General features: G+C 47.0%; 1 protein-coding gene across 1 annotated transcript; it reads left to right on the top strand.

Moving 5' to 3' along the window:
* Nucleotides 1-36,458: 36,458 nt before the first annotated feature.
* LOC128305764 (cytoplasmic dynein 1 light intermediate chain 2-like) lies at nt 36,459-37,703 on the top strand. The gene has a single exon (XM_053043360.1). It carries the CDS (start codon nt 36,459-36,461, stop codon nt 37,701-37,703), a length of 1,245 nt encoding a protein of 414 aa, XP_052899320.1.
* The last annotated feature ends 34,386 nt before the right edge of the window (nt 37,704-72,089 follow it).

Raw genomic sequence — 72,089 nt, 5'->3', positions numbered from 1 at the left:
AGGATGGGGAAGGGGAGGGATTCATAGGGTGATTCCGATCTCTTTGGCGAAGTCGAACAAAATCCGTGCGTACTCGTAGTCCTTCTGACCCAGAATGTCGCGAATTGGCACAGCAGCGGATCTTCCTGATGCCCGAACGGCTGCTAGAAGACCGGGTCTTGCGGCATCGAATTCACCACATGACCAGAGGATGTGGTCGATGTCATGGAATCCAACACTACAGCTACAAACCTTGGAGTCGGACATACCTATACGTTGAAGGTGCGCATTCATTGCATAATGGTTCGACATAAGTCTAGACATCATACGAATGAACGCACGACCTACCGGGAGCCTGTGAAACCAAGGACGCAGGGATACCTGAGGTGAGATTGAATACAAGAACCTCCCGAGCTCATCGTCATCCCACATGCTCTGCCAGCGAGCCATGCAAAGCTGTTGTGGGGTGCGAAGAAACTCGTGAGGGGGAATCGACCTCTCAAAAAAGTTGCCCTCAGAGGCACCTCGTTTGGCCAAAAGATCTGCCTTTTCATTTCCGGGGATACCGCAATGAGCAGGCAACCAGATAAGCGATATTCGAAACGCTTTGTTGAACAGAGAGCTTAGTATATCCAAGATTTTTCGAATAAAATAATCGGAGCTCTTTATAGCCTCCACTGATTTCAGTGCTTCGACAGCGCTGAGGCTGTCTGTGAATATAAAATACTGATCCGGAGGACTCGCACTTATAAGTAATAGGGCGTAAAAAATAGCAGCCAGCTCAGCTACATAGATTGAGCATGGCTGTCTAAGTTTGTGGAAGATTTCGGTGCATGTGTTAAATACACCAAAACCCGTGCCCACCTCCGAAGAGGATCCATCAGTGAAATACTGGTTCTTATAGGGTTGGCCATACTTGTCCACAAAAATGCTGGGAATTGTCCTCCAGCGAAGTTCATTTGGAATGTTCTTCGTTTCCTCCCTCATCGAGGTGTCGATTACTAGAAGGGAATTGTAGGACTCCGGTAAACTGGCGCAGTTAATTGCTCTTGTGGCGCTAGGGTTTGCCTGTAAAGATACAAAATCACGATATACATCCATGATTTTGCATTTAGAACCTGCCTCTTGTAGCGATTTGAAATTATCAATCACTAGAGGGTTAGATACTGTGGAACGTAGTAAAAGGCGAAGCGATAGCTGCAAAAATCTCAGTTTCAGCGGCATCACTCCGGACATCACTTCTAAGGACATTGTATGAGTGGACTTCATACTGCCCAGCGCAATTCTAAGACAACGATATTGAATACGTTCTAGTTTTATGATATGCGACTTGGCTGCCCAATGGAAGCAGATGCATCCGTATTCCAAGACGGATAAGATCGTTGTCTTGTACAGCCGCAGGAGATCTAATGGGTGTGCACCCCACCAGAAGCCTGTGACTGTTCGGAGGAAGTTGATTCTTTTGGCACACTTAATTGCCAGTTGATCTACATGTGACCTCCACACATTTTTACTATCAAACCAAACACCTAGGTATCTAAAAGTTTGGGCAATCGTGATCTTTTTTCCATATAAAAATATGTCAAAATTAGGTTTGTACACGTTGGCAAGCCTATTTTTCGGTGTGTCGTAATGGAACGAAAAAACAAGCATTTCAGTCTTCTCTGGAGAAAACTCGATACCTAGGTTATTTGCCCACACCTGTAAATTGTCAAGCGTGGTTTGCAAAGGGCTTTGGAGACCTACGATGCTGTTGCTAGCGACTGAGACAACACCGTCGTCTGCCAATTGCCTTAAGCTGCAATTTTGCTCCAGGCAAGAATCAATGTCATTGACATAAAAATTGTACAAAATGGGGCTCAAACAGGACCCTTGTGGGAGTCCGAAGAAGCTGATTCGTCTTGTTTGAACCAGACCGTTATCGAAATTCATTGCCTTTTCGGAAAGGAGGTTGCAAAGGTAAGTGTTCAACTTTGGACTTAACCCCGCGTTTTGAAGTTTTTGACCCAGTATATTTATAGATACTGAGTCAAAAGCCCCCTTGATATCCAGAAATACAGAGGCCAACATCTCTTTACGAGTATGTGCCAACTCTATTTCTGTAACCAGAAGCGCTAAGCAATCGTTTGTACCCATACCCTTGCGAAAGCCAAACTGGGTACGGGACAACAGTCCGTTGGATTCCAACCAGTTGTCCAGACGAAAAAGAATCATCCTCTCGAGTAGCTTGCGCAAGCACGATAGCAAAGATATAGGTCTGTATGACCCGTGCTCTGATGCCGGTTTGCCAGGCTTCAAAATTGCGACTACTTTCACCTCTCTCCACTCTTGCGGGACGACATTGAGTTCCAACATCTTGTTGAAGATGCTCAATAATCGTTTCTTCGCCAAGTCTGGCATGTTTTGAAGCAATTTGCTTGTAACATTATCCAGTCCTGGAGAAGAATTTTTGCAAGAAAGTAGAGCTAGGGAGAGCTCGACCATACTGAAGGGCGAGTCCATGATAGGATCACTGCAAGGCGCATGTTGTTCAAATTTTTGCGCAGGAACGAAATCTGGACATACTCTATCCGCAAATTGATAGAGCCAATCTCCCGAAAATTTCTCGCTCTCGTTGGTGAATTTGCTATTTCGCATCCTTTTACCCATGTTCCACAACGAACGGAGCGAAGTGGAAGGCGGGAGGCTTTCGACGTATTTCCGCCAAAAGCCCCGTTTTTTTGCTTTTAGCAGATTTCTACATGTTCGTTCCAATGCTTTATACTGTTCGTATAGAACATTGGAACCATGGCGTCTATATTGGCCAAATGCCTTCCTCTTCGCTACAAATGCAGCTTGACAGTCTCTGTCCCACCAAGGAGTAGGAGGTTTGCTAAAGGACCTTGCTTGGTGGGGTCCCCTTGTTTGGGCTGCAAGGGCACACTCGTTTATACATTCTACGAGTTTTTTATATTCCACGAGTGGATCAAAACTGGAGTTCATAGATGGCAGCGAAGCTGACATTAGATCGCTGTATCTTGCCCAGTTGATATTCCTTGTCAGGTCGCATTTGACAGGAGCGTTATCAACCTGACGATTCCTACCAGTGAAGACCATTTCAATCGGTAAGTGATCGCTGCCATTGGGGTCCTGGATAACCTTCCACGAAGTATCCAGAGCAAGCGACACTGAACATAGAGACAGGTCTATTGCACTTTCACGCGCCAAAGGCCCTGAAACCCTAGTAGCTTCACCGGAGTTTAATATTGTCAAGCTATGTTTGTCGCAGAAGTCCCTGATGACTGGAGCACGTAAGTCGTCTTTGGTGCATCCCCAGTCGTGTCCATGGGAGTTAAAATCTCCCAGGATAAAAGTGGGCGTTTTTACTGCCGTTGCTATTTTTTCAAGATCCCTTGTGATCTTCTCTATTTCAATCCCGGCTTCCGGAGGGATATAGACAGATGCAAAAGATAATTCAAGATCGCCTAGCTTTGCTTGTATTGCGACACATTCAATAACTTGTAATGAGGGGAGGGGTATCCGAAAAAAGGGTAAATTTCTCCGGACACCAATCAAAACACCCCCACCACGACTATCCCTACCTGTAGTAGTTCGATCTTGACGGATGATGTTATATCCGTGGAAGGTTATACTTTTATCAGGGGTAAGCCAGGTTTCAGAGACGGCAAACACATCTGTTTTGTGCTTGAAGACCAGGGTTTTAAAAAGATCTATTTTTCCAAGAAAACTTCTACAATTCCATTGGAGTATGTTAGCCATTGGAACTTTAGTTGTCCAATTGAACTAACGTACTCAGTGCGGGCCATTGCCCAAGCCACTGCTTTAGAGCGCCTTGTATTAAAGGACGCGCCATGGTTATAATGCTTTTCAGTGGCTCTGGTATGCCCAGTACTGAAATAAGCGAATCGATCAGTCCTGACAATGGGACCGATTCTTGTAGGGCCTGACGACGAGCCCTCAGCTTTTGCTGTAGCTTGGGTCGGGAGTTGGATGCTGGGGATAGGATGGGACTGAAAGGAAGCGTCTCGTCTTGCCGGGGTTTCACCGGGGTATGTTGACGAGGGGCACTTGCTAGACGAGGGGTTGCCGAGGAGGGAGAATTTTTCTTGCCTTTTGCAAAGGCAGATTTTTTCTCCGTAGGAGGTGTAGCCTTCTTTGGGGCTTTCCTGCGACGACGAGTCACTGTCCTCTTCACTCTCACAACCACCTCCGAGACAGTTGGGCGCAGTGTCTCCGTACTGGAGGGGATTGTCTCCTCCTCCAGGAGACGGAAAGCGTTTTCGCTTGAAGGGCCACCCACCAGAACTGAAGCGTAGGAGCCACGTGCCAGCTGATATTGAGCTTTTTTAAGCTCAGCTTGTGTCCTCTTGTACACCGGGCACGATTTTAGTTCGTGCCAGTGCTGATTGCACTGAGCGCATTTGAATGGCGCTGCGGTGCATTCGGAGGACAAGTGCTGACCTTGGCACTTGACACACTTGACTCTGTTGCTGCAAAACTCTTTTGAGTGACCGATCTGGCTACATTTCTCGCAGGTGGGTACCTTGGAGACAAAGGGTCTTGCAATAGGGACGCGAAGCCCCTCATACACGATATAGCCCGGTAGTACGGTTCCCTCGAAAGTGACACGCTTTGAGCGGGTCTCCCTATACACTTTCTTACCATCTATGATGGAAGAAGTGTACAAAGGCTTGACCTCTGTCACTTTCACAGCTGGGGTGGCACAGGAGCGAAAACCGCCCATTCCGTATTTTCTGAGGTCCTCGGCTGGAATGTCGAGATCCTCTACCACACCAGTCACTTCAACAATGCTACCGGGAATATACACCCGGTAGTTCTCCGATAAACGGAAACTTATTGCAATCATTTTTTTATCTGGGAGCCCAGTTCCTACTGCACCATGTGGAGAAGAAATGGAGAATTATTCTCAGGACCGGAGACGAGGAAAAAAGTCCGAAACGAATTGATCGCCACAAGGCACCAAAGATCGAACTGAAATATCTTTCGCTTATGGTGGAAGAACTTCCATTACTCTACTTCTAGCTACAAAGCCCACTCAGACCAAAATCGTTCACTTGAGCGCCATTTCGATTATCTCCCAACGTGGAGGCCGGGTTTTTTTTCGCACTTTTGGCAACCGGTTCCTACGGTTCAGTGAAGGTGTTGGTGCAGAAATAAATTGAAATCGATTTATCGTGGTTTGACGTGTGCTGATCGGTGTTACGGATTGGGGTAGATGATGAGATTCTTTTCGTGGCACATTGAATGCTAGTACCATATTAGAAATCCCCTTCCGCGTACTTGACATAATCATAGGAAAACATTTAAGTGGTACATCTGTTTGGTCTGACTAGCCTTTATGCAGGTTTTGCCGTAAGCATTAACGAGCAATGAATTGCGAAGGAAAGGAGTGAAAGTTTACACTGGCCGCGCGGGTGCATTGTTCCGTACCCGAACTCACCAAACAACTACCATTATTTGCAGCAGTTTCACTAAACTTCATGCTAAATATTAGTCACCTCTCTACCTTATATTTGCGTTTTACACTCTGGAGCAAGCACAAACTTTACCTGGCCCAGAAAGCAATAACGAACGTGCACACCTTTCCGGTCGATTTCCTCCACCGACGTTACGCCGGAAGACTATTAGTGACTAGCGTAGAGAGCGGGCAAGTTTTCCCGTCTTCGTCGCTGGACTAAATAAAAACAAATGGTCACGAAACTTTCGGACCACAATTGGTCCAGGGCGGGTGTGTCTGTCTGGTCCGGTGAATTGCAAACCATTCCGGGTCAGAAGATTTTGGAACCGTTAGTTGGAAGGCTACCCTATCTCCGGTGTTCTGGGAGCGTGATTGTATCCCGTATACTCTCCCAGGATGACTTCCTGACGAGCGATTAAGAAGATGCCCTGGTGCAGACACTGCCGTACTGCGTCTTGGGCACATCCAAATTTCCAGAACCTTCCACTAACTGACCGGTACAAAACAGAAATGGTACGGAAAGTTTCCCCTAATGTGCAACCCTGTACTACCCAACCCCTTCAGTGCCCAGTGCCCTCGCTAGAAGACAATCCTTTTTCGCTCAATTTTCGGGAGACAGATCCTTGAGATTTTTGGGGAGGTTTTGTGGTTTACCAGGTACAACCAGGCAGGCGAACTTTTTGCTCCGATAAAACAAGCCAACTTTTGTCTTACAAGACACGGGAAGAATTTCCAGGTGCGGAAGGTACGGGACCGGGTGCCTTACATGTGCCTTGCAGGATTTCACCATTACAACCAGCACAGAAAACCAAACGACGGTGTGTGGTGTGCGATTAAGCTGCCCGTGCCAAAGGTCTTAGTATTCGGGGATGTAATGTAAAGACGGCCCTTCGGGGAAGTTGGTAATACTTCTTCGGCTTCGACTAACGAGCTCCCGGGCTATTCTAAGCTTGTACAACCCGGAAACCATCTTACAACCTAGAGCAGTTCGTTGAAAATTAAGGGGTAGGTAAGGAACTGCAAAATGGGGTACGCGTCAGGGCATTTTATAGTCGTTTTAAGCTCTCTCTCTCTTTCTATCTCGCTTTTTCGAACAGTCTCCAGTAAAAGCACCGAGTGGAGGAATGTTATGGGTGGAAGAAGTTTCACCCTGGACTGTAATCAACAATTGTCCCGCATGGAGCAAGTTCTGGGTTAGAGGGTTGAATAGAAACATCGAGGTTAGCTTTTTTATGTTATTTTCTTGGTTTGATAGAATTTCTGGATACTAAACCGCAGTCAAACTGTACCAAGAATTTATCGAAAATGCATAGGAAAGAGAACAAAAAAGAAAGTATCGAATTATTGGAATGGAAGGTTTTCTGGTGTGGAATTTGGGCAAAAAAGTTTCCACAGAGTAATTCAAAGGAATGTATTAATTCTGTTATATTTCAATACTTATGTTAAGTGGAATTAAAATCTTCTTTTTTGCGGGGATCTCACTATGTACAGCCTTTTTATGGTCTCAGCAACAAACGTAGTCCTTATCGTGTACAGTAATATCCGATAAAGCATGAATATCTTAATGTTGATGCTCCAGTCACTGCTTACCATCGTCGCATCAGAAGAACCTTGCCCAGATGGTTTCGTCAATGGCGGACATTAGAAACGGTGAATGGCGGTGATTACTATGAATAGACCGTCTAACGATACGCGTCGCAACATAACCTGCCACACGCAGCCATTCGCTTGGAACGGGTGGGAATGGCAAAAAGAAACAACTAAGCAAGCCCCAGCGACATCTTCAGCACCGTCCGTACCCCAAACTCTTCGCTGCAACAAACGGGCATCCTGTGGTTTGTTTTCCTTTTCTGGTACGGTGTGATGTCGGCCAGACACGATCGGGTGTGTTTGCCGGTGTTAGGGAGCGGTATCCGTCCTCAGATCCTCTTGCCTGCATTCCACACTTCCGGTTGCATTCATTAGTGGCCCAAGTCCTGCGCACGGAAGTTGTTGTTCCACCGTATTTTGAGAAGCAGGAAAGAAATTGTTTTTCCAACTTCAAACATAAATTGATTAGCCTGATGTGGTTTAAGGGTCTCCCGGTTCACTTTTGCCAGCGAGTGGTGGTGCGCAAGCTTCCACAACACACAGGGTTCAGGCTGCCCGCTCTTTTCGGGGGGCTTCTTGCCGGTCGGTACCGTTGTCGATACCCAGGTCGTCACTGTCGACACCGTGCCCGCCCGGCAGCTACCGGTTTTAACGTCAACCAAAAAGCGTCAAGCAACCCGGCGGCGTTTTCGATAGTGTATGAATTTAATTAAATTTTCCAACCACTGTGCCCCGGTGTCGGAAGCACCCGGACGGAAAGTTTCGCAATATTTAGCGACCGTACGACACGAGACGGCTCGTACGACGTGCACTGCACGGTGGGGATTTTCGAGCGAACGTTTCCCGGCAAGACCGCCACCGTGGACATCCGTGTGAAGAGTGCGGTTTACGTGCAACATCTCGCCAGCGGAGGGATGAAACATCTTGGATGGAAAACCCCCACCCGCCACGAACAAAACTTGATCGACTTTTAAGTTTTGGCAGCATGTATCGTTCGAAAGAATGCCACAGAAATGGTGGCCGTCCGTACACATCGCCCCATTCCGGCCCCGATGTAAGATGTGAATTTTGGTTTTATTCAATTTGAAACGGTCCATTGATTGGGTTTACTTTTTGCAGCTAGAAGTTCTGCCGGACAGTAGCGCGGTAGACAGCTTTGCCAATTGACCACGTTAAAACAACGGCGGTGCACGGGCATGGAAGCAAAACACGGTAAAGGAGAGACGCTGAAACAACAAACGTTTTGTCAATCTCAAACTTATCTTCAAAGCCAGGCCTTCATTTATCAGGTTCCCCCAGTTCAAACGACGACAGCATCTTGCGAGAGCATCGGATGCTTTCGGGCAAATGTTCCTTTTTTGTTGGTTATGTTTTACCTTCCAAAAATACCTTTCCGCCAATGGAGGAATTCTTATTGTTTCCGTAAACAATTAAGCTGATTGGAAGATAAATGGATGAAATTAATTTAATTTGATAGTTGCGTTATGTATTTTATAACGATGACAGCAACGTAGGATTCGGATTTCCGCTTTCTTGAGTAATTTTCAAGTTCTTTCAAATAGCTTTATAGGTGTTCCTTTAGAACAGATGCTTTTAAAGGTAGATGTTTCAGAAGAATAGTTTAAAAAAAGTATGTAAAAGCTTTGCTTTTCAATATAGTGAATGGTTAGGTGCATTGTTACGCGGATAGCATACATGTAGGCAAATTTCCGCCTTTAATACTGCACTTTGCACCAAAACGGCTCTCGTTGTGCAAAATGTCGTTAAAATTACTGTCATTGCAACTTGAATTGTCAATACATTTTCTTAAAATTGCATAAACCTGGGCGTTACGACAATCCTTACACAAGTTCCTAAACCAACAAACATTTAACAAAACATTTTAACTGCAGTAGCGTTTGTGATATGTTTGTTACCAAATTGTCCCCCACCAGCGTTGTGACAATTGCATACAGGTATGATGATGACTTCGTTCAACGTTCCGACTTTCCCAATAATCATCAAACCTAACAACCTTCCCCAAATGCTACTGTCCGCCCGGAAAGGATCGTGTGCTATCGAAAATTATTTCCATCCCTGAAAAAAATGGCCACCTGCTCGGTTTCCCTCAGCCCTCGAAATGACAATGGCATCGCTTTAATTTACCGTAAAACTTCTTCGAACCTTTCGTTTCGAGCGTTTAGAGGGTTTGCAAAGAAAATTGGCAAACGACAAAATAGCGAAAGCTGGTCCAGGGCCCAGGAAACAATGATCATTATCCCGTTATACCACCTTTTATCGTCAACGGAAGCGCCTTAATGGGTGATCAAACTGTTGGTGGGGGGAGAAAAAGGAAAGCGAACTGTGCAGCGTTGTGACTGCTGCTCGATGTGTGTGTGTGAGTTCGGGTGGAGTATAAAGAGCATACAAGATGATACCGCCCCGGGAAGAAACCGGAATAATACATATGTAGGAAAATGGTTGCGTTCGGGGAGGGTTGTTTCTTTGGTTTTTCAGAAGGTGTACGACATTCCCCGTACGCTTAACAAAGACCAGACATCACACATTCGAATTCGTTAATGATCATTGAACTAAGAGTAGCAGATATAGCACTTGTGTAATAAGAAAGCGTACAGCATACATTCTACTTGTGTGCCTCCCTTTGTGCGAAGCAAGTAGATCTAGAAGATGCGCCGGGCAAACGGTTGTCGCTATGGTAACGATATGACAAAACGATTGCTTTGCGTGCGGGTGGTAAAATTTGGGAAATTTTCTAGCAAAGCAACGACAACAACGGTGCCATCTCGTTTCGATAGGAAAGCGGTAAAATCATTTCCCCCTAATTTCACCTCCAAAAACTTCTACTAAACGATGCTGGGAGAAGTTTTTCTTCTCTGAAAACACTTTGCTATTTTTTTCTTCGCTTTTCTTCACGAAAAGGCTTTCATCCCACCCGCGGGGAGATGGAAAATGTTGTCAATTGAAGTGAAAGACACGGAGCAGGGTGTGGGGGCTTATTCCGTTCTTCTATTTTTCGTTTCTTTCTATTTTTGTGCTGTGTGAAGTACTTTCTTCGTTTTGATTTTACCCTAGCCAGCCTTCTAGGCACGCCAGCTCGTTATTTTCTCGAGATGGGATTATAATAATCATCTTGGTTAGGCTGGCCTTGTGTAGGGCAAAAGTTTTCATTCCATTCCCCCTTTACACCTCAAATCCACCATCCCCAGCCCGGCGCCCCATAGAAAAGGGGTTTGTTCTAAGGTGGAAGACGAACTTAGTAGGCTTCGATGGGTATAAAAGGCTTGACAAACTTACGCGCGTTCTTATTTTTCGTGGGAGCCAGGTTAAGCTCTTTTGTCACACCAAGCATTAGCCGGGCAGTGGTTGTCTGTGTGTTTAAGGATTATTTTAGGCAAAACCGACGATGTCTTATGGGCAATTTTCATCGTAACATTATAAGCAATGTAATAAAACACGAAATATAATTGTTGTTTGTACTCTACAAAATGTATTAAAATGGCTCAGCTTCCCGCTAACCCGCTTTTACAATCACTATTATCAACTATCGTTATATCATAAAAACTGTTATTTGCTATACGGGTTGCATACATTTAGGCAACTTTGAAAATTGAGTTTTTACTCATGTATCAGATTGAAGCGTAATTTTATAGCATCTTTTAATGAATTCTTGAATAGCTTTATCATTGCCTTTTTTTACTGTCCTGTCCTATGCCATTCTTCCACTTTCGACGACACTGTACACAATAGGCTATGGAAGAGAGGTCTCTTTTCTTTGTTTAAGCTCTTGACAGCGTCAACGGACGGGTTTCATCGTTTAGCTAATACGTCCAAAGACAATTATTATTAAAAAAATAAATTTAAACCACAGTGAAAGCACAACGATTAGAAGCATCGGTGGAAGGATGAGTGAAGCAAACCATCACAAAAACCTATCATAGTACTCGAGCCATTTCGGTATCGGCTAGGACCGAGCGGACCTAGTCCTCAAAAGAAGCTGTTCGCTTTGTTGTTTTGTTTTCATTTATTTTCCGTTAGCATTCCCCGGAGAGATTATGATGGAGGGAAGAACAAAAACTAACGCTGCTCCACCAGTGAAGCAACAATGGGGTGTGTATCTTCATCGCCTAGCCATTGTATCCGATTCCGGCATTAGATGCCGGGTCGTTGGCGGCACCGGCGGCAAAAGGCTCCATGACGATCGCTGATCGTCTTAAGAAAGTCGAAAGGACACACATAAGATGACGCAGCTTTTGTGCTGGTGGAGGAGCGTAGTATCTGATGCCTCTGGACTTCCTCTACTAACGGTATCCTCGCTTTCAATCCTTTCAATAAACCCATGCCCCGAAGCAAAACGAAACGTTCCGTGCCGTGCGTCTTAGCGCGGGGGCATCACCAAGGGCCAGAGGTCGTCAGGATGGTCGATTATTTCCAGCCCGATGTTTCTAGTTGAACGTTCAAGCTGCTGCTAGTGCGATTCCCCAGGTCCAGTTAGGGCTCTCCCTAACGAGCTCGTCCAGATTCCGGATTTCCTTCACCAACTTGTGGCAACAAAAAAATGGGGAAAAAGTACATCAGAATAAGTTGTCTTTTTCCCGCCACCGTGGCCACATTGCGAAAGGGATAGCAATAATTCTTCTGAGAATATATTGATAAAAGAATCAGCACGTTCAGCACCGGAAAATCCGTAATCCGCGGCAAGGGTTTTTAAGGCAAAAGTAAAAGAACCAACGGAATGGAAAAACCGGTGGTCTCACAAGCATCCAGCACCGTGCTAAAAAAATCCCTAAAGCGTCTGCTCCCGTTTTGGAGTGGGCGATAAGAAAAAAAAACAACTTTAGCCGTGCGTTACGCGGGAATTGAATCGAGAATTGAGAAACGTTTCATGGCTCGTATGGTTTTTTTTTACACGAACAAAAAAGATCCATCTCCTCGGGATGAGATGTTGCTTTCTTTCGTACTTTGTTGCCCCCAGTGGGTCCTAATGTCGGCACGGGGAAAAACCACACGCATTACGCCTTAAGAAAAAGGAATCCAATTTATGCTTCCCTGCACCAGCAAACATTACTCACCTTCACGCGGGTCCTCACCCAGCAAAGATTAAATGTGCAGAAGGTGAACCATTCGGCTTTGGAACGGGTTGTTGGAAGCGTTTCGAGCTTTCTTTTGCGTCTTTTAAAGTGACGGTAAATAAATACTTAGAAGGAAAAAAAATCCCACCCAGCCAACCACTGATTAGATGGGGCCTGCCACAGAGTGGAACAGAATGAAGATTTATTTGATGAAGACGAATGGTTTTGCTGGATGGGTTAGGGAAGCAGAAAGATGAATTAGTAACAAGGTTGGTGTTATTGTGTTGTTTCATTTTCTTGCTCTTTCTTTGTTCCCATTTCCCAGGCGAGTAACGCTTCATTAATGGAGTACAAGTTAGGATTTAAATTGTCTGTATGATTTTATAACAAAATTTATCGTTTGCTTTGTTCGAGTACCGCATTTAGTAGCAGAATGCACAGTTGTAGGCGTTTTAATGCTGTGGTTTTAAAAAGTGAACCAAGCTACAAGCTTTTTTTATAAGTATTTGATCGCAATGCTGAAATACGCCTAAAGGTATGCAATCGGATACACAAAGTTAAATTATTATTAATTCTTGGTTCTTATGTAGTATGCAGTATAGAGCGTAAAAATACTGGATCGTGCCAAGAAAATGCTACCAGGTTTTAAAAACACACAAAACAATTGTTAGCAACCATCGGCATGATTGAAAGGAATTTAATTTGATTGACCGAACAGAGAAAAGTTGTCAACCAGAATTCGTCATCTGTTTTGATTGTGCTGGAAAAGAAAAAGCTTTCCGCATAAAAAGCTCCCATCGAAGCTTCGGCTTTTGAATGGCAGCATAAGATGAATAAAAAAACCAAACAAACAAAGGAACCAACGCCTAACATTCGCCTGCATTCAAACCGACACATGAAATCGTTTTGGGGATGGAATAGGATTGAGCTATTTTTTTCCACAATTTTCAAATACAATGCTTTACGTTACATTTGTTGACACTTTGTTCGCACCCAGCTGGAGGTCGTTGGTTTTGTTTGTGCTGTCAGCTGAATTGTGAAAAAAACCCAGGCCGATGTTGTCAACGTGTTGCCAGTTGCAAACAAAAAAATGTTTGCTTCTTCTTGCCTCTCGTCCTTGGCCCGCTAGCTATGCGTGAAAAGCGCACAGAGCACTGGTGACAACATTACTCCTGTCACTTTGCGCGAGAATGAAGCGTTATTTGACAGATGAGTGATGAAAGAAGCAATAAAAATGGGAATTTGATAACGCGTTGCGGTGGAATTCGGTGAACTGTGCGCTAACACGAACACACTAGCACCATTTTATTCGGAACAAGTGTTTCTAGAAGTCATGTGTTATGTATATTTATATTAAGAAAGCGTAATAAATGGTGGGTTCATGTATCCATATGTGCTACAACACCAACTAACCGTCTATGGACTTTTTTAGCAATATATTTACCGGACCAGTCATTTTGATTGACACGGTTCATAATCATGACATTAATTTTTTAGGTTAGATGCTACCATAGTTGATGCACGCCTTTTACATTTCTATTCTGGAGTACGTACCCTAAAACATATTTAAACATAATCCAGAAGTTCCAAATCAACAACCCAAATCAGACGCTTAAAACACTTGGTAGTTCTAGTGTTAAAGCTTCTTAAAGCTTGCTTTGTCTATTAAGTGACTATTTAACAATTCATTGCATACCGTCAGGAGTGCTGTCAAACATACTTATTCTGTCTAGTTTCAGAATAATTCATAGTTTAAGAGATACGGCAACAAAAATCATAGTACCATGTTCAAAACAAATTTAAAACAATTTACTACAGTTTAAGATGAAAGATCACATCTACTGGTGACATTAAAGGGAGTCTCCTTACGCTTCATTTCGTCAACGGCGCAGAAATACGCAGAAAGATAGGTTATGAGGATGATAGTACACACCTGATAGTATTCACCTCACACACAACCGGCAACTGTCAGTGACAGGTCATGTGACCATCACCATTCAACAGCATTGTACTAAACATTGTTGCTCCCGGGTCTGTCTCGTGCTGTTGGTCTCACGGTACGGTAAATAAAACGCCCGAGTTCCGCTCCAATAAAAGTCCGAACTGGTTAGATAATCTCTAGCAATCACTAGCCAACAGCGTACCTCACTCTCGCACCCATCGGGTGTCCCCGCGTGTCTTTCTGTATGGCGCTTTAAGGTCCAGGACCTTCGCTACCGAACACATTCCGTGTGGATCTGGAGGTGAAACAAGGGCACGTTGAATTATCTTCGTATCCCTTTTTTATTATTTGCCCTTACCCGGCAAAGTATGGTAGTAGTAGAAACCGACGTACGCCGGGCCCAAGGATCCCGGTTTTCGAAACGTCCTCTAGTACGGCAAGAAGTTTGTGCGCAGGCGCCCTCGTCCGCTGGGACGGAGTCGAAATCCCGGGCTTCGTGTACATCATCATCCAGCGTTTATCGCTGCAGCTGGGATGCTGCTACCGTCAGGGCTTGCGTATTGGTGTTGCGCTGCACGTGTACCACCAAACTTTTGGGCCACCCCAAAACTGGGCGCCGAAAAGGAAGGAGAAGCTACTCAATCTATGCTCGCACACAAACACACGGGCACACGTATCTATGCATTCATACACAGCTCACATAAAGAACCATTCACCTCATGGGTGATGCTTCACTCTGCCTTTATCTCGCTGTGCGTCACCGTATCGTTTCAGCGCCTCCACAACCTACGCAGGGACGGTTTGGGGAATGTGAAAGAAAAGGGCAACAAAAACGACATACCACGTGTGGGTGTTCAACAAGAAGCCAACCGACGATGAGACAGCACGAAACGCAAAAAAAAAAACAGGACGAAGCTTTCCACTGAAAATCCCTTTTGTGCATCGCACCCGTAGCCCACAACCCACTCCCTTCCAACCTCCATGGAAGTCCCTCTGGCCGATACACTGGCATACATGCTTACACACCCACCAACACCCGTATGTATGTGGGAATCGTTGCGCAAAGAAAAGGTGATGATGCTTATCGAAAATTAAATTTCCATATTGTTACCATAAATTATCTTTTTGAAGTGGAATTTTGCACTCTTCCGGGGTGCCGGCACTGTGTGCCACGGTTGTGGTTTTTTCCCGGACGATTTTTCCAACACCATTCCCGGGAGCGGTGAGCTACACGCGAACCGATGGTACGGGGATGAAACATGGCTCGGTGCATTTCAGGAACCTGTTAGCATCGTTCGTACGATCTGCGATTACATCGTGAGACACTGCAGCAGTGGGTGACCCGAGAGCTCCAAGAAGGTTTCTCCACGAAATTCCGCCCACCCACCGCTATGCTGGAGCGAATTTTAAAATGAAAAGCAACCCCCAGAAACGAACTTGCTGTCGTGCTCGAACCACCACAGTGAAAACGGGAAGGCAAAAACCACGAACCACGGTATGGGCAGCTGGGAAAAGCGTTTCGAAAAGAAAATACAGCCGAAGAGCCACTTCTCGCTTTCGTGGTTCGAGAAGAAAGGCCAAATGCTGACACATCATAAAATAACCAATTTGGGACTATAAAGTGGGCTTTATCCAACGCCTGACAAGATCGCTCCGAGTAGGGCAAGCGCCCGTAAGAGCCCAGGAAGTACTGAATGCAAATTTTTGTACTCTTTCGCACGGGGTTTCTTTGCCCTCGATTCCGTGTGTTTTTGTGTGCGATCCCATTCCGGAATCGAAATGGTAATGGTACAGCGAATGCCCATCCCTGTGTTGTGCTGTTCCTGTACCGCTGCTGGTGTATTTGAAAACAAAAAACGTGCTGCCAAAGCGTCAAGTGGAACATTTTACCCTCCGCCTGCTTCGATAATGGATTTGGCGTGGGGGATAAAGGCAGCGAACTTCAACTGTTCTCTTCAATATTGACAAACGACTTTGTTGATCTTAGCCAATTCGCATAGTTTCGATGTTTTTTTTTTATGAGTAATTAAGTGATCGTCGCTTAATTTCGAAAGTTTTATCCCGATGCTGCAAGCCAAGGAGGGAGGATGATTTAAGTAAGAAAGGCTGCAAGACGCTAACAAGTCTTGGTTGTATTGCAGGAGTAAGATGGGCGTGATTAGGTTCTTGCATTAATTTGGAAGGCGTTTAAAGGGTATAACTGGCATATTAGGACACAATAGGACGTCCGATTAGGAATAAATTCGTTAATAAAGCATGAACTCCACACACGAAGCAGTCTACTCAGCAACAAGGACTTCAAGAATGAATCGTTTATGAATCGTTAATCCTCAATCCTTTGATAAGAATCCGAGTATCGTATACCACGATCTGGATTAACTTTTGTAAGATGGTCCCCGAAATTTCCACCTCCGAGTTGCCCCTTTCTAGCGCTAGATTCAAGAGGGTTATATGTTATAGTTATAAGTTATACGTTTTAGAACTTACAAAAGCTAGTAGTGATCGAAGTTGTTCAACGATCATTAGATCCATTAAAAAATGTGGACTTTATTCTGAAAAAGTAACTTCATGAACATTACACCGGAGATTCCTATCGTTACAGCTCTTTAATTGTATCCTAGCATGATTGGTTTATCTGGACAAGTTCAACTTTTGAGCACTAGGACATCAGGAATATATCTTCACTTCGGTAGAAAACCTACACCTATTTTTCAAGAGTTCAAAAGATGTGTCGAGGGAAGTATGTCGAATTTTCACTATGAATCGTTCATTTTACAGAAAAACGAACTAAATTTATGCAAGCACCCAACATCATCATCGGCGCAGAGTCGCCGCCAGTTCCTCGCTCGCAAAAAGAATCCGATCCGCAGATCGGATGCAAACGAAACGGCAACGAGTTTGCTTTATTATAGTTGCGATTTATCTTTGCAAAAAGGGCTCACCTGCGCACCTCCCCCGGCCCCGGGTGTCGGTAAACTTCACAGGTGAATGTTCTACGGCGAACAAAGTTCCGAACTCGGCGAACTCGTTATACAAATGCAATCAAACGACGCTCCGGTGCTTGTTAGGGTTGGGTTTGGGTTTGCGCTGCGTTTTATTTAATCTAAGAAATGCATTCCAGTATGTCTGCCAGTTGGAGCCTCTTCGCAAATTTTAATCTCATTCTCCAGCCCGTACTGCCTCGCAAACGAATGCTGTAATATAAACGGACAAAGTAGTGTTTTCTTTGGCGATTAAAAGTAGTGTTTTCTGATGAGGAAAAACACGCCTCGCACGAATGACAAAAATGGCATGTTTCCACAATGGAAACAAGATCCGAGATGGGAGCAATTATTTTCACATTATGGAATAGTGAACGGTTTGGAGAACGAACCTCATTACACCGGAAAGCTACAACCAACGGGTGGGAAATGTCCGTAATGATGTCTCGAAGCGTTGCTCTTGTGTTTGTGTGTGTTGTTATTTACCCTCGTGTGACAACGAAACGCCAATCTACAAACGGATACCGGACCGGTTCCTGCGTCCAATAAAATAATTCAGTTTGTGGTCCGAATAGTGTTACACCGGTGGGCTTCTCCACCGAAAGCTCGTGTTCCGTTCCGTACGGATGAAGGGCGGATGTAAATGGATGATATAGAACTTTAGTGGAAAATCCGATACCTAGTTTCACTTGGTTTAAAAGTTTATTTTCACCGTAATCAAAAAAGCAAAAAAAGGCAAGCTCAATTCGCAAGTGAACGTTTCACATTTCGGCAAATGGGAAACAAAAACACACCCTTTACGGTGGGATGGAACGATGGTTTCCACAACGCAAAACCGCTAAAGAATTTCTTCTCGTCCAGCTGCCTGTGGGGGTGGGGGTGCCGCCAACAAGCGTTGTGGTTTGAAGTTTTACACAAACTCCCCCCTCCCTCCCCCTTCCTTCCATCCAATCGTTTCGCCAAAAACTCCCGGAATGGATATTTCTACCGGAAATTGCTTTTAGCGCTAAGCCCTGTGCTTGCCTTTCCCGTGTGCCCTGTCGGGTCACTTTTTCGGTGTTTTGTTTGGTCGGCTTGCATGGTTGGGCGTTTGGTTGGGCTAGCAAAAGGTTGAACTATACATCCCCGCCCCATTTTGCTGCAAACCCCTTTTATGTTGGGTATCGGTTCGAAAGAGCCCTTCGAACAGATTGCTCCCAAAAAACCACACCAGATTCAATGACGATTGTGAGCGTACTGTTCCAATCTGATCGCTGTTACGGGTTTTACATTGAAAGACGCTTGTTTTGTGAATGTGTTTTTTTTTTATTCCATTTCGGTGTACATTACAATTTCAAGGAGGTCTTCTAGTGGAAAATTGCTTTACGCCCATGTTCACATTCCACCCAGGTTGTGTGCGTCCAGCTTCAGTAGCGGCTGGTGAGAAGGTGAAATAAATGTTTGGCAGGCACAACCAACAGACGACAAATAGGGCGATAGTGACCGTGAAGTAGGATCTTTTATTTGAAATGGCTCTTTTAATTGGTTCATTTATTTGCCGTAAGAGATGCAATTTGACACACGCTGGTGCGTGTTTATAATTTGCACTACTAATGTCATTTTTCTCTTGTCACTGTGGCAAGACTTTTTGTTGAGAATTTTATTTCACACACTTCTAAACTTTAAATGATTTCTTAACATACAATTTGGTGAGTAACCTACCATTTCACGAAGGATGGCCCGGTCATTTAGGATATAACTGAAAATTACATTGCATGCAATTCACAATGGTTCACAATGGCAAGGAATTTCACCTAAAATCTAATAGATTACCAACATCATAAAATACGGAAAAATGTTATCAATTATTAGTTTCATTGTTCAATATTCCATAAGACAAACAGAAAACCAAAACATCTCATACAGAGCACAGTTTGAGCAGTATTGGAAGTACGGCACTTCTCGAACGCACTCGACACTTACGATAGAACGCAGTTGGAATACACTACCAAAAGTGCATTATGTTAGTCACGTACGTCCCGCATTGCTTAACTTTGATTCCATCGTCTAGCACGTTGGAAGTAAAGTTCGTTCAATGATTACGCTGCGAAATATTGTACAACCCTCCCTGGGCAATCGGTTCGCATACTTTACTATCGCCACTGTAACCGTGACCCTCATATATCAAATCGGAATATCTTCGAAAGGGGTTCGATACGAGGTGCTGGGCAAATATTTGATATCTTACCCACCCAGATGTGGATAGATAATACGTAAAGGTTTAATGTAATTCATCAGCGGGAGCATGGACTTGTTGTAGTTTAATATCTGACGTCTACGAAGATATAGTATTTCATCCTAATTCGTGTACACTTATAGCGATTTAAGTTACCGTAACTATTTGTTCCTATCCTCACCACAAACACAAGAATAAAAGCACTCCTTGTTCTCCATTGCATTTACAGCCATTTGCACCACTCGTTAGTGATGGAGATGCTGTCTCTCGCTTAAATTCCACTAACTGAGAACGTCTCGAAGGGAACAAATGTCTATTCTCGAACGTACGTACGTAAACTCCCCCTATTCACCATTCGTTTAACAGCTTCACAGTCAATGTTCGAAATTCTTCACCCAACCAAGAGGAACGACCGACCAGCTTCCGGTGTCTTCATATTTTTTACCCACACCCAGTTGACACCGTATGTGCCACTTGGCGGACGGGAAATTTGTACGAGAAACGTGATTTTAATGACATTTCTGGGACATCTTCACTTCCTTTCCAGCAGCATTGGACGCGCGTAATGCAATGCTGAAAGTATCCTGTTTCCTTCCCGTTTTCCTATTGGCCAAAGTTCGTGCTCAGTAACGGGACAGCTTCTTGGAACTATGCTGATTAGTTTTTCTCGGTTACCTTCTCGAATTGAGGGCACGCGATTCGCTATGATGGTTACGAGTGCTCACGGAACCCGATTTTTTTTTACGATGGGCAGTTGCACCAACGTAACATCGTATTTTGAATAGCACGAATGTTCTTCCTGTTTGTAGTGCCCTTCCGTGCCTTACGCGAAACACGCGAAACACTAATGTTCATGTTGCTGCCTGATAACGCGTAACGAGGAGTACACCATTCGCCATCGCGTGTACTTCAACGTTTCACCAAAATGCAAGAAACGTGAGGCCAAGAAGCGAAAGTATGTCATCCGAATGACTTGAAGTTCAGATTCACGAACGGACGCTACCAGAGCACAATGCCCCAGCTCCGAAACGACATTTTTGGACAGCCTTGTACTGGCGGTGTTCGTTGGTAAGAACAACTCGAATCCACGCCGTGGCGTACCGGTCGGTACAATCGGGCTGTCTCAACAACTTGACTCGCAGGCACGTCTGTGGAATATTTCTGGAACTACACTAACTTGCCAGAGTATAGCCTCGGGGAGTTCCTTTTCCCGTGCGTTCTTCAGGTTAGCTGTCCCTACGACAATCACGAACCCAAAGTCGACGGCACTTCACAAATGCGGTTCAAGATTTGCTACTTGTTTTTGCCACTGTTCCCTCATCCCATCTCTTCCAGAAGGAAGGATGACTTAGTAGCTTATGGTGGAAGCTTACGCCATCCGAGTGCGCTCGTCCGGACAACGGATATGGCTCCAGGGAAATTTGGCAAAAATTCCAACGAAACAAATTGTAATCTCTCGCATCGTCATCGCATCATCCCACCCCCCGTTTCCCCCTTTGCCTCCTCCACTTCGTTCGGGGAAGAATCCTCGAGCAGCCTTCGGGACATTATGATGGGAAATTAATAATACTCAAATCAAACAGAGACTGGGCACGATCTTCCTTTACCATGTGTACCGTCGTCCATGGTTGCTGCGTTGACATCGGAGCGTTTGCCGAAGAAAGATTGCAATCTACTTTGACAGATGTCGAGGCAGCGCCGGTCACGCGGAGTGCTAGTTTTGTCGGAAAACGGGGTAGGATTTGCCATTTCGGTGACGACGGCTAAAGGACGATGATTTATGTAGTCGTTTTAGGTTTTCACAATATTGATGTTTGTTTGATGAAGAAACTGCATGTAATATCGCTGTTGCAGAGCAATAAATAACCAGCAGTTCGGTAGAAACCGAAATTAAAAGATCCGCATCTTTTCGTGGAACTTTCCACATTGAAGATGCTAAAAAAACTGCATTCAAAGCTGAAGTACCTCTTGGCGACCTTTTTTGTTGCTTGGAAATTGATTCTTTAAATGGAAATGCGGAAATAGCAAAAACTATCCACAAAGAAAAAAATATGTGTAACGGCAACAAAACTTTTTCGCTCGATGCGAGTGGTGCTTTAACTCAGGCAGGGGTTTATACCCTCCATTCGAATTTCCGGTTGACAGCACGTATTACGTTTCCGTGAGGAACGTGAAAAGAATGTAGCTTTATCGCACACGGTGCAGGCTGCACGGTTGAGCAGGCGAGTGTCCCCAAAAACATTGTTTTATCAAGCGAAACCGGATGATTGGGCTGACACACGCCAAACGCCATCAGCCGGAAACGTAGTGCCACTCTGTGGCCGGTTAGTGCTCAACAGCTTCCGGTGCCGTACGTGGCTGCGTGTGAGTGAGATTCCATGCCCCAACGCTGGTCGGTAATCAAAACCGTACCGTATGGGTGGTCGTCCCCAGTACTGTCCCTCCTAAATGGTTCCTTACGATTAATCTTCATCACATCAAAGTCACACCTCATTTACTTTGGCCAAACCACAAAATATGGTCACCGTAACGCACCTCCCACTGTGCAGGCATCACACAGCAGAAGAAGACGCTAACAAAACTACCCGGGAATGGACGGTGACAGCCGGTACAGTAGTCTTCACACTGCCGAGCCGAGTAGTGGCCGTCCTAAGTAAGACTTCTTACGAGCAGGAACCGGGTGCCTTTTTCTCGATTGCACTGGAACGGGATTACCCGGGGCCGCTTAATGACTGTTTGGTCACTAAAGTTTTCCTCCCCGCGCAGCCGATAACGAACTGCCGTCATTCACTTTCGCTCGCTTTCACCCGTTTTCTGCCAGTGTCGGGGCTTCCACAGCGAAATGGACCATTAAATGCACTGGAGGCAATGGTTCGTGCAGGGTGGCGTGACGATAGACGAGCGTGACGGACGTATCTTGTATTCGTAGGTGTCTGGTTTCACGTGTGGAGATGATTTTCCACACCGAATGGTGATTTTTTTTCTGCTTTTGCGCTTTCGTCCCCTTACCGCTGTCTTAGTAGGTGGTTAGATCGTCTACTGCTGGTGGCCATCAAATCAAAGGCACCACATGACGCGAGTTGTATTTTGTGTAGCTTATTGCACACTGAAAATATGTCGCAAAAGCCCTAACAGAGTAAGCTAATCAACTGCAAAGATTCTTCAAGCATTACTTACTTACTTACTTACTTATTTACTTACTTACTTACTTACTTACTTACTTACTTACTTACTTACTTACTTACTTACTTACTTACTTACTTACTTACTTACTTACTTACTTACTTACTTACTTACTTACTTACTTACTTACTTACTTACTTACTTACTTACTTACTTACTTACTTACTTACTTACTTACTTACTTACTTACTTACTTACTTACTTACTTACTTACTTACTTACTTACTTACTTACTTACTTACTTACTTACTTACTTACTTACTTACTTACTTACTTACTTACTTACTTACTTACTTACTTACTTACTTACTTACTTACTTACTTACTTACTTACTTACTTACTTACTTACTTACTTACTTACTTACTTACTTACTTACTTACTTACTTACTTACTAAATTAACTCCCGTAAGTATTTTCTTGTATTTGTAAATATTTCAATTTCATCTCACTTTTTTTAATCATTTTATCATTATTTCTCACCTGTGAAATATGTTGAAGTGTATAAAAATTGTTTCAAATTCAACCACTTTCCTTTCTTTTTCCATCATAAATGTCTTTATCTGCTTAACATTCTTTCGTGCATCAGCTTCTTTGTCACTAACTTTATTGTGTTTACTTTCCAACTAACAACCAACACCTGCCGTTAGTAACTACCTTCTTTGGCAATATTTATGGCCGCCACTGTCGACGCCCTCACCGTGCGGAACAAATAGGACTGATTGGACCAAAGTGTCAATGCAAACGCGCCCCGGACGGAGGGTAGTATACATAGGTTTATGGACTAGAACCCACCCTTTTGGTTCACTTTTATGACACTTTTATAGTCCAACAAACGGTGGGCACAATAACAACAAAAAAGAAACACAGACACACGGGGAGGATAGGCAATTCGCAGCAACGCACAGCATCCACTTTTGGGTGGAAAGAAAACACACAAACAAAACCTACTACACAACCTACAACTTTGTTTAGTCACATGGCACGAGGGATTTTTCCGGTAGCATCGGGACAAACATGTCCTCTTGTAGAGCATTGGGAAAAAGCCTCCCGCTGCAAGGGAATAGCAAGGTAGGAATAGAACAGACAAGAAGCAAAAAAGCATGTTCACACACCCACAGCACGAGAACCAAAAACATTACACGAAAAGACGCATAACTGCCACTACTTTAGTACGTTTGTGTGAAAGTTTCTTCTCCAGTTTTTTTTGCCTGCTGCTGTTTTATTGTGAACAGAAACGAGATGTTATAAAAGTTTTGCGTTCGCTCGTTAAGCGAACATTTGTGTGTCCTTGTGTGTCGGATAGCCTTCATTCTCGTTACGAGCGGATTATCCCGAAATGGAGCTTGGAGATTGTTCGTGCGTAGTAATGAAATTGTACCATTGCGCGCACTGTGTTCGGTTTTCACTTGCCCGGCTGGCCGCGAACGGACATCGAACGAACGACGGCTTACTAATGGAGAATAGTGGCTCCGAGATGGTTGATAAGATCTGCCCAGTAATGCTAATGGAAGTAGAAGGTAAAGAAAGACGGAGGAATCGGTCGAACGAAAGCAAGGATTATTGTAATCCGTCTCCGTTCACCAGAGGTAACATCTGCAGGGAAGTTTTCTTGTCAATCTGGTAATGCCGCCTGTTAAAATCGGGACCTTGGGTAGTAGTAGCAAGAGAAATGCGTGTTGTTGTTAGATCATTGCTTTAGCTTCTACTGGTTCACTGCAGTACATTCACATTTTATGTTTCGAGAACTTTTAAACAATCAAACAGGCATTAAGCATTATTTCCTATGCCAAATTCAACTTAACCCTTGAAAATAGGCAATAGGAAGAGGCAATAGGGCGGAAGAGTTGAATAGGAACAAAGCATTCATTAATTCGATAATGTTGTTGTATTTTTTAAGTCAGTTTGAACTTTTGATCTGGCCATTCTTCATAATTAAAAATAAAGCATCAATAATCAATCAACAAATCTGCCAATCTTCCATTAACTTCCAATAAACTACTACACTAGCTACAATAATACACAATACACGAACAATAATACACAAATTGATAAAAAAAAACAATTAGCGATGCTAAATTATCGTCCCATTTCACTACATTCGAAAGCGTTTGCGAAACCATCAGCTTCAATTTCACATCACACCCCCGCAGCAACTGAAACCACACTTCGCAGAAGCAAAAACCACAAAAAAACAGGCGTTCCCAGCATCCCAACAACTGCCATCGGGCGCCATGTTTAATCGTTCATTTTTCCAAAACCCGGCAGCGCAAATCTGGCGCGTTTTTGAAATCAAGAAACCGTACCCAACACGCTGTTGAAGCTGAGCAACACGGCAAACCTTAAAAACCACATCTCAAGCGGTTTGTAACCGTGACGGGTTGCGTTGTGGTTTCTGTTTACCCCTTTATGATTATTTTTTCTTACTTCCCACCCGATGACAAATTCGCCCATAATGATGATATACGACAGTATAAATCTTACTCACCCGGGGCACCACGCGATGCCGCGATGGTTTAGAACCACTACACCACAAACACCCTTCCCTCAAATATCCCACGCCCGGGGACAGGCCCAGGTTCCCAATCCGGTCACAACCACCAGTTGTAATGGCGGAGTGGAAAAAGAAATTCAACACCATTGTTTCCATTTTCCGGGGCATTTTTCGGCACAACTATTTGGCACGATAAAGAACGGGTCGGAAACTCGAGCAAGAAAGAAAATTCACAAAAGATTATAGGAAAATTTGAAAATCTGTCGCTATTTTCCAGCGCTTGTTTTTTTTTCGCGCTTGTTTTTGATTTTTTCTTTGTTTCGTTGTCATCCACGCTATCATACCAGGCACGGTGGAAGGATTAATCGTTTCAAGCTTGTGGTTTTTGTGTGCGCTTTTCTTTTCGCGCCATTTTGAAAAAGAAACAGTCCTACGTTGGCGTACGAACAAAGAGAGTTCCAATCTGATCAACTCCCTCTCCATCACGATGCGACTGCCGTGGAACGCGCGGGTTTCATTAAAGCTATACCGTTCGCTGGAATAAAACGAGCTCCACCAGCTCGTTGAAATATGGATCGACGTTCCGGGCGGAGATGATAACAAATGCCCCGGAGATGATAACATGGAATCTTGTGGTTTCTTGTGAAAATGCCACCGAAGGAAAGGGATAAAAAGGGGATACGATGGGCTGGGAGTGGAAAATTGTATGCATAAATTCATTTTCCATCACAGAGATACCGTCGCGGAGTCAATTTATTCGTCATCGGTCGGTCAATCGCTTCGAAATCTACCAGTTTAGTACCAGGAGAGCATCCACGGAAGAGGTAGCACCTAGTACAGCAATCTTGCTCGAAAACCACCGCAAAATCGCTTCGAAATCTACCAGTTTAGTACCAGGAGAGCATCCACGGAAGAGGTAGCACCTAGTACAGCAATTTGGCGCGTAAATCACCGCAAAGTCGCTTCGAAAGCCACCAGTTTAGTACCAGGAGAGCATCCACGGAAAAGGTAGCACCTAGTACAGCAATTTTGCGCGAAAACCACCGCAAAATCGCTTCGAAATCTAGCAGTTTAGTACCAGGAGAGCATCCACGGAAGAGGTAGCACCTAGTACAGCAATTTGGCGCGAAAACCACCGCAAAATCGGTTCAAAAGCTACCAGTTTAGTACCAGGAGAGCATCCACGGAAGAGGTAGCTAGTAGGCAATCGCTTGCGGACGTTTGCTTGCGTGTGCGTGATCCGGTGAAATCGTGAGCTAGCCGGCTGATTTTTGGTGTCCGGTCCCCGATTTTGGTCCTCGACCCGTGTGCCAAGTTTTGGCCACCTAATGCCCAAGGGGGGGGGGGGGGGGGAGTTTTTTGAGAGCCGGTTTTTTTTTCGAATAATAAGGCAACCGTTTATCCGATTCGGGTCAGAGACATCTCGTTTGAAAGGTCTCATTGCGGTGCGACAAAAGCTTGGGGACGAGAATCGGTTCGCCTGGTGAGTCACAAATTACATATTTCGATTACCCGGGGTGGGTTTTCTGTGGTTTTTCTTGGTTTTATCGATTTTCCGAGATCCGATTTTCTTGGTTGACCCCGGAAAATTTGCAGGCTTGAAAATGCAACCATCTAACGCAAACCAAAAGTGAATTGCTACGTCTTTGTGTCCACGCCAAATAAGGATCTGTTTTCAGGCATGGTTTATAGGAAGAGTGCAGAAAAAAGGGGTTATCTCGGGCAGTTTTCGACCGATTTGGTCGTTCGATAGCTCGTTTATTTCGGGCTGAAGGGAAGATTATATTTATCCTTTATTTAGGCGGGGTTTTCAGTCATGTCGTCAGGATTGGGTGGTGCTGCTCATCGTCCGTCGAATCGGATCCTAAAGCCCAGAATGAGGACTTCTACCGTTGTTGGTCCATCGAAGAAGTGTGCGCTGGACAATGTCAACTTGTGCATCTCTTCCAGCGATGAGGAAGATGACCTCAACTCAACGGTTGTCCCAGTTGTGCTTGTGAAGCGTTTGCAGTCGCAGGAGCAGGACCGACCGTCCTTAACGATCGGTTCCGACCGTCCTTAACGATACGCTCTGATCACAACAGCGTCATCATCATCATCATCATCGCCGGGATCGTCGATGTTTTCCCTCGCTCTGCTCGACGGGCCCTCCAAAAAGGATGTCGTTGGCATGTTGCGAGCGAAATAATTTGATTTGATTTAGAAGGAAATTGTTTATCTACTTTCGCCTATTCGTTCGTCCTTACGAACGCTTTCTTTTATTTGCCCGTTTCATGACGCCGGCTCTCTCTCCATACAACGACGACAGAAACAACGACAGAAATTTAAAAAAAAGACGAGATCTCCATATCGCCGGGTGTTGCCCGACTCGTTGTCGTGTTAGACCTCTGGATGTGTCCCGGTTGAACGTTCAGACACCCAATCGGAAAATGGGAAATGACTTGTCACGGGTGTCGTTTTTCATACCTGCCGACACGGCCTCTAACCGTCATGCCCTGGGCAGGTCTTGGGATGCAACTGCGACTTTACTCACCAACGCCGGCCATTTTGAACAATGGATGGTCCCGCCATTAGCAGGACCCGTGGACCCATTACCAGTAGAGCCATTTCATGAACTCGGTGCTTTGTTATGCTGATCCGGCCTCCGAGCGGGAAGGATGATGCAACCATGCACATACGCATGCACAAATACACACAACACCAGAATTCCGCAAACCGACGCCAACCCCCACGTCTAAACGGCTGGCAAATGGACGCCGTGCGGTGAAGATGCTCTTAATGTCCGCAGCCGTTGTGACGTTCGTGCTGTGTTCGGAAAGGGTCATCCCATGGAGTCACAGCGATGCGGGTGCTGGGATGGTGTAAAGCGGACCAGGGAGTCCGTAAGGGTTTTGTGGTTATGTACGGTGGTGATATTTGATCAACGCTTAAAGTTTACGGCACTCGGGAATGACCCGTGACAGCCATTTATGGCCGTAAGCGCCCGTCGCTGGCCCATTGGTGCCCGATGTACGCCGGGAGGACTTTGGAAGGCCTTTGGATGTTCTCTGACAGCTCTTTCCCCACCGCTTTCCATCTCATCCCACTCCGACTGTGTGACCATTACCGGCCGTGTCCGTACACAAATATCTTGCGAAACCTTCACGAGCTGTGGTTGTACAGTGGACCGTATGATGGCAAATCTTTCTCATCGTAAGCGTTGTGGATGACGTTTGATGTGTTGTGCTGGTTGGAAGTAATTTATCTCCCGGATCGGATCACTTCATTCATGTTCAGGCAGAAAGAACGGCGACAAATGGAGATGTGATCCATGTGGTCAGAGAGGAAATTTAAATTGATATGATAATTTTGAGGTTAACTGTCATATTGGCGGTTACAGTAAAATCAGGCGAACATGAGTATCGGAAATTCTAGTTCAAATGGGAATCATTTCGTCTTAGTTTATACAATGTACAGTGTTATTACTTAGGACATTGGAAACACATAATAGTGAAACCGCACGTGTACTATTACACATTTAAACTCAACAAGCTAACCCATATCCTTAGCGCATATTCTTTGTGGTTACGAAGGATTCTGAGAGTTACAAGTCTGGTAAGCTTGGCTAGAATTCCTAAACGGCTCGTTGCATCGTTAAGTTTACTTGAATACCTGACGTCATTGAAGACATGGAAGGAGTGGAGTTGTAACTCAGCCATCTTCATCTGTCGCAAAGTAACCCCTGTAATTGACACACCCTAGCTTATCTCCCTTGTATGATAAGGGATCATATCCACGGGATGGTGCCGGTATTTTAATCACAATAATAATCAGTCAAATTTCCATAAATTTTATTACCTTGATCAGCTATAAATCTTAGCATACAATTAATCATCTAGTACTTCACGCTACGTGGCATTTTTTTGGAAATTTACAAACAGCCTTGAGCGCCAACAGAAGTGAAATTGCTTTTTAATAAAAAAAAATCGTTGTTTATGTGGAATAAGTTTGCACAACTGGCCAAAAACCAAAACGCAAGCATGAAAATTAGTAATCATTTCATTTCGCAACGCCTCACACCACGCCACAAAACTAATTTGGCCACAAACACACAGAGCAAACAGTTTGCAAAATAAACTCCAGCTACTCGATCGGAACACTTTCACCATCGCATTTCCGGGTTTTGTCGGTGCTGTTCCGATCGCTTCGCACAAAAACACAATTGGTTACGGTGTAAAATTTCATCCCCCATGGACGGGAGGAGGATTTTTTGTTGCCTTCTTGCCACTCTCTCTCTATCAAATTTAAATTGAGTACCGTGCAAACAAGCAAAACTTGTAATCGAAATCGATTTCTGTATGTTGAGTTCTCGGTTTGATACGGTTTGTGTGTGTATGTGGTTATGGCCAGACTGGGAAGAGAATAGTGTAACATGTTAAATAAAAAAAAGAATAAACACTTTACTGAAACCAATCTCTACCGTGCCGATGGATACATCCGGAAAACACCATATCCTCTAGCTGTTTTTTATTCACAAACACTTTAGAATAGTTGGAAAACGATTCCACCTTTTTTATATTCAAGCTTGATTGCAGCTTATGCAGGACTCTGAATTGTGATTCAAGTCCCTTTTTTTGCACCCAATCCGCCCCGGGATCAAGTATTGTCATCGTGTTTTGTGTTGCATGTTTCACCCTTCAGGATTTTCCGCCCGGTTCCTCACGCGCTGCTGCTTCATCTAATTGCGCACTTTTCCGATTGACACGTGGCATGTTTAGATGATCGATTTTAATTATTTTCGACAAGGTGCATGGGCTTCGCTTCACCAAACACGCCGGATTGCCGCAAAGAATGGTACAGTAACAACAGCATTTGGGAGTTTGGTATTATTCACGGGTATGGGAAGGAAATGAAGAGGACAATACAGGATAAAAAAGCCAACCAACTAAATCACCTCCACCGAAGCCGGATACGCGACTGCCACGTCCTTACAAGTGGAACTTAATTAAAATCGGTACCGATCCCTGTCGGTGCCGTGTTTGCGATGTCGCGCTTCCGGAGAGTGGGCGCCCGGAACGCACGTATCTGTTACATCCGGGCGACCATTTACCAAACCACGGCCAAAACACGTGAAATCGTACACCGTTGACATCCTGACAAATCCCGCCCGTTAAGTGGAAAGCGAAAATCTCGACCAGCTCTCATTTTGATGGAAAGGTCGACAGGGATGCTGAGCGTTTTGATGCGCCTCGGCCGTCCAGCGGCAGAGGCAGCCGCGGAGTTGGTCGCCCCATTACGTGTGTTACCGCCACTCCAGCCAGCCCGGTAGATTGAAGCACCACGGCTAGCGTGGCGTATTGAATTGCACCATTCGGCCCATACCGGCTCAAGGACAATTGGCACCCCACCGGCCAAAAGGGGTAGGTGATGTCGCGCTTAGGTCGTTTAGCGGAACACTGATCTGGAAACATGTATAATCATTTCGAGCGACAGTGATTAATAGGGTTTCACCGTTGCCATTCGATCGGGGCGGTTTTACCACACTACCATTTCACTTGTACATGTAGTTCCCCGTGATCAGCTTCCCGTGATTTGCTGGTTGGAGGTTGATATCGTACGAAATACACATACATGCACACGAGCTGGATCCGAAGTGTTCGCAGCGACAGCAGGGAATAAGGAGCTACTACTACAGCGTCCCAGGAGTCCAGCAGCGGTTCCATCGCCACCGACCCATTGGTTCCACACCGGCATATACCACCGCACGAAACTACGCGAATACGGCGACGGCGTCGTTCCAATTGAATTTAATTTATTTGCACAATTATAATAAATAGCTGTCAGTGACAGGTTTCACACCCATTTCTTCTACCAAAGCTTATTCCGGTTAGTGTGTTGGGGGCCACAGGTCCTTCTTCATTCAACTTGCACCGTGCTGGGTGAAGGGCGAGGCGAAAACTGGCGAGAAGTCTGCGGAACGCGGAACCAGAGACGGTTTTGTGCTGCCGTCTCGAGGTCTTCCTCACCATCACCTAGTCCTAGAGGACTGCTGAGCATGTTTTCCATGCCGTAGCTAGTGCTGACGGTGCAAAAGAATCCTTGCTAACGTACAGTCACAGACGAAATTTAGGCAGAAGCTTCATTTCAGTTCCGTGAGAACAGCTAGTCGGGCTGTTTGTTGTTGTTGTTGGTAGTGGATTATTAAAGTTAAAAAGAACAATTTCTTGAACGAGAAAACATATATGTAAAAATATTTCTTCAAGACTGTACTATAAGTTCTTAAATAAAATATCATTAAATTTTCAAATATATTTTACATTATTTTCTGTGATAGAACATGTCTGGTTAAAAAATCTAAATTCAAATTAGTGAGGGTTTGCCCATTAACATTCCTTTTTTTAATTGCAAAAGCATGAAATAATGAAAAAAATTTAATGAAGTGTTAAAAATAACGCGACAAATAAACTAAGAGTTCAAACTCAATACTTTGAACAAAACTATCAAACACTTCTAAAACATGTTTTTTTTTATTTCGTTAAAACGGCCTGGCCGTATGGACTTATTTTACCACGTAACCGGATAGTCAGTCCTTGCTACGGAGGATTGGTTCGGATGGGATTTTGGTCCGGTCCGTTCGTGTGAAGACCGGCTCCGCTACCATCATGCCACCAGGCCGCCCGAACTAAAACATGTTGAACATTTTGTTAAAAAAACGTACTAAAAACAGAACAAACCAAATGGACTAAAACACTTAACTATAAAAAAAACTAAAACAAAAACACAATCAAAGCAAAACTAGACGCATGCAAAGTGTTAGCAATAAAGAAAAACCGAAACTATACAAAAAGTGCCTACTAATTGTTAGTTAATAGATGTCATAAATAAATACATATAGTGTAAAATAGAAGGTAGATGAAAAAGATCTAAAATGCTGAATGAATCCAACAAAATGATTCATTGTGATTCATTGATTCATTGTGAATTAAAAATCGTCATTTCACAGGCAGCGAATCGTTCGCCCATCACTGTTTGCCTGCACGTTGGAGGAATCTTGCAAAAGAACACTGCTGCTGCACTGTACAGCAAAAAGAAAATAAAATATGAATGACTTGTGAGACATCGTTGGCTGTTTTCAACGTCGTCGCTGCTGTCGTACGATTTCTGTCTGAAGGCTTATAAAAGGTGGAATCGATTCGGAAGGTACCAACACCGAAAGCGGTGTCTTCCAAAACATTCCGCGCTTCCACGCGCTACCGTGCAATTGATGGCCATGGAAAGCGCTGATGGAAAATAAATTGATGATCTTCTCCTCTGTTCATTCTTGTTTTTCCTTTCCCTTTTTTTTCTTTCTGTCTTGCTGCTGATGCCTGCATACCGAAGCATCTGGCGCGAAATGTGTTACCATGACGCAGGTGAACTTCAAAATGTCTCCGCTAACACTGTCCTACTTCCAGCATCCAACCCGCCAAAAACCCGGCGCCCGGTACAGGTGTGGAGAGTGTTGAAATATTTCGTGCCTTTATTATTTTTCGCTTCCATTTTCCTCTTCTTCATTGTGATGTTGTATGGCAAAAACCTTCACGTAAGAGAGTCATTTACAAGCCGTTCGGTTCCTCTTTTTGCTCCAAACGATCGTTACGAGCGACTGGTGGCATCTTCTTATTCAGCGCTTAAGAAGCCCATTCCGGCCGGTCCAATTCATCCCGTGTTTCCTCTTGCAAGCAGGCGAAACACACCGTGTGCCTGCATCCGTTCCGGCCCGAATGCAAAATGGAAGGTGCCAAATTTAAGACTAGCTTTGGCAAAATTATCGTTATGGCATTTTTAGTCCACTGCGCCATGACACAGCAGCAGCATTGGGCAAACGGGACATCTTCACACGTGCCGTAATCGGACGAAACCATTGCAAAACCCCTGCCCGGCCCGGCCGGGCATTCGGACTGCACGATCTTTTACGACCGAACCGGGTTGGTACGATAACGACGACTTACGGGTCGGGTCTGATAAACGATCCGGTAGGAATAATTTAGCAGCAGAGTTAATAACGACGGCCCGGTGTGCGAGCTTATCGATGAAGGGGCAGGACAACATAATAAACATCCGGTTTATTTTTTCGGCACTTCCTTCGTTGTTTGCAGGTGATTTTATTGGTGGCGTTGGTGGGTGTGGAATGTGCAAGAATCGCAATAAAACCGGAGTTCATTCATCAAAGCCTACCTGCGCGGGACCGTACATGGGTGTAAAACCGTATGGTAAAAATCGGGAAAGACTTTACCCGTTGTAACTTGTGTAACGCGGTGTGAAGCTGTGCCCATCTACAGCATCGCCACATACACCGTCAAACTTCCCAAAAATACTTATCGATAGGAATGCGCCTCAGATGTATCGCAAAACGATGGAACGATGGTTTTGTTTGGTTGCAAATTTATTCATTGCGCTTTCATCGAATATTGTTCACTTTTCATTTCCCTTGTTTTATGGTGAAGAAAGTAATAAAATTTCCGCATATAAACTGAATTTTATGCGCGAAAGCTTATCAAAAGGTACTGTCAAGGTTTGGTTTATATTTTGCAACAAAGGCTAATGTAAATAATCGGTGTAAATGTATTACTACACGTCGCGACTCAACCCACGCGAGCTTTTGTATGTGGGTTGAGCACGCCTAAATGTATGCAATGTAATGTTTGATTCATTCGATGAAAGGCCCTGGACTTTCGAAATGACCACTAACGGTGGTCCTGCTATAAGGATTATTACACGCTTTCAGGAGTTACAAGTGGAAAAGTGCCAAATGAAGAATAGTTCGCTTCTTCTAATTAATCTGCTCCATTAGGAAGATAACATTGGCGATGTATTGGTAACGATGCCGATCTTTACATGATAGGACCAGTCCACAATCCCATCCGGAACCATCCCCCTGAGCAAGAACTGCCCATCCGACTACGTGGTTAAATATCTCTAGTAGACCAGATATGACAGACATGACCAGCGGCGGATCAAACGTTTATATATAGACTAACTTACAAGGCCCGTTTACAGGGCTCCGCAACAGAACTCTGAGATGTACGCAAGAGAGCTTTCTTTCCGAGACTTTGCTGGTGTTGTTAAATCATGTTTGAAGTACACCTCCCTAACACCGATAATGCCGTAGCAAAATTATAGGCCCCCCTTTAAAAATTCCGCCCTGGGCCTCCAAGGGGATTGATCCTCCACTGGACATGACCTACGCCGGACGTTGCGCTAAGAAGAGAGAGATAGAGAGGAAAGCCTGTTACTACCCTTCGCTACTCATCGTTGGCTTTTGCATATGCATCGAGCGCGCCTAAATGTAATTCTTAATTCGTTCGATGTAAGGCTCCGTACTTTCGAAATACCATTCATGGTGGTCATCAAGAATTTATTTAAACCTACGCTATTGTTTGTTCTGCTGTGCAACAATTGAAGAAAATGAAAATAAACAAACTTTTCTCCTTATCGATCAAAACCATCCCTTACAAGTGGGACCCATTTTACATGGCAGCGTGGAATTTTACATTGTTGCTTAAGGATGATTGGATAATCAGAAAAAAAGTAAAACCAGACACTATCTGTACGGTGTTCCTTATCAACTGTTGCATAACGGTTTCCTTTTGGGATGTCCCAAACAGTGCTTAACAGTGCAAAACAGAATCCACACGATCACACCTACCCGTTGCCGTTCCTTCACCCAAAAACGGATCATCAAACACGTGGCGGGGCCGCCACGCCGCTACCGGTTTAATGACTTTTGTCCTCATGAAAAAAAAAACTTCCCACCAGGCCAAGCAGCACACAACCTGGCACATGACCCGGTGTGCTGCAACTACGGTGACATATCAAAGTCATGGCCCAGCTTCCACTCGTCCCAAAAAAGGGTCTAACAGAGATTGATCGGAGAGTGAGCATAACAGGGAAACGACACGCTTGTGGCGCATGGGTGTTGGAGGAAACGGTCCCAAGAATGTTGACTGTTGGAGTGTTTTATCATGCTCGGCGCAGTGTATTCGAGGCTCACGTGCAAAAAGATGGCAAAGATGGGACTGAACATAATCAACAGCTTCCAGCAACCAAGCTGGGTAGTAGTCCAGTAGACCGTGGAGACGTCGACATGCGGTGAGTAACCGCCACTCGGTATCGTTTGGCCGCATTCTAAACCCACAACACCCACAAACACACCGTCAAGCTTGACGGATGGCGAAACACGGATCATAATGCGTCCATTTGGTCTCTCACTCTCTTGCCATCGCTACTGTGATCAGTCCATTTTCGACACAGGTTGAAAGCCATGCTCTAGGCCGGCTAACGAGGAACGACAGGATGGTGCTACATGGCACGGTGGAGAAGCATCGTTTGTCACCTTCCTCTGACCCCCGCTTTGGAAGGCTGGCGAGGTCCCGTACATCCCCGTTCGCCCGAGAGTACCAAAGGGAGCTAAGAGTGAGCGAAGGAGGAACAAAAAAAAATCACCATAAATTATTCATTTATTCTGACAGGCAACATGACACGAAATGTATGTTGATCAGACTCATCAGCTTCATCACGGGTGTGCACTTACCGTTTCTTCGGTTCCCCAGTCGCTCTCCCCCACTGCACAGTTCCAACCAACTCTAGGAGGTTCCTTTTTGTCTTACCTTCAGGACATTCCAGCATACATACACACACACATGCACAGTGGCTTGGGCCGCGTGACACATTTACGTAACGCGGGGTTGGCCCAGTGGCGAAGCCGGAAGCGGTGTCAAAACTCACCTTCGCTGTGTACGAGCCGCATCCGGCCAAAGCTGTTTGACAAACAGGACCTTTTATTTATTCAGATTTTTGTATTTGTTTTCTTTCGCTCAAAACCACGCTATTTTGTTCCCTTGGCGCTTCTGAGGCGCTGGTTTACTGGATGCTTAAACTGCACAAATGTGTCTCCGGTCGACGCTTTGGCACACATTAGCGAATGAAACGAACCCACCGACAAGCATTCATGCGAGGAAAATGTGCCAGAGGTGTTATAGTTTTTTAATTCACTCCCATCTTTACTAGCGCTACAGAATTATGCTTGAGGATTGTCATTTTTTCTCTGACTTCTTTACAACTATCTGCACAACTGGATTTTTTGTGCTTCGAATTACAGGTCAAAAATACTTTTCTTTCTCATATAAAACATTTGGGTTTCACTTATTTTAGCGTTTCTCGGGGACTGCCTGTATAGCGTCATGTGTAGGAAGGTGATTTAAAAAAAACGCACACATACGCATGCAGCTGTCAAAGCTGTCAAATCGCGGTTTGTTCACATTGAATCCACCATTTTGTCGTGCCCAAACCACGTGAAGTTCATTTGCTGGCAAATTTGACGAGCATTGCAGACGTAGATCCGGCTAACTAAAGGGAATCTTACAGAGTTGTGTTGCTAAACTTACAAAACAGGTATATATACAAATATTTGCTGAAAGGTTAGCAGAGAACAGTGTCCGCTCGCGATCAAGCTGTGACGACCTTCAATTTAACTCATTCTCATGTTCGGTAGGTAATCATTCTCATAATGGCCCGTTATAGCGAAGGAAGAAATTACTGGGCGTCACTTTTCCAGCATGAAATGGGAATATGTTTCAGTGCCCTGTTTCCGCCGCACAAATATGTGTTGGTGTTGGGCGATAGTACGAGCGGAAAGTCTTCGCTCATCGCCAAGCTGAATAAAGAAAATCCGAAAAAGTGTTCCGGTCTCGAATACTACCGTATCGCCGTGGTGGGCGGGATACCATGTGATTATCTGACCTTTTGGGTTCTGGATGATGATGGTTCGCGACACAAGGAAGTGCTCAAGTGTGTCCTACGCGAACAAACGTTTCCACACACGCTCGTCATGCTAGTCATTTCGATGGATACACCCTGGAATTGGATGGAGCAGCTGCAACGCTGGATGAACAGACTGACCGAACACATCGCAGGGCTGATGATTCATCCAGCGGAAAAGCAACGTTGTCAGGCACGCCTAACGACAGCATGGCAGAAGTACTGTGAAACGATCGACGAACCCAATCCTGGTGTTTCGCCGCTGCCGGAAGGTGTTCTTATGAACAACTTAGGCCTGGATCTGGTCATCGTCGTTACCAAGACCGATTATATGATCACGCTTGAGCAGCAGTTTGACTTTCAGCGTGAGCATTTTGACTTCATGCAGCGGTGTGAGCGACGGTTCTGCTTAACGTACGGAGCCTCACTCATCTACACCAGTGCGAAGGAGGACAAGAATTGCGATCTACTGCAGAACTACCTCATGCATCGGCTCTACGGATTACCATTGCGTACATCAGCATTGGTCGTTGAGAAGGATGCGGTGCTAATACCGGCAGGTTGGGACAACATAAGTAAGATCAACTTACTGAACGAAAACATACATTCTTTTAAGCCGGACGATTGCTACAACGATGTCATCACCTTACCGGCTTCGGAGAAGACTGGTAAAAAACGTGAGGACGAAGTCCCAATGAAGGATATACCAACATTGGGGTCTACTAACGGTGGCCAAAGTACTGCATTTACCGAGACTCCTGAGGGTTCATCGAAGAAGAAGAATCAATCTAAAACGGCTGCGGCATCATCCACTGTTGCTGAAGGGACTTATGCCGATGATCTGCAAAATGGATCTTCCTCGCACTCCACGTTTAAAGTACAATCTTGTAAGGGAGGATCTTCCGATCTGGGTTCGACGAGCGATCAGACAAACCTGCACACAGAGGACACCCCCGAGCGTGACCCTCTTGCCGGTAGTTGTGAAAAGGACTAGAGGATGCCGAAACCTGAATATTGTGTGGCGATGGTGATGTCGTATCGGTATCAAGAGAGCAGAACATTTGTCGTTGCTGAGTAGCAGGCGCGTATCACATCTTTATTGTACATCTTACCCATTTGTAGCAGGAACGGAATGGGAAGGAAAACTCATATTTTTATGAGGACCATATTTATATGAGGATTGTCCTCATATTTTTTTCATCTTTATTTCAAATATTGTTCAGAAGATTTACAGAAGAAGCGAACCACTCCTCAATACATTATGAAGTTGTACATTGATTTTGATTGAACATGAATAAAGATATTGAAAAAAGGAATGTAATCTGGGTATTATTTCGTATGCGATAGCAGTGACAAATAGTAAGGTTAGCAAAAGTAGTCTCATCATGCGCAATAGTTGAAATAATCTGTTGCGCACTGTGATTTTTAAAAGCGAAATCAGCCCAACCAAGATTGCTGCAAATTACGGTTTCGCTCAATATTTTCGCCCCGGTGTGTTGAGAACTGTCAAACACTTATGTTTCCTGTTTATGTGTTTCTGGGAAGGTGCGGTTGATTTGTAGTGAATTGGTAGCCTTAATTCACGTGCTACCAGGTATAAAGGCGTCATATTTGGTGCAAAGTCCTTACCTATTTCATCAATCTTCATCGTTCATCGTAGGTATGTTCTCAGCGGCTTCGTTGGATGCTGCAGATTCCAGTTGATCTGGTAGTGCACGATACGCTTCGCATGTGATTGTGTTTGCGTGTGTTTAGTAGCCAGTCCTTAATCCATTGGAGGTCCTTCCACAATCACGGAATAAACCCAAATCCACATTCCTGTTTGGTACCGTGGTATTACTTCGGCAAACTAGAGGAACTAGAAGAAGGGCAATGTACATCCGGGAATTTACTGTGGTAAGTAAAGGAGAATGGTTCGCGTCATCATGTGTCAAAGGCATTTTCGCTGCTGAACGGAAATGTATCACTTTACGGAGCCATTTCTAATTGCGATACTTGACAAATCGTCAAACAGCGACGCGATTTTGTTACCGCCATGTGCAAATGTTTACGAATGTTTTATTTTCACAATCGAATACAAATTGATTTTCGCCCTTTCGTTACGGGTCGCAGCATTCCATTCGCTTATCCCATCGCAGGACAGATTTTGTGACAATACCACTCGAGAAACATCATTTACATAGGTGATTGTGCACGTTTTGATGCGTTTCAATCCAATTTAGGATGAAAGGAAACTGTTACACCGCTTCTATTTCCGATGGGCTGCAAAACCAGAATAATTTATCAATGTATAAGCAATGAATTGCGGATGATAAAGGCAGACGCGCGTGCCGGGGGAGTTTTGCGGCGCTAAAACTGGGCAACATCATCAGCTAACGCGTATCAACCGCGGGCTCGTAACGATGGACGGGTGCGCAGGAATTCCACCAAAGGCGCACTCATCCCGCACATTCGTCGAGAAATAAAAACAAAGTAATGCGAACGACAGTATGGCAAAGGGCACATCTGTCCGGAACGATGCACCATGTGTAACGGGAGCGTACCGTACACGGGCCGTCGACATCTCGACACACACACGCATATATACATACAAGCTTGTGCGAAAGAATGGCTTTTGCTTAGTGAAAACAAATATCCATAAGCTTCGACGGGAGGCGACAGTTATGGGACCGAGGCGAGCCTTGGCAATGTGAAAAATGGGAAAGATTTTGCTCACTACTGTGAGCTCCCGGATTTTTCTCCTTTTTGATTGCTGTTACTGGATGTGTGTGTGTGTTAGTATGTGCGTACATACCGGGGAGGATGAGAACTAACACCTAAAGTACACATCCAAACCATTCGTTACCATTCCACCGTCATAGAACAGTAGTGGCATCTACGGGAGCGGCGAATCTAGTCCGAATCGTCGTCGTTTTCGTGCCTTTAATAGCACGGGTGTTGTACACACCGGGACACCGGGGATGCCCTAGAAAAGAGGGGCTAGTTCCTAAGTTTCGAGGGTTTCGCTGTTGGTGTGGTTGTGAGCGTAACCTGTCTCCCACCGTTTGGTTCCCACACGACCGGCAACCAGACCATGGAGGGTTTGCGACTGTTGATTTTGGGCTTGGTTATTTGTGCGTAACGAGCAGCCTGTTGGAAATCCCTTTCCTGTGTCCCGGGAAAAACATCATCCGACCCGAAACACGGGGACCATCAACAACAGGTACCCCTTATCATATCCCTACATGAGAAACGGGGGACAACAGAAACAGAAGGAAACTGCTAACAATAGATTGCGTGCTAAACTGGATAAAGCTCGCACGAAATCACGAAAGATTTCCCAGCACGGAGCCGGAGATGAACGGAAAAAACGGAAGTGAACGTGGTTCTTCTACCTCTTCTTCATTGACTCCCCGGGGTGACTGTTGTTCCATGGGGACGTGGGAGAGAAACACGTACCCACCGAAGAGGAAGACGAAAAGAAAAAAATCGCTAAAACAAAATTCTGAAAACGGGGACACTAATTCTGATACAAGTGTACTCCGGTCTCCGGGATACGTATCCGTTGTTGTCTGCTAAACCTTGTGCGCGTGTGTATGTGTGCGGTTTTGGTGAACTGGCGATTGTTCGAGAGGGTGGATGTTGGCATCCTCTGCATGTCTTCCCACCACACAAGCCGAACAACCACAAACCGTAGTAAACCAAGCTGGCAAGAGCATTGAGTAAAGCCGATGCTATCCCCAGGCATTGGTGTGCGTAAGCGTGTGTGGTACACATTTACGTTTCTTCAATTTGGCACGTACCAGAAGCATCCTTCCAACCAAATTCATCCTCCCCCCCCCCCCCTCCTCTTCTCCCCTCCCTTCCTCTCGGGGACACTCTGTGCATGTGTATGCGTCTCACTCCGTCCTTCTCTTTTTCTCTCTCTCTCTCTATCTTTCCAAATCAGCGTTCTGTCTGCCCAAAACCCAAACCTCGGAATGGTTTGGGGTATTGAAAATATCGACCGAAAACATTTCCACTTCCGAAGCGGCGAGAAGCGAAGATGATGGAAGCAGCATCCCGGACGTGCTGTTCGGTCGGAGGCGCGATTTGGACCAAAATCCGTACAGCATCGAAACGATGGCTGCGCAGCAAACCAACACGTACTTGAAACTCACCACTCCCCAAGATGTTCGACGATACCAACACTAGCATGCAATACAACGGGCAGGATTACAGGGACCAGCTCCGGCCTGGCCTGTGTATATTGGCGCTCGCAGACTCCGGACTTTACTCCCGTCATCGTATGGTCGTTCCATCGTCCCGTGGTCTCTGCCACCTGTCTCACGCATCAATGAATTATATATAACAGATATTCGCGCACACAAACACCCAGCAGTCCGTTAGACGGTACGAGCATATAATACGAGCTTCTCACTGGAAGGTGAACCGCGAAGGGTTTCGGACGTGGTACGCAAACCATTTTCATCTCGTCGTACACCGGGGAGTTGGCCTCCTGCGCGCGCAGACCATCCTTTACGAAAAGGGAAAAAGCGTGAGCGCCCTGTCTCACTTCTTTGCACGCAAACCCGGCCTTAAGGCGGACACGCTCCGGTATCCGGCCGCCCGTGCGTTGTGGTGTTGGTGTACATCCCGTGCGCCCTGCTCGGTCTCGCTCGAACCCATTGGTCCTTTTTTTTGCAGCATCCCGAAACCGTGTGCTCGCTCGTCGCTGTGGCCCGGGGTTGCTGCTACTCGGTCGGCCGACGTCGAACCATAGTAGACTTTTAGGCGTCAACTGGAAAAGCTCGACGCTTTCGTGGTGCGCTCTCGTGCTTGGGCCCAACCATCGGTCCCCGGTTGGTACGGGTGCACACAGGTGCACAAACAGGTGATGGAACGCGGGGGCAGGTTTGGGAGATTCGAGAAGAGGACAGGACATCATCCCCTCGTTTTCATCACGATCGCAGGGAGCCGCTACCAACGCAGTGAGTATTGCTAGGGAGGGATAGGGGGGGACCCCTTGTTTGCCACGCTGTGTGTGTGTGTATGTGTGTGTGTGTTGTGGGGACAGAACAGGACCGGATTCGTGGGGAAGTGTCACGAGAAATGGGATGGGATACAATTGTCGAGGGTAGCAGGGGGATGGCATTCAAGAGCGAGACAGCACCCCCAACGTTGATGGGTTTGTACCGGTGTGTAGAGAGCACTTGTCTCAGGCCCTTGAACATTTTCACAGAATCATTCTCCAGCTCGAGAGGACGTCGGTCCCTTCGCAGCGGTGAAGGGGATAAAAGTCCCGGACAGCGCTCCCCTCAAACGTTCCCCTACTATCCCTTAACTGTCACCATAACGACACAAAGGATTTTTCGGTAGGGAAAGAGATAGGTATCCTGGTCGAACCTGATAGCATGAAACACAACCGAGAGGATGGCGCATTGCTCACGTGAATGAGTAGAAGGCACGCCGTTCCTTATCTACTACGGGACAGCAGCCCCTACTAGCCCGGAGCCCGGTGCACTGGTCGAAGTCATACATCTTCGTCAGTATGCTAAGCGCCAGAGTCCCGGACACTGCCCGCTGCGCTTCGTCGGGAACACCGAGCCACCGCAGCAACGGCACTCGTGCTCCGATCGCTAGCGCAATGGTCGATGGCGCGCGCAAAGCTAAAACTTTGGACCAAGTAGACCTTCAGTCTTCTGCCGCCATTCAGTTGTTAAGCTAACCAGGCCTGCACAGGCTCCGATCATTTGGGTGACAGTACACCGTGTACCACCGGACCGTGCACCGGCCACAGTACCGACAGTTGTTGCGCCACTATTCTGTACGCGGATGTTGGAGTTCTTTTTGTTTAGTTTATTTGATATTTGCTAGTGTGAACAACCAAAGAAGTTGCGCCAAAAATCTTCCTTTGAATTCGAAATTATTGTGCGTTTTATCTCCAAGTTTGTGTCACAAAAAGTGCCCGTGGTAGTGGCTGCAGTATGGTTCAAGCCCTTCATTCATCCATCGCTTCGCCAACATCGTATCCATGGTAGCAGGAGAGCGTGCAGCACTGTATAGCCGTATGTGGAACACAAAGCAAAGTGTGCTCTGCCGTTCAGCCAAGTGAGTGTTTGCTTCTTCTAGCGACCGTAAATGTTCGCGAACAGTATCGCTGTATGGGAGGACGAACAGTTTGTGAGCGCGTTTTAGTGTGCAGTGTGCTATAGAAAGTGTTGGTACTGTCCATTTTAACACATTAAAGAAGAGTCTTTCGGTTGCCCCCGAAAAAATGACCACTTTGCTACGAAAATCCATGTCTCTTGCAGTTTTGAACAGGGTCCTGAAAAATAATTACCCCACTTTTTACTAACCTTTTCCCAGCCAAGCGCAACCATCATCTGTGAAACGATGCGTCATCGTTTATCTGCGACGTTACGCCATTTCTCTTTGTGGCCTACTATGGTTTACTCTTTCCATCCCCTTTCGAAAATGTAGTAGCCGTGGCCTGAGTTTTTTATGTTTTTCATAACGTGCGACAGGAATTTTCCTTGGAAGCTTCTCACTCACTCGCCCTATTTATCCCTGTTGATCTGGGTTGAGCACGATGGCACAAAATGGCCGACACGTATCGATCCGTCCAGGTAACGAGAGCATCATATTTATGTCGCTAGAATAGACACGAATTTTTACGTACTGCTGTGAGCGGAAGCTGAAGAATGATAAACGAATATAACCACATCAATCGCTGGATGAGTTGTTACTTTCGATTTACTTCACTCGTTTGCTTCGTTTTGTTTTTTTCCCGTGTGCGAGTGCTCTACTCGCAAAGTGATGAATGATGAATGGTTATGTGTGTTAGGGAGTATGCTTGACTGTTATATTGAGTGTTACCGTTATCTATTTAGTTCTTATTTTAATGTTTATGTGTTCTCTGTGTGTTTTAAGTTGTCTTCTGATTGATTTATTTTTCTTTTTTGGTTTCATTTTAGTAGCTGTGTTTTGAAGCCACTTATCGGCAGAACCGGGTGTAAGTGCACGATTCGCGAACACACAACACACACAAAATTGCTAGCAAAACAACAAAACAATTGCTTAAGCTTACGCTTCTTTATCAATTAACACTCAACACTCACATTCCCTCGACGTTCCTTTGCGTCCACAAAAGAAAATTAAGACATGCGAAACTCACCTCAATCCGTTCCTTTTCTAAATCACAAACTCTTGCTAGCACCGATGTTGTCGATGTTTTTTGTTGTTGCGCTAGAATAGTGTACTGTTAGATTCCGTAGCCTACTCTGTGTGTTGTGATGGTATGGTATGTTTGAGATAACCGCACTAGCGATCGGGTTATAAAGCCAGCCCTCGGAACATCCTGCACCTCCGACGGGGTTATCCCGTAAGTCCGATTGTGAGGTGAATTTTATTGACTATTTTACACACAAATGGTAAGTACACTTCTAGGTTTATAATATCTATATTTATAAATTTAACTATAACTTTTCTATACTTGATTTACTAATCTATACTAAATTTAAACTACATGAATTTTTGTATGAAGAAGTGATGCTAATGTCGGTAATTAAGGTATTACGAAATACACAACCGTCGGGTTTGGCGATGGGTATCAACGTCTGGGTATGCAATCCATTTTTGCGAATCCATCCATGACTTAATTTATGTGATGTAGGCATAAAGCTTCCGGAGCAAGACATTGAAATGGCTAACAAAGGGTATAACACTGTTACTACCCTTTTACCTTCTACCCTCTACCCGACGGTATACAGTCATTAAACAAGGGACAAAAATGTCAAATCTTTTAGATCATATGGAGGGTGTTAGGTGTAGAATCAATGTGCTTAATGAATCTTTTGAGAAGAGTTATTCGTATGAATATGAATAGCAAATCGTCATTCAAAACGAGGAATCTACTTTTAAAAGATCGGAAGGGGGAGGGTCCATTGCGGACATGCTCCTTTTGAAGATCATTAATCTTTGAAAGATTCATGAATCGTAGGAGATTCATGTACCTTTGGAATAGAGATTCAGATTAATTCATTTATATCTAAGATTCATTCCAATTCATGAATCAGAATCAGAGTTTCTCAACACTAGATGGATGTACTGTCATTTTTCATACGATATGCCGATTTTGCAAATCCTTGCTACATCTCCGTGAAATATCGACGTAGGAAGTAATACACACTTATTCAAACTGTAACTCTCGTATCACCACAAAATAGCACCATAATATTAATACTTACTACCGCCTTACAGAAAACATATCATTAATGCTGTTCTGAAACATTTCACATATTACAACCGTGTCCGGCATTGCCGATAGCCACGAAACAGCCGACCCTGTTTAACGGCTTGGAAAATTAGACTTTGACTGTGGTACAAATCAACCATATACAAAGGGCATGGGCCCAATGCCAGATATGGCACTATGTCTGCTAGTGGCATTCGCTTCCAGTGATGCCCAAAGCGGACAAATGGACCGTAGCCTCAGGATTTCTCAATCTTTGCTTCGTGAATGGGAATGGTGTATCCGCACGTGCCGATAAAGATTTTCCCTTATTCGTTGCGCACACAGCTTCCTCTCTCTTGTGCATCTCATTGAATCGGGCGATGCACGTGCCCCGCCGACAATAGGTCGTTGTGTCGAAGGAGGAGGATATGTTTTTGTTCTCCTTCCGGAGCCATTTTGAATCGTGCCTGGGTGCTGCTGATAATGTGAAACAAATAATGATTTTCCTTTTTTTTTTGTTGGGAAAACATGTTTCTAGAGAGGAGCTCTTAATTGTACCGTAAATAAGGGGGCCACAGTACACTAGCTCAAAATTCTTAAAAATATTTTATCATAATTCAAGAACATGCGTAGCACGCCCGTAAACGTACCAGTGTGTGTTCCCGTAATTCCCTGCTTTGGCAACACTTTAGCGTACACTGCAATTTTGGGTTGCATCTCCCAATGGCAATTATGTCCACCCTTCGGTCACGGTGGTGAGACTTTGATTAATGATGGTTCGTACTAGCAGCAGCACCTCGGACCAAATTAATAATGGACAGCATATCGGATTCAAGCATTGTTGTCGGATGTTGATGAAGCACGAAAAGGGATTACATTTGGAGGGAAATCCATTGTAAATACGATTCGATGCATATGGTGCCGTCTCACGGGTTCATTTGTGCGTTGTGTGCATCGTGGGACTATGATTTTGTAGAAGTGTGGATAATTAATGCATTACCATTAAGATGGGATGCAAATGGTTCGTGGTAGAAATGTTACATTGAATATATTTTCTTTTAAAAACACCATCATCCCTTCAACACTTAGTAAATAAATACAATTCAAAACATCCTTTGAGAATACGAGGCTCAGAAACGTTCATCCAACTAGACAAAATTTTGGCATGTACTACTTCACTGACGACAGCAAAGTGTATCGATTGCTTTCGAGGGATTGATGACTATGAGAGGGAAAATGAAAAGAAGGATCATTGTGTTATGCTGTAACAATAACTCGTCCCATGCTATGACAATCGAACCAGTTGAGGTACTGGTAGAAACGAACATATTTTCCTTCGGCGCCTGCCGCGATGGTACCGCAAATTCAATAACTGCTTTGCTTTGCTAACATTGATTATTCTATAAACGATACGAAAGACATGCACGGCAAGCTACTACCGGCTAAAATGAGGACAGAAAATAATGCCCTATGCGTCATTGCCATTCCCGTTGGCGACAAGAAGACACGTTCCATCCCTAGCCGAACAAATCAATTTCCATACTGATTTGTCGACAAAAATATGGCTGCGCGCGTAGGCAATGCGTTCAGGTCACATTGACTGGCTGCGTGCGTGCTCGTCAGCAAAATACTGTCCGACAGTTCCACTATTCGCGCACACACGGAGGGGGGTTTAGCTTTTCCGACGGGAGCTGACCGATGGCGCCACCCAATAGACGATGCGGATTTCGTTACGGTATATCGTTCTATTCATTTTCAGACATTGTCTAGACAAAGTTTTTGCGCTCTCAATCGAAGCAGTTGGAAAGTAAAATTATCCGACTGGTCCCAAATTGGAATTTCCCAATCCCACTATCACCACCGCCCAGTATGGTGTGGTTGACGAACAGTAGGGTAAACTCATGTTACGGAACCAGGGTGTCTCCGGTGAAGTTTGTCAGCTTCCGGAGTGCAAGAAATGAAGCGATGGTGTGAGGATAGACCTCGTCTGCTATATACACGCAGCATCACCGTTGTGTCCTACTGCAGCAGCATCTCGAGCATGTAGCAGAAGTTAGCCTCGTTAGCCTGATTTAGGCTATTCTTCTCATGTTTCCCAAGCCCGACGCCAACCGTGGACGCCAGGCCGGCTGGAGCCACAACCCCCCGAGGCCAACCCTGTCCGACCGTCGCATACGTTTGCAGAAACATTATCTTTCGTGCTTTAATATGTTTGGTTTCTTGTATTTTTTTCTGGGGTAAACCAAAGTGCTCTAACTGTGGATGCCATAAAATGTGCCGCCGTGGTGGAACTGTTGCCAAGTAAATCATACGGTTGATGGTTTTGGTTTTAATGGGGCAGAATCCGTTTTTGGCATGATAATGGCATTGGTCGTCCGGGTACGGTTCAAAGTGTATACTCAGCATATTTTATGTTCATGCTGTTGTATGCGTAGGGTAGTTTCATCGTGTATAATTTGTTAACGAAAATTGAACCTTAATCTCTCCCTTGCCTGAAGGAGAGATATAAAAATCATCCTATATTATCAACACTTTAAGAATTTTAGGTTCAAGTGTGATGAGAAGGATTTTGTGTGTTGTAGTTTTAGAATAATTGCAGTAATTACATGTTGGCATTTAAAAATGGACACTAAAAAAAAGTATGACACATAACTCTTACTCATGCTAGGGTACTCTTACCTTAGCATGTTTCCCTTCCAAAAATGGCTTGTGTACTGGACGTTGTAAATAAAAGTAGAACAATCCACTCGCCCTATCAACCGGTCATGATGTACTCTAGTTGAACTAGTTTGCCAAACATGTTTCCTAGTCAGGATGATGCCATATAAGCATCAATATATACACTCACACAACAAACAAAACACAATACTACTCACCCAATGCTTGGTAAATAGGTTTAACCGTTCGATTTTTATTTTTGGCAAACAGTACGACGATAAGAGCAGAGCTATCTTCCCTTATAAAGTTTAGCAGCATCACATTCCAATTGGTTTTTACTTTTGTGTCTGTGTTCCCTTTTTAAGAGTAAAGCAAAGAGGATAAAATAAATAAATAGCAAAAACATGTATCCACCCTCTTTTTGGTAGGCTCAAAGACCGAACAGATACAGATCAAATATCTAGGGTGAGAATAACAACTCCCTCCCAAATGCCTTCCTGTGGATTGTAGGATACGTTGGGATTAAGAGCCGAGATCTTCCAAAGATGGCTGTTTGCCTGATACAGTGCAGGTTCGCTTTTTTTCCAGGCATACCCGTCTGTTGTTGACTTATCATTTGTTTGGCGTTGTTTGCCCTGATGGATGGGGTTGCATGCGCCCTCCGGGAATAGTAGACCAGTTTTAGAATTGCTTCATCGCAAAGATCATTTTACTACACTGTTTCGATAGAGAAAATGTTTAATGCTTTCTCATGAGCTGCTCAGTACTGTGTAGGCCGAGGAAAACTAAAACCCTTATCCATTCCTTTCGTTCTTTTTACTTATCGTAATGGTTTTGTTTGCCCATACGAGGTTTATAAAGGGTTACTGATATTACGTTCATCGCGTAATCAGTCGATCGTTACGAAGAAGGGTCAAAACAACTCAATTCTTATTGTACTGTAGTTGATGTATGACTTTGACATATCTTTTCTGAAGTCTGAATTCCAATAGCTATTAAAACATAATCCAGGTCTTCAAAATTCTGTATAAAGTGACCATTAATAAAAAACGCTTGCTAGTGACTTCTTTCTTCATTCTTTTTCTGCGCTTCACTGGTGACTTCTTTCTTCATGTTCTTAATGATGTGCTATAAAACATTCATAGTATTAATACAATCTCAATCGCAACCTTTTAGCAGTATTTCCAATAAAACTTATCCGAAGCAAATCCTCCGCCAGAAGAGGCTTCTCAATAGTTTGGTAAATTTTATGGAGAATTAATTCTTTGCTGCCGGCACATAACTATCCCGCTGCGTCTCTCTAATGTCTGAGTAACCTTCTTTTGCCCGACTGTAACCTTATCCCTGTAGCACAGCTGGAGAAATACACAGAAGTGCAAATCGCCTTTCTACGTTCGTACTTTCACTTTCGTCCAAACGCCACGTGGAACCCCGTAATGACTAACCCCGTGGGTTAGTTTAGGTCAGTAGTAGTAAAGAGGCAGTAGTGGTGGTTAGACCGTGCTGTGTTGTTTATGATCAAACCAGGCGAAACTTTGCCATCGTGTTCATTGCACTTCTCCCAGACACACGTGGCGTGATAAAAGTGAACCGACTCCTGGATGTAAACACTTCTTGCAGACCACTTTCACGCATCCTGGGTAACAGTTTTGGGGGAAATGTTTTCGTCCAGAAAATCCAGTGCGCCGTGATTCTGTAACTGGGAACACTGTGTGCGTTTCAAGCTGTTCTATAGCATAATTTCCAATGCTGTAGCCCTTCAGGGTGTTGGTACTTATTTGGGTACGATTGTTTGTTTCGTATGTGTGTTGCACAGTATATTGCACATGGCTTTCATTAAGTTTCATCGAAGGAGTATTCCTCTGCGCGTTAGGAAGGAAAAGCCGATTGCATGCGTACCGTCGTTTCGCGCGACACAAATGTGTGCGTGTGTATAGGGCGCGTGGACAAACGTCAAACACAGTGGATAGGCCCGGAAAAAGGAGCAGTTACGAACGGAGGTAACGGGTACAGTAAACGACTGTAACCGGAGTAAAAGAGAACCACGCCAGTAGAGCGAATGAAACGGAAATGCACGCAAAGGATACACCAGAGCGGGAGAATCGAACGCCAGGGGTGTAAAGTAAAGTAAAGTAAAAGAGACAAAGGGAAAGTGCGGGCCGGGTAAGGCACGCAGGGATGTAGATCGCGACAGGAGGCTGAAGACCTACGCCAAAACGCAAACCAATCGTCATATTGTTGTGTGCCCCGTTCGACGAAGGAAGTCCTTTTACGGGGGTTTTCGGTCGCGTGTGCGTTGTGTTGTTTAACCGGTGTTTTTGTGTCGACTGTTCCGACGTTAAGGTTTTAGGGTTAAATCGGCGTGTTTCCAATTGTGTATGCTTTGGCAGTGAAAAATTTCCAAGTCGAAGCTGTACAACGAATGGTGTGGTTGTTGTATGGTTGGATTTGTTTGGACTAGGCGAAATGTACATCTTCCGTGTGGATAAACATCCAAAACTGTTGACCAATTATCACCATTGTCGCGATGAGAAGATTATGGAAATAGTTTCCTCCGCATAAAACACATCGTTTCGATGATTTACCGGCTGCCCTGTCTAGCGTTTGCGACAATCGTGGCTCCTCGATGGCGCACCGTCGATGGTGTGTCCCCTCTGGTGGATTAGTCATAGCATGGCCTTTAGTGCTACCGTTCAGGCTAAAGTTAATGGCCGTACCGGCACCAGTATTGCTAGTATGGAGGATGATGGGGACGAGACAACGAAAAGCAGCAGCCGATCGACCAAGCAAAGCACGTGGCACTACGTGAGTTGTGGAGGTTGTTTAGCTTTCTTACTTCACCTTTCATGCTTTCCTCCGGTTGCTTCTAGTTGTACATCGATTTTGGCTTTTGTTTTAAATGGAAACCTCCGGCGTAGCCAATCGTGACAGCTTAGTGTGGCCCTGCTCGGTTGTTATTTCCCGCTGTATAGTTTGCGAATTACCTTGAGAAAGCAGAACAAAAGAAATAACATTTGTGAAAAGTTACAAATTAAAATTTGAGATAGAAATGGTACGGGTTTGTGCACAAATAAACTGTTTTATTCAAACTTTCTTTTGCAAAATATCTTGCAAAAATCGAAATAATTTTTGAAATAATAATCATTGGACCGATTTCTATAGCGAATGTCTTTTGATCAATTAACTCTGCGGTCCGGTTCCGAGGCTCCGGTGATGTATTGATAGCGTCGCCGGTATTCACACAACAGGACCAGTCCAAAATCCTATCCGGACCAATGCTCTGTACGCAGGACTGACCTTCGCGCTATGGGTAAATAAAATCGACAAATGCCAGAAATGGCATGCCTAGTCTTCTTGAGGTTTGTTGTGTCGATAAACAAGCAGAAGAAATTACAACTCTGCGTGCTTAATCCTCCGATACGATTAGTGAATCCCCAACTCCCTTGGCCTTCTTTGGGCAACTACCAAGGCTGGTTTTAACAGCAAGTGCCTAGCTACCTATAATTGGTATAAACCGGCAACTATTTTGCAACCGGCAGCTAGTGGTCATATGTTCTATAGCATAAACAATATTGTATGCAGATCAGGCGTTTTAAGTTATCTTAACTAAAATTTTGCTATTTAATTCTTTATGTTTATAGTTTGAACAATTTTTATAGGATGTCAGTCTATGAAGATTGAAATAACAGTATTCGGAAATTACTTACCCAGAACGGAGGTTGAGCGTCTGAGGCAATCAGTCTGCCTTAATTTGATACATCAACATCAAAGACGTGCTTTAATGTTTTCCAATTTTAATATATCAAGCATCAAATTCGCCAAATTTTCCATTCGCGTTTTGATTGATGTGAAAGAGCGCTTGGTTACACAGCGAAGCTGTCCATTTATCCCCCTATCCCTTACAACCCCGCGAAACAATTTCAATTTCATCAAATTAAAACCAAATCTTTCATCCCGTTCCCGATCCCCCAGGAGGATGTGAAGCGCGGACGCGTTTCAAATTGGAAATTGCAATCGTTTCTCATACTGCTTCTCATCTATCAAACGGTCTATCGACGCCACTATAAAAGGATGCAGCTTTTCCACGGCACACAACGCGGATTAAAACCATCTAAGAACCATCCCCGGCGGTGATTGAGCGAGAAAGGGAGAGATAAAGCACTAGACACTAGGCGACTGATTGGGATGGACAATGGATTGGATTCCTCTTTTCCTCACTCACGCGAATATTTGAACTCGTTTCCCTTCCTATCGACCGTTATCCTTGAGGAATGGGGAAAAACGTATAGTAAAAAGTACATCCTAATCTCAATACACATAACATACGGTTGCATCTCCCTACGACCGGTTAGCATAGAGGATATGTTTAGAGGGATCCGCAGGACCAGAAGGGAGAAGGAATCAAAGCACCGATGTAGGGGAGAGCAAAAAAAAAACAACAGGCAGGGGGAGGAAAAAACGGACGATGTACACACATATTGCATTGCCAATCCCGATATGTAATGGCACAAAACTAGTGTCCTTTCCAAGGTCGATCATAAGCCGTTAATGGAGGAAGTCGACCCAAAGGGAGGAGGGGACGAAAAGGACCCGATCGGCAGCTGTGTGTCGCTGCAGGATCAACGATGCATACTGCTGCAACGATACAATATAAAAGGGAGAATTAAACATACACGCAGGAGGACATGTACATACACACACACACGCATCGAAAGGGAATTCCTTTCCCGAGGGACCGTTCCTTTTTTTTGCTGTTGCATTGCCTATCGCATTCCTTACCCTATTGCGATCCTATTTGCGCTACCGTAACCGATTCGTTTCTCACTTTCGCTCCGGGTTCTCCGGGTGTCCCCCTGCACACGTAGTTTTCTGTGTCGTTCGGTCTTGGCGGTCTTTGCGGAACAATAACTAGCCAGAATCTCGGCCCTAACCCAGCAGCATTGTGTGCGCAAAAGGATGTGTGGCTGTGCTACGGTTTTGCGACAGACGCAACCTGGACCTGGGAAACAGATGGTGCTTGCGTTGTTGGGAAGGGATGGGATCGCGCACAGATGGATAAAAACTGCATCCTTGGCCCTTTGGAACATCCAGCCGAATGTGTAGTTGCATTTGGGTAGTTCTTCTTACTAACACGAATGGTTCTATTTGTCCCTGATTCTTATGACATCGATCGAGTGTTAAAAATGCTTTCCCTCTTTTTACATTTTTCAAATTTTATGATTTGAGTCTATTTTCTTTTTTTGTAGTGTACCGTACCGAACATAACCAGCGTTGATCGCGAAACCCTCATTAAGTGCTAACGTCGCGCGTCATCGAGGGATCGGAATGGATTCAAAGGAACAGCCGGGGATTAAGAAGCGAGAGAGAGGAAAACAACACCATGGACAGAATTTAATTATACACTGTTTTATGTGTAATATATTTCAACGCTGCGCGAAGGGGTTCGTTGCTTGCCGACCAGAACAGGGGAGTCTCCGAAGTAGTGGCACACATGAATATGGAATATGGAACAAGAATTGCTACCTTGTGTTGTAACAAAACTGTTTCCGAGACTGATATCATCATGAGAAGTAATGCAGAAAAGAGGGCATTGGCCTTGGTGTTAAAAGCAGGCAGCGAGGCAGGAATGAAGTGCGTTGTAATTAGTTATTCTTAAGCTACCGGTTGGTGTGAAGACTGCGTCTTTTAGGTGTGCAACTTTGTTTTAGTGCATAGAAGCTGAATGACTTCATAATTAATTATAGAAGGACTCATCTAAACAACGATGATGCAAGATAGATTATGTGTTCCTGCAACAAGAATTATAGAGGACCTTTGCAACACTATTGAACGCATGTACGTCCACATAGATATCTACATCGCAGAGGTCGGCATGCTCCAATGCCTTTTGTTATTACTACATCTGTTAAAATATTCTTCATTAAGCTCGTTCAATTCACCGTCCTCTGTTGAGGTAAAGGTTGTTGAACTAGTGTCTTCAGTTCGCCGCCAAATCCGACCCTCCATACTTTGAATCCTTAACTGCGTGAAGATTGTTCAGGCTACACTGAGCACCCACCGACACCCAAGCTGCTCGAGTTTGGCGTATAAATTTGTTTGTTTAATCGATGCCACATATATGGTGCAGGTACAATTGGAAGTTCCCCTTAAACAAGTGGAGAATAGCCCAAAACACCCTCTGTGGCCTCCCGATCGACTCTTGCGCGCCCCTAATCCGGCACCGTGCCGGTAGTGACCTATCGAGAACTTCGTAAACCAGGTAATCGCTGCACGGAATCGTGTCGTGTCGCAAGTTCCTTACAGACTGTTCTAGTCGCTAAATTGACGGTGTACAGTATGGCATGGAACGGTGTGGCACCCTTCCCGAAAAAGGCACTATTTTTATTGACTGTTCGCAATCCTTAACAGTAATGCCGTTTCGTTGCCGGCTAGTGAAGACAATGACTAGCCAACCACAGTGCGCCATACTGTGCCAGACTGAACGGTGGGGTTTGTGAAGGTGGAGAGAGGGAGAGTCTAATCTTAACTGTTCGTCGCCTGCCGTCTGACTGTTTTGGCGAAGGTGAAGCCTTCGTGTGCAGCCCGTATAGAAGTGCCTAACCACAGACAGCGCAGGCAATAGAACGACATATAGATAAGTGACTCCGACCGGCAGCTCCGCTCGCATTTGTAGGACGAGCTCCGTTGCTGCACACTCACATTCGGGCTCGGTAGCAAACGGCCCTGTACCCCCAGTGTGAGGGTGGGAATATAAGTGACTGCAAGTAACCACGCGACCGTGCGACGTTCCAGGGTCGTGTGTGTTTGTGTATAGGAGTGTGCCTTACGATGCCCTTATTCCGATTTCATTTGCCATTTCTCCACTTGCCTCTGCGCCACCCCCTTTGTCTCCTTTTAAACCTACGCCTTGTTGTTTTCTTGTTTCTATCTCCAATGACTGACTGTCGAAGTTTGTTTCGGTGCGCTGCCGTTTAGCGGTTTTGATTTGTTTAGTACCCATGTTTTACGTTTACCCACTTCACAGAAAACCACGAGCGGGTGTCCGGCTGGTGACAGCAGACTACTGCAGATGGAGCGCATCGTTAAACTGTGCAGAAAAGGAGAAATACATCGCAGTGGAGGTAGACTCACCCGAACGCCATCATTCACTAAGTACGGTAAGCAAAGTCTCCGGTGTCACGTGTTTCTTCGATCGGTTTATGACGATATTGTCGATTAGAGTATCGTCTAGCCTAATACGAGCACTCGCCGCATACTGCCCGCGTTACCGACCCTTTGTGGAGTGCTCGCACGTTTTTCTCCTGGTTTTCACTGTTGGCCTGTATGTTCTTTTGCAAATTTCATAAGGCACGCGGTGAATGCCAAGAGCGAACGATACTCATCGTGATAACAGTTTTGTGAATATATTAAGGTGAAGAAAATGAGTGCGTTGAGCGTCCCGTTTGAGATTTATTAATTTTTTGTTACCAGGAATGGAGTTCAGTAGTGCGTAGTATAAAATATGTTTTATCATCTTATACCAATCTTGAACGTCTTGTGATATATTGTGACAATCATCGTCCTTCCCACTCATCGAATATGACTTCATAATGGTTATTATACACAAATAGGTATGATTTAAGTTAGTTTGTTAAGCCTTATTTTGTTAAACTTGCATGCTTTGCGGCGCATTGTTAGTATTCCTCGAGAAAAAAATGTTGAATTTTAACATAAACATAAGCGTTATGCACACAACATCGAATAACTAATGGAAGAACTGGTTTAAAAATGGATTGTTCGTTAGTATTATCAGCTGTATCACTTTGAGGCATTTTTTCTCGAAAGGCAATTAGATATTATTATTATTATTATTATTATTATTATTATTATTATTATTATTGTACCATTTATTGTCACTTCTATGCAATAAATATTTTGATTGATATCTTTACAAATACTAACATCAACACTACTAGCCACAAATTGTCCTTATTTAGCAAATTTGTAACATTACATTCCAAGTGAACAGGAAGCACAATTTTATTAAATCTAAATTTAAGGAAATAATACTATTATGTTAGATGATACGCGGTTTTAAAACTATCAATTTGCTTTTGAAATAATATTATCTACTTTCAAAGGTATTGCTTTTAACACAAGAACTACCGGACCAGTTATGCTGACTTTCACGAACGTTTCATACTCCATAACCTGTATCTTTGAGGTTGAACAATTTTTCCGAAGTTGAAGCATAATTTTCACATGTCTATTATTTAATGCTATAATATTTAATCTAGATTTATTGTAAGTTTATTACTTTGTAAACTTTTGTGATGAAAAGGGATGTTTTAACTAACAGTTTCGTATTTTTAATAACATAAAAAACATCATTCCATCACTGTCACCCGAGTGTTCCTTTCCTCTCCGTTCGCTTTCCTTGATATTACCTTACACCACTTCCCTTATCAACAGTAGACCATGCTTGATGGAAGAACGCATCGCTGTAATGTTTGTCCTCGGTGAAAGAGAATTGATAATTAGATAAATGTTTGCTATCTCCGATTCAATTTTCCTCAATCACCGAGATTATCCCGACGGACGACACGAGTTCGTCCTTGCCCGCAACACACTGTACAAGCACAGGACAAAAAATACCGTGTAACGAACCCGATTTCACTCGAACGGTGTGAAGCGATGATCGGCGACAGTTATCCTTGAGAAAATTGCTATGTAATCGGTACAGATGCGCAAAGAGTTTTTTCTCTTCTTCGTCGCCATCTTCGTCGCCGCTGCGCTTCATTATCAGCTCCGCTGAAATTGCCAACGATAATTCTTCGGGTTGGAAAGCAACAAAAAACCTCGTTGAAAAGCGATGGTTCGCCGCAGACAGAACGGTGGGAGCCGGTAAGCGAAATGAATTACATTTATTTTCTTCGCTAATCCTACGGAGATTTCATTTGATTTGATTACACAATCGGGATTGAATGGGCAAGATGGGCTGAATCGCATCACAATGAGCTGGGGTAAAAAATGTTTTCTGTAAATTAGATTAAGTAGAACCATTGTGTAAGTACCATGCCAGCGTAATGTAACGTAATGTAATGTAATAAACGTGAACGTGAATAAAAGAACTTGATGATCTGGCTCTCGAATGGAACAATTTTTTGTTTCTTTTCACATGTCGACAGCATAAAATACACTCTGTTATACAAACACTGCCTTTTTTCGGTTTATTATTTACGTATTTCAATTCATGAGCAGTGTTTAAAAATACACCCTTTCAAATTAGCATTACAAAAAGCTAGGCAATATTTTCTTCCGACGCCAATATAAAATGGCGTCACCCGAACAGCAAAGGTGCGAATCGATTCTACGCAAGCATCACGAAAATCCTCAATAGAAAATGGACAATGATGGTCTAATAGTTACCAGATCACAAACGTATTAAAGCAGAGTTCCATTGCCCCGGTCAGGAACTGAGACTGTTAACAGGATAATCTACCTAGAGGAAAGTTTGCTTCCTCGGAAGCAATACAAAAGGTCATACGAACTTCTGGCCGAATCTAGCTTCGTGCCACTATTCACATTTTGTCGAGAAGTTCTACGAGGTCGAGGATATTACTTTGGTTGACATGAACCTCGACAAATCACTGGAACTAAGGCCCATCCAAGAATAAGATGCGAGTGTGCGGTTAAGTTATTGAGGTTGAATGAAATAAATACTCCAACAGCTTACTAAAGGGATATATTTTATTGTCTGAAAGTTCTGAAAAGATCTGAAAGAGAGGATCTGAAAGGAAGAAAAGGAAAAAAAAGGAAGTCTGATAGGATCGATTAAGTAGGCAATTCTCTACAACGTTATCTCTGTGATACAATCTGATGACGGACACCCTATACCCTATTAGGCTTTTAACAAGTAAAATATTATAATCTAATCTAAAAATTTAATAAAAGGACAAGGGGGAGCGGGGTGGGGAATTTTCTGCATATTGTGCCTGGGTTTGGTTTACAGTGGTAGGTAAACACGATCCAACACAAATTCCAACTTTATTGCCTAAACTATATGACGTTTCATTTATTTTTTTTTCATCACGTTATCTACGTTTTATTTGGATGCTCACAAAAAGTTTCAATTTTGACCAGTTCAATGATAAAATGAATTTCCTTTGATGCTTGCTATTGCCACCGCACAACGAGCGAGGTCGACAGCGATTGCAATCAAATCTTTGCACTGCTGCCTCCATTTGCCATCGGTCGAAATTAGATTGCCACTTTTGCCAGAACGTGTTGCGAAACGGGTGGTCGTGATACAAAGAGCATCAATCAAAAAAGCCCATAAGTCATCAGGGAAAACTCCTCTTCTCGACGAATTGTGCCCACGATTGGTGAATTTTTCTAGCATGAATCCAATAATCTCATCCTATGAACTATGCTTTTGTTCATTTCCAATAAACCAAACATAAAATTCGTGCTCCACAGTCCAATAGCTAGCGAAATGTCCGTTGATTGGATGAAAGATGGCCAATTCGGTTGGAACTAAAATTTTCACGTGAACTATCTAACAAAACTGTTGCTGTTGCAAAATTGTTTGCTGCAACCATGCACAGTAGAATGTCAATAGCCTTTTATCGGTGTTAATAAATCACTTCAGTTATTGATATTGCAATCAGATTATTAATCAGCCTATAAATATCTCTCGCAGATAGTCGTTATGTGGTTTTATAGATCGTTTTTCTTGCTCCATAACGTACGCAACTCTTTTTATCGGTATAGGGTACATGCAATATCTTTCCTAAGAGTATTTTTGCCCGGTTTGAAATCAAAAAGATATAAAACTGAAATAACTTCCTATATAATCCTAAAAAACTTATTCCCAACCAATTAAAAATTGAAATAAACTGCTCATAACAAAGACATAACATAACATAAACATAACATAAACATAACAAAGATTCTACGGTCAATATTTTACATTTACTGTCCGTGGTACGGCAAAGATTGTATACATTATGCAACACGGGAAAACCGCCCAATGACTGTATCGATCGCGAGTCTGCTAAGAATAGCAACGTCAATTAGGCTGCGAAGTGCGAATGAGGCCGACGATACGAAAACCCGGTCCAGAACCCGTAATAAAAAACCCCCCCTCGACATAGCCGGCTCGGAATGGAAAGCCGTAATAATCGTTATCCTTGCCTTCGGTGGAACATAATCGACAGCATCCAGTTAGCGAAAGAACCCGCCAGAAGCCATTATCTTCAGCGCCATCTCATTACGAAAGCCAACGCGAACGCTGCATTAGGGCAGTGTGCGACGACTGGAACTTATCACGCGGGCGTGGCGTAACGCGTTCGACCGGCAGGCTCCAGTTGTCTCGAGCACCGGGTTCGATCCCTCCCCCTTCCGGAGACACGCTTAAGCGGGGCAAGATGATCGACCAACGGCAAGCGGATCAGCATCATTCTCGGATCGTAACGTTTTGTCGCACACCAAGCGCGCTTCCTGGCCGGTCGGTTACCGCACAAAACGGGGGGGCGCCTAGGCGCACACAAGGGGTCAGTGTAATTACTTACGATCAAATTACCAATTACCAATTGTAAGCCAAACATGAATAAAGATAAGCTGCCGGCCTGCATCCCACAGCACCCGAGCGACGTTCGTTAGCATTTGTGGTCGCAATTTGATGAGGCTCCGTGCCGGCCGTGTCGCACCGTTCCGGGGGTTTTCGGTCGTCCCGGCCAGCATAACAGGCAGTTTGATCCACTGGCCATGAAATTGATGAAACCATCCACGTCACCCATTCGCACGTAGCCACGGAGCAGCTGGCGGAGACAGTTGAAGATGCCGAAGGTAGGAATATCATTAAGGATTGAGCAGCCATCGGCGATAGGGGTACGTGTGTTGAATGATAATGTGCAGTGGAGGATCAATCCCCTTGGAGGCCCAGGGCGGAATTATAGTTGGGGCCTCTAATTTAAAAAACGATGCAGGAGGGAAGATCCCGTAAACCCGTGAGAGCGTTCACTAGTTTAAGTAAGATGCTGTTCTTAGATTTCCGATACCAGGAGAGCTTCCACGGAAAAGGTAGCACCTTATACAACAATTTTGCTCGAAACCGCCGAAAGGAATGCAATATTTAAACACTAACTTTCCCGTTGGTCGAGTAAAATTTTGCAGCAATTTTGCTCAAAAAACGCCGAAAGGTATGCATTGTTTAAACCCTAACTTTACCGTTGATCGAGTAAAATTTTGCAGCAATTTTGCTCAAAAACTGCCAAAGGTATGCAATTTTTAAACACTAACTTTCCCGTTGATCGTGAAAAATTTCTTAGAAAACTACCAGTTTCCGAATGTATAGTACCAGGAGAGCATCCACGGAAGAGGTAGCTCCTGGTACTGCGCCGTAAGGTATGCAATGTTTATACACTAACCTTGCAACCAATTTTCCGCCGTAAGGTATGCAATGTTTATACACTAACTTTGCAACCAATTTTCCGCCGTAAGGTATGCAATGTTTATACACTAAATTTTCATACAAACCAGCTGTTTTCAAATTTCCGATACCAGGAGAGCATGTTGTTCAAGAGGTAACATCTTCCATCTCCCTCCCCCCCTTCCCCCACAAGATGGCGACCAATATGGCGAACAAGATGGCGGACAAGATGGCGGTCAAGATGGCGGACACAAGATGGCGGCCAAGATGGCGGACAAGATGGCGGACACAAGATGGCGGCCAAGATGGCGGACAAGATGGCGGACAAGATGGCGGCCAAGATGGCGGCCAAGATGGCGGCCAAGATGGCGGCCAAGATGGCGGCCAAGATGGCGGACACAAGATGGCGGCCAAGATGGCGGACAAGATGGCGGACAAGATGGCGGCCAAGATGGCGGACAAGATGGCGGACAAGATGGCGGACACAAGATGGCGGACAAGATGGCGGACAAGATGGCGGCCAAGATGGCGGCCAAGATGGCGGCCAAGATGGCGATTAAGATGGCGGAGAAGATGGCGGCCAAGATGGCGGCCAAGATGGTGGCCAAGATGGCGGCCAAGATGGCGGCCAAGATGGCGGACAAGATGGCGGCCAAGATGGCGGACACAAGATGGCGGACAAGATGGCGGACAAGATGGCGGCCAAGATGGCGGACAAGATGGCGGCCAAGATGGCGGCCAAGATGGTGGCCAAGTTGGCGGCCAAGATGGCGGACAAGATGGCGGACAAGATGGCGGCCAAGATGGCGGACAAGATGGCGGCCAAGATGGCGGCCAAGATGGCGGACACAAGATGGCGGCCAAGATGGCGGCCAAGATGGCGGACAAGATGGCGGACAAGATGGCGGACAAGATGGCGGCCAAGATGGCGGACAAGATGGCGGACACAAGATGGCGGCCAAGATGGTGGCCAAGATGGCGGACAAGATGGCGGCCAAGATGGCGGACAAGATGGCGGACAAGATGGCGGACACAAGATGGCGGCCAAGATGGCGGACAAGATGGCGGCCAAGATGGCGGACAAGATGGCGGCCAAGATGGCGTACAAGATGGCGGCCAAGATGGCGGACACAATATGGCGGACAAGATGGCGGCCAAGATGGCGGACAAGATGGCGGACAAGATGGCGGCCAAAATGGCGGACAAGATGGCGGCCAAGATGGCGGACAAGATGGCGGACAAGATGGTGGACAAGATGGCGGACAAGATGGCGGCCAAGATGGCGGCCAAGATGGCGGACAAGATGGCGGACACAAGATGGCGGCCAAGATGGCGGACAAGATGGCGGCCAAGATGGCGGCCAAGATGGCGGACAAGATGGCGGCCAAGATGGCGGACACAAGATGGCGGACAAGATGGCGGACAAGATGGCGGACAAGATGGCGGACAACATGGCGGACAAGATGGCGGACACAAGATGGCGGCCAAGATGGCGGACAAGATGGCGGCCAAGATGGCGGACAAGATGGCGGACAAGATGGCGGCCAAGATGGCGGACAAGATGGCGGACACAAGATGGCGGACAAGATGGCGGCCAAGATGGCGGCCAAGATGGCGGACAAAATGGCGGCCAAGATGGCGGCCAAGATGGCGGACAAGATGGCGGCCAAGATGGCGGCCAAGATGGCGGACAAGATGGCGGCCAAGATGGCGGACACAAGATGGCGGCCAAGATGGCGGACAAGATGGCGGACAAGATGGCGGACAACATGGCGGCCAAGATGGCGGACAAGATGGCGGACAAGATGGCGGACAAGATGGCGGACACAATATGGCGGACAAGATGGCGGACACAAGATGGTGGCAAAGATGGCGGAAAGATGGCGGCCAAGATGGCGGACAAAATGGTGGCCAAGATGGCGGACAAAAGGGCGAACACAAGATGGCGGACAAGATGGCGGACAAGATGGAGGACAAGATGACGGACAAGATGACGGCCAAGATGGCGGACAAGATGGCGGACAAGATGGCGGACAAGATGGCGGACACAAGATGGCGGACAAGATGGCGGCCAAGATGGCGGCCAAGATGGCGGACAAGATGGCGGCCAAGATGGCGGACAAGATGGCGGACACAAGATGGCGGCTAAGATGGCGGACAAGATGGCGGCCAAGATGGCGGACAAGATGGCGGACAAGATGGCGGACAACATGGCGGCCAAGATGGCGGCCAAGATGGCGGCCAAGATGGCGGACAAGATGGCGGACACAAGATGGCGGCCAAGATGGCGGACAAGATGGCGGACACAAGATGGCGGCCAAGATGGCGGACAAGATGGCGGACAAGATGGCGGACAAGATGGCGGACACAAGATGGCGGACAAGATGGCGGCCAAGATGGCGGACAAGATGGCGGCCAAGATGGCGGACAAGATGGCGGACACAAGATGGCGGCCAAGATGGCGGACAAGATGGCGGACAAGATGGCGGACAAGATGGCGGCCAAGATGGCGGCCAAGATGGTGGCCAAGATGGCGGCCAAGATGGCGGCCAAGATGGCGGCCAAGATGGCGGACAAGATGGCGGCCAAGATGGCGGACAAGATGGCGGACAAGATGGCGGACAAGATGGCGGCCAAGATGGCGGCCAAGATGGTGGCCAAGATGGCGGCCAAGATGGCGGCCAAGATGGCGGCCAAGATGGCGGACAAGATGGCGGCCAAGATGGCGGACACAAGATGGCGGACAAGATGGCGGCCAAGATGGCGGCTAAGATGGCGGACACAAGATGGCGGCCAAGATGGCGGACAAGATGGCGGCCAAGATGGCGGACAAGATGGCGGCCAAGATGGCGGCCAAGATGGCGGACAAGATGGTGGACAAGATGGCGGACAAGATGGCGGACACAAGATGGCGGCCAAGATGGTGGCCAAGATGGCGGACAACATGGCGGCCAAGATGGCGGACAAAATGGCGGACACAAGATGGCGGCCAAGATGGCGGCCAAGATGGCGGCCAAGATGGCGGCCAAGATGGCGGACAAGATGGCGGACAAGATGGCGGACAAGATGGCGGCCAAGATGGCGGACACAATATGGCGGACAAGATGGCGGACCAAATGGCGGCCAAGATGGCGGCCAAGATGGCGGACAAAATGGCGGCCAAGATGGCGGCCAAGATGGCGGACAAGATGGCGGCCAAGATGGCGGCCAAGATGGCGGACAAGATGGCGGCCAAGATGGCGGACACAAGATGGCGGCCAAGATGGCGGACAAGATGGCGGACAAGATGGCGGACAAGATGGCGGCCAAGATGGCGGACACAAGATGGCGGCCAAGATGGCGGACAACATGGCGGCCAAGATGGCGGACAACATGGCGGCCAAGATGGCGGCCAAGATGGCGGACAAAATGGCGGCCAAGATGGCGGCCAAGATGGCGGACAAGATGGCGGCAAAGATGGCGGACACAAGATGGCGGCCAAGCTGGCGGACAAGATGGCGGACAAGATGGCGGACAACATGGCGGCCAAGATGGCGGACAAGATGGCGGACAAGATGGCGGACAACATGGCGGACACAATATGGCGGACAAGATGGCGGACACAAGATGGTGGCAAAGATGGCGGCCAAGATGGCGGCCAAGATGGCGGACAAAATGGTGGCCAAGATGGCGGACAAAAGGGCGAACACAAGATGGCGGACAAGATGGCGGCCAAGATGGTGGCCAAGATGGCTGTCAAGATGGCGGCCAAGATGGCGGCCAGGATGGCGGCCAAGATGGCGGCCAAGATGGCGGCCAAGATGGCGGACAAGATGGCGACCAAGATGGCGGACACAAGATGGCGGCCAAGATGGCGGACAAGATGGCGGACAAGATGGCTGCCAAGATGGCAGACACAAGATTGCGGACAAGATGGCGGACAAGATGGCGGCCAAGATGGCGGACACAAGATGGCGGCCAAGATGGCGGCCAAGATGGCGGACACAAGATGGTGGCAAAGATGGCGGACCAGATTGCGGCCAAGATGGCGGACAAGATGGCGGACAAGATGGCGGCCAAGATGGCGTACAAAATGGCGGAAACAAGATGGCGGCCAAGATGGCTGACACAATATGGCGGACAAGATGGCGACCAAGATGGCGGACAAGATGGCGGACAAGATGGCGGACAAGATGGCGGCCAAAATGGCGGACAAGATGGCGGCCAAGATGGCGGACAAGATGGCAGACAAGATGGTGGACAAGATGGCGGACAAGATGGCGGCCAAGATGGCGGCCAAGATGGCGGACAAGATGGCGGACAAGATGGCGGACAAGATGGCGGACAAGATGGCGGCCAAGATGGCGGTCAAGATGGCGGACAAGATAGCGGACAAGATGGCGAACACAAGATGGCGGCCAAGATTGCGGACACAAGATGGCGGCCAAGATGGTGGCCAAGATGGCGGCCAAGATGGCGGCCAAGATGGCGTCCAAGATGGCGGCCAAGAGGGTAGCCAAGATGGCGGCCAAGATGGCGGACAAGATGGCGGCCAAGATGGCGGACAAGATGGCGGACAAGATGGCGGACAAGATGGCGGCCAAGATGGCGGACACAAAATGGCGGCAAAGATGGCGGACAAGATGGCGGACAAGATGGCGGCCAAGATGGCGGATAAGATGGCGGCCAAGATGGCGGACAAGATGGCGGACAAGATGGCGGATAAGATGGCGGACACAAGATGGCGGACAAGATGGCGGCCAAGATGGCGGACACAAGATGGCGGACACAAGATGGCGGACACAAGATGGCGGACAAGATGGCGGACAAGATGGTGGACAAGATGGCGGCCAAGATGGCGGACACAAGATGGCGGACAAGATGGCGGACAAGATGGCGGACAAGATGGCGGACAAGATGGCGGACAAGATGGCGGACAAGATGGTGGACAAGATGGCGGACAAGATGGCGGACAAGATGGCGGCCAAGATGGCGGACAAGATGGCGGACAAGATGGCGGATAAGATGGCGGACACAAGATGGCGGACAAGATGGCGGCCAAGATGGCGGACAAGATGGCGGCCAAGATGGCGGACACAAGATGGCGGACACAAGATGGCGGACAAGATGGCGGACAAGATAGTGGACAAGATGGCGGCCAAGATGGCGGATAAGATGGCGGCCAAGATGGCGGACAAGATGGCGGACAAGATGGCGGATAAGATGGCGGACACAAGATGGCGGACAAGATGGCGGCCAAGATGGTGGACAAGATGGCGGACTGAGGATGGCGGACACAAGATGGCGGACAAGATGGCGGATAAGATGGCGGACAAGATGGCGGACAAGATGGCGGACAAGATGGCGGACAAGATAGTGGACAAGATGGCGGCCAAGATGGCGGATAAGATGGCGGCCAAGATGGCGGACAAGATGGCGGCCAAGATGGCGGACACAAGATGGCGGACAAGATGGCGGACAAGATGGTGGACAAGATGGCGGCCAAGATGGCGGCCAAGATGGCGGACAAGATGGCGGACAAGATGGCGGACAAGATGGCGGACAAGATGGCGGACAAGATGGCGGACAAGATGGCGGACAAGATGGCGGACAAGATGGCGGACAAGATGGCGGACAAGATGGCGGACAAGATGGCGGCCAAGATGGCGGATAAGATGGCGGCCAAGATGGCGGACAAGATGGCGGACAAGATGGCGGATAAGATGGCGGACACAAGATGGCGGACAAGATGGCGGACAAGATGACGGCCAAGATGGCGGACAAGATGGCGGACAAGATGGCGGACAAGATGGCGGACACAAGATGGCGGACAAGATGGCGGCCAAGATGGCGGCCAAGATGGCGGACAAGATGGCGGCCAAGATGGCGGACAAGATGGCGGACACAAGATGGCGGCTAAGATGGCGGACAAGATGGCGGCCAAGATGGCGGACAAGATGGCGGACAAGATGGCAGACACAAGATGGCGGCCAAGATGGCGGACAAGATGGCGGACACAAGATGGCGGCCAAGATGGCGGACAAGATGGCGGACAAGATGGCGGACAAGATGGCGGACACAAGATGGCGGACAAGATGGCGGCCAAGATGGCGGACAAGATGGCGGCCAAGATGGTGGCCAAGATGGCGGCCAAGATGGCGGCCAAGATGGCGGCCAAGATGGCGGACAAGATGGCGGCCAAGATGGCGGACACAAGATGGCGGACAAGATGGCGGACAAGATGGCGGCCAAGATGGCGGCCAAGATGGTGGCCAAGATGGCGGCCAAGATGGCGGCCAAGATGGCGGCCAAGATGGCGGACAAGATGGCGGCCAAGATGGCGGACACAAGATGGCGGACAAGATGGCGGCCAAGATGGCGGCTAAGATGGCGGACACAAGATGGCGGCCAAGATGGCGGACAAGATGGCGGCCAAGATGGCGGACAAGATGGCGGCCAAGATGGCGGCCAAGATGGCGGACAAGATGGTGGACAAGATGGCGGACAAGATGGCGGACACAAGATGGCGGCCAAGATGGTGGCCAAGATGGCGGACAACATGGCGGCCAAGATGGCGGACAAAATGGCGGACACAAGATGGCGGCCAAGATGGCGGCCAAGATGGCGGACAAGATGGCGGCCAAGATGGCGGACAAGATGGCGGACAAGATGGCGGACAAGATGGCGGCCAAGATGGCGGACACAATATGGCGGACAAGATGGCGGCCAAGATGGCGGCCAAGATGGCGGACAAGATGGCGGCCAAAATGGCGGACAAGATGGCGGCCAAGATGGCGGACAAGATGGCGGACAAGATGGCGGACAAGATGGCGGACAAGATGGCGGCCAAGATGGCGGCCAAGATGGCGGACAAGATGGCGGACAAGATGGTGGACAAGATGGCGGACAAGATGGCGGCCAAGATGGCGGACAAGATGGCGGACAAGATGGCGGCCAAGATGGCGGACAAGATGGCGGCCAAGATGGCGGCCAAGATGGCGGCCAAGATGGCGGACAAGATGGCGGACACAAGATGGCGGACAAGATGGCGGCCAAGATGGCGGACCAAATGGCGGCCAAGATGGCGGCCAAGATGGCGGCCAAGATGGCGGACAAAATGGCGGCCAAGATGGCGGCCAAGATGGCGGACAAGATGGCGGCCAAGATGGCGGCCAAGATGGCGGACAAGATGGCGGCCAAGATGGCGGACACAAGATGGCGGCCAAGATGGCGGACAAGATGGCGGACAAGATGGCGGACAAGATGGCGGCCAAGATGGCGGACACAAGATGGCGGCCAAGATGGCGGACAACATGGCGGCCAAGATGGCGGACAACATGGCGGCCAAGATGGCGGCCAAGATGGCGGACAAAATGGCGGCCAAGATGGCGGCCAAGATGGCGGACAAGATGGCGGCAAAGATGGCGGACACAAGATGGCGGCCAAGCTGGCGGACAAGATGGCGGACAAGATGGCGGACAACATGGCGGCCAAGATGGCGGACAAGATGGCGGACAAGATGGCGGACAACATGGCGGACACAATATGGCGGACAAGATGGCGGACACAAGATGGTGGCAAAGATGGCGGCCAAGATGGCGGCCAAGATGGCGGACAAAATGGTGGCCAAGATGGCGGACAAAAGGGCGAACACAAGATGGCGGACAAGATGGCGGCCAAGATGGTGGCCAAGATGGCTGTCAAGATGGCGGCCAAGATGGCGGCCAGGATGGCGGCCAAGATGGCGGCCAAGATGGCGGCCAAGATGGCGGACAAGATGGCGACCAAGATGGCGGACACAAGATGGCGGCCAAGATGGCGGACAAGATGGCGGACAAGATGGCTGCCAAGATGGCAGACACAAGATTGCGGACAAGATGGCGGACAAGATGGCGGCCAAGATGGCGGACACAAGATGGCGGCCAAGATGGCGGCCAAGATGGCGGACACAAGATGGTGGCCAAGATGGCGGACCAGATTGCGGCCAAGATGGCGGACAAGATGGCGGACAAGATGGCGGCCAAGATGGCGTACAAAATGGCGGAAACAAGATGGCGGCCAAGATGGCTGACACAATATGGCGGACAAGATGGCGACCAAGATGGCGGACAAGATGGCGGACAAGATGGCGGACAAGATGGCGGCCAAAATGGCGGACAAGATGGCGGCCAAGATGGCGGACAAGATGGCAGACAAGATGGTGGACAAGATGGCGGACAAGATGGCGGCCAAGATGGCGGCCAAGATGGCGGACAAGATGGCGGACAAGATAGCGGACAAGATGGCGGACAAGATGGCGGCCAAGATGGCGGTCAAGATGGCGGACAAGATAGCGGACAAGATTACGAACACAAGATGGCGGCCAAGATTGCGGACACAAGATGGCGGCCAAGATGGTGGCCAAGATGGCGGCCAAGATGGCGGCCAAGATGGCGTCCAAGATGGCGGCCAAGAGGGTAGCCAAGATGGCGGCCAAGATGGCGGACACAAGATGGCTGACACAAGATGGCGGACAAGATGGCGACCAAGATGGCGGATAAGATGGCGGCCAAGATGGCGGACACAAAATGGCGGCAAAGATGGCGGACAAGATGGCGGACAAGATGGCGGCCAAGATGGCGGATAAGATGGCGGCCAAGATGGCGGACAAGATGGCGGACAAGATGGCGGATAAGATGGCGGACACAAGATGGCGGACAAGATGGCGGCCAAGATGGCGGACACAAGATGGCGGACACAAGATGGCGGACAAGATGGCGGACAAGATGGTGGACAAGATGGCGGCCAAGATGGCGGACACAAGATGGCGGACAAGATGGCGGACAAGATGGCGGACAAGATGGCGGACAAGATGGCGGACAAGATGGCGGACAAGATGGCGGACAAGATGGCGGACAAGATGGCGGACAAGATGGCGGCCAAGATGGCGGACAAGATGGCGGACAAGATGGCGGATAAGATGGCGGACACAAGATGGCGGACAAGATGGCGGCCAAGATGGCGGACAAGATGGCGGCCAAGATGGCGGACACAAGATGGCGGACACAAGATGGCGGACAAGATGGCGGACAAGATGGTGGACAAGATGGCGGCCAAGATGGCGGATAAGATGGCGGCCAAGATGGCGGACAAGATGGCGGACAAGATGGCGGATAAGATGGCGGACACAAGATGGCGGACAAGATGGCGGCCAAGATGGTGGACAAGATGGCGGACTGAGGATGGCGGACACAAGATGGCGGACAAGATGGCGGATAAGATGGCGGCCAAGATGGTGGCCAAGATGGCGGCCAAGATGGCGGACAAGATGGCGGACAAGATGGCGGACAAGATGGCGGACAAGATGGCGGACAAGATGGCGGACAAGATGGCGGACAAGATGGCGGACAAGATGGCGGACAAGATGGCGGACAAGATGGCGGACAAGATGGCGGCCAAGATGGCGGATAAGATGGCGGCCAAGATGGCGGACAAGATGGCGGACAAGATGGCGGATAAGATGGCGGACACAAGATGGCGGACAAGATGGCGGCCAAGATGGCGCACAAGATGGCGGCCAAGATGGCGGACAAGGTGGCGGCCAAGATGGCGGACAAGATGGCGGACAAGATGGCGGACAAGATGGCGGACAAGATGGCGGACAAGATGGCGGCCAAGATGGCGGACAAGATGGCGGCCAAGATGGCGGCCAAGATGGTGGCCAAGTTGGCGGCCAAGATGGCGGCCAAGATGGCGGCCAAGATGGCGGCCAAGATGGCGATTAAGATGGCGGAGAAGATGGCGGCCAAGATGGCGGCCAAGATGGTGACCAAGATGGCGGCCAAGATGGCCGCCAAGATGGCGGCCAAGATGGCGGCCAAGATGGCGGACAAGATGGCGGCCAAGATGGCGGACACAAGATGGCGGACAAGATGGCGGACAAGATGGCGGCCAAGATGGCGGACAAGATGGCGGCCAAGATGGCGGCCAAGATGGTGGCCAAGTTGGTGGCCAAGATGGCGGACAAGATGGCGGACAAGATGGCGGCCAAGATGGCGGACAAGATGGCGGCCAAGATGGCGGCCAAGATGGCGGACACAAGATGGCGGCCAAGATGGCGGACAAGATGGCGGACAAGATGGCGGCCAAGATGGCGGACAAGATGGCGGCCAAGATGGCGGACAAGATGGCGGACACAAGATGGCGGCCAAGATGGTGGCCAAGATGGCGGACAAGATGGCGGCCAAGATGGCGGACAAGATGGCGGACAAGATGGCGGACACAAGATGGCGGCCAAGATGGCGGACAAGATGGCGGCCAAGATGGCGGACAAGATGGCGGACAAGATGGCGTACAAGATGGCGGCCAAGATGGCGGACACAATATGGCGGACAAGATGGCGGCCAAGATGGCGGACAAGATGGCGGACAAGATGGCGGCCAAAATGGCGGACAAGATGGCGGACACAAGATGGTGGCCAAGATGGCGGACAAGATGGCGGACAAAATGGCGGCCAAGATGGCGGCCAAGATGGCGGCCAAGATGGCGGACAAGATGGCGGCCAAGATGGCGGACACAAGATGGCGGCCAAGATGGCGGACAAGATGGCGGCCAAGATGGCGGACAAGATGGCGGACAAGATGGCGGACAACATGGCGGCCAAGATGGCGGACAAGATGGCGGACAAGATGGCGGACAAGATGGCGGACACAATATGGCGGACAAGATGGCGGACACAAGATGGTGGCAAAATGGCGGAAAGATGGCGGCCAAGATGGCGGACAAAATGGTGGCCAAGATGGCGGACAAAAGGGCGAACACAAGATGGCGGACAAGATGGCGGACAAGATGGCGGACAAGATGGCGGACAAGATGACGGCCAAGATGGCGGACAAGATGGCGGACAAGATGGCGGACAAGATGGCGGACACAAGATGGCGGACAAGATGGCGGCCAAGATGGCGGCCAAGATGGCGGACAAGATGGCGGCCAAGATGGCGGACAAGATGGCGGACACAAGATGGTGGCCAAGATGGCGGACAAGATGGCGGCCAAGATGGCGGACAAGATGGCGGACAAGATGGCGGACAACATGGCGGCCAAGATGGCGGCCAAGATGGCGGCCAAGATGGCGGCCAAGATGGCGGCCAAGATGGCGGCCAAGATGGCGGACAACATGGCGGCCAAGATGGCGGACAAGATGGCGGACACAAGATGGCGGCCAAGATGGCGGACAAGATGGCGGACAAGATGGCGGACAAGATGGCGGACACAAGATGGCGGACAAGATGGCGGCCAAGATGGCGGCCAAGATGGCGGACAAGATGGCGGCCAAGATGGCGGACAAGATGGCGGACACAAGATGGCGGCCAAGATGGCGGACAAGATGGCGGACAAGATGGCGGACAAGATGGCGGCCAAGATGGCGGCCAAGATGGTGGCCAAGATGGCGGCCAAGATGGCGGACAAGATGGCGGCCAAGATGGCGGACAAGATGGCGGACAAGATGGCGGACAAGATGGCGGCCTAGATGGCGGACACAATATGGCGGACAAGATGGCGGCCAAGATGGCGGACAAGATGGCGGCCAAAATGGCGGACAAGATGGCGGCCAAGATGGCGGACAAGATGGCGGACAAGATGGTGGACAAGATGGCGGACAAGATGGCGGCCAAGATGGCGGCCAAGATGGCGGACAAGATGGCGGACAAGATGGTGGACAAGATGGCGGACAAGATGGCGGCCAAGATGGCGGACAAGATGGCGGACAAGATGGCGGCCAAGATGGCGGACAAGATGGCGGCCAAGATGGCGGCCAAGATGGCGGCCAAGATGGCGGCCAAGATGGCGGACAAGATGGCGGACACAAGATGGCGGACAAGATGGCGGCCAAGATGGCGGACCAAATGGCGGCCAAGATGGCGGCCAAGATGGCGGCCAAGATGGCGGACAAAATGGCGGCCAAGATGGCGGCCAAGATGGCGGACAAGATGGCGGCCAAGATGGCGGCCAAGATGGCGGACAAGATGGCGGCCAAGATGGCGGACACAAGATGGCGGCCAAGATGGCGGACAAGATGGCGGACAAGATGGCGGACAAGATGGCGGCCAAGATGGCGGACACAAGATGGCGGCCAAGATGGCGGACAACATGGCGGC

The sequence above is a fragment of the Anopheles moucheti genome, chromosome 3 (genome assembly GCF_943734755.1).
Source record: "Anopheles moucheti chromosome 3, idAnoMoucSN_F20_07, whole genome shotgun sequence".
In the NCBI taxonomy this organism is placed as follows: Eukaryota; Metazoa; Arthropoda; class Insecta; order Diptera; family Culicidae; genus Anopheles; species Anopheles moucheti.
Note: the sequence above shows the minus strand (reverse complement) of the source record. Positions and strands in the feature narration are given on the sequence as shown.

Excerpts from the sequence above, each read along its gene's own strand:
- LOC128305764 (XM_053043360.1), top strand. The coding sequence starts at position 36,459 with ATGGCCCGTTATAGCGAAGGAAGAAATTACTGGGCGTCACTTTTCCAG.